At 41.7% G+C, this 72,089-nt stretch overlaps 4 protein-coding genes across 6 annotated transcripts; 3 read left to right on the top strand and 1 right to left on the bottom strand.

Annotated features, from left to right (window-relative positions):
- The first annotated feature begins 6,870 nt into the window (after positions 1–6,870).
- LOC127781307 (uncharacterized) lies at positions 6,871–8,057 on the top strand. The gene is made up of 2 exons (XM_052308246.1): positions 6,871–7,071; positions 7,452–8,057. Exons 1-2 carry the CDS (start codon positions 6,871–6,873, stop codon positions 8,055–8,057), a joined length of 807 nt encoding a protein of 268 aa, XP_052164206.1.
- A 1,230-nt stretch (positions 8,058–9,287) lies between these two features.
- LOC127781165 (cysteine-rich receptor-like protein kinase 43) lies at positions 9,288–15,957 on the bottom strand. 3 transcript variants are annotated; one of them, XM_052308078.1, is made up of 9 exons: positions 15,347–15,947; positions 14,486–14,538; positions 14,033–14,124; positions 13,584–13,667; positions 13,306–13,400; positions 10,830–11,046; positions 10,475–10,709; positions 10,219–10,372; positions 9,291–9,974 (listed from the first exon to the last, which is right to left on the bottom strand). In XM_052308078.1, exons 1-9 carry the CDS (start codon positions 15,848–15,850, stop codon positions 9,633–9,635), a joined length of 1,776 nt encoding a protein of 591 aa, XP_052164038.1. In that variant the 5' UTR covers positions 15,851–15,947; the 3' UTR covers positions 9,291–9,632. The 3 variants fall into 3 exon arrangements, with proteins under 3 accessions (XP_052164039.1, XP_052164038.1, XP_052164040.1); XM_052308080.1 differs by having other exon boundaries at positions 9,792–9,974; positions 10,241–10,372; positions 15,347–15,957; XM_052308079.1 differs by lacking the exons at positions 10,830–11,046; positions 13,306–13,400 and having other exon boundaries at positions 9,288–9,974; positions 15,347–15,949.
- A 24,916-nt stretch (positions 15,958–40,873) lies between these two features.
- Positions 40,874–52,035, top strand: LOC127782053 (bifunctional aspartokinase/homoserine dehydrogenase 1, chloroplastic). Its single transcript, XM_052309122.1, has 19 exons — positions 40,874–40,997; positions 41,251–41,316; positions 41,774–41,838; positions 42,262–42,636; positions 42,854–42,942; positions 43,448–43,751; positions 44,866–44,918; positions 45,229–45,434; positions 45,713–45,800; positions 45,874–45,987; positions 46,991–47,089; positions 47,176–47,370; positions 48,270–48,352; positions 48,996–49,221; positions 49,492–49,637; positions 49,792–49,927; positions 50,972–51,055; positions 51,126–51,218; positions 51,556–52,035. Exons 1-19 carry the CDS (start codon positions 40,900–40,902, stop codon positions 51,799–51,801), a joined length of 2,766 nt encoding a protein of 921 aa, XP_052165082.1. The 5' UTR covers positions 40,874–40,899; the 3' UTR covers positions 51,802–52,035.
- A 3,224-nt stretch (positions 52,036–55,259) lies between these two features.
- Positions 55,260–60,094, top strand: LOC127782957 (brassinosteroid LRR receptor kinase BRL3-like). The gene is given in 3 exon segments (XM_052310251.1): positions 55,260–55,638; positions 56,065–57,890; positions 57,893–60,094. Coding segments are annotated over 2 exon segments (3,657 nt in total). The 5' UTR covers positions 55,260–55,638; positions 56,065–56,138; the 3' UTR covers positions 59,798–60,094.
- Positions 60,095–72,089: the final 11,995 nt, after the last annotated feature.

Raw genomic sequence — 72,089 nt, 5'->3', positions numbered from 1 at the left:
ATCAACCGAACACCCCGGCCGACCCAACTCCATCACGCCCACTCTTGCCTGGGAACGTCAGCCAGAGGAAAGCTATACTTCAAGTCAGACAGTTACCCATTCCCGCTTGTGGCAAGCGCTGTATGTCTTCCAGTGCATCCCGCGAACCGGTCCTTAATTGCCATAGGTGCGACCAGCAAAACCATGCACCCACAGCCCACCATTCAGTCGCATTTTAGTTGGATAATTACAACCAATGCAACATGGTCGGGTGTCTCGAGCACGCAGGTCGTTCTGATAATAAAAAGGTCTAATACTGCAATTATCACAACAACTGAGCTAGTGGTAATTAAGCATGGCTAAGCATATAGTTCTAGCTAGGTCACATAAGTAACCTAAGCTAGTCGATTTATTACCCAAGGTTGACAAAGGACAGATATCAAGTAAACATGGCACAAGCAAGCAGATAGGTAAACCCTGATCCCATGTAATTCGCAAAACATGCATATTTATTTGCAAATGGTAAAACATTTGTAAATTGGGATCAACATGCTCAAGGGGAATGTGTGACTTGCCTTGCTTCTTCAAACGATCTTCTGAACACTTTTCCTTGCAACCGCGATCTTCCGAAACAACGGATTCTACACGCTGGCACGCAAAATGAGGAAAAACTCTAATAAACACCAATGAAATAGTACATAAAAAGTAAACAAACATGTAGATCTCAATTTTAGATGAATTTTGCAAGTTGAATGGCTCAATTCGGAGTTCGCATGAAATAGATATGAATTTAGAAGTTTTGAGCCATTTAAATCAATTTCTACAATTAATATCGAATTATGACGCAATTATTAATCATTTATGACACCACCGAGGGGAGGAGGTGGCATCGACAAGCGGGCCCTGGGCATCAGCGGCTCAAGGGGGAGGCCCACGGTGGACGCGGACCACCGCGGCCTCGGGCGCACCATGGACTAGGACCACGCCGGTCCACGGGCGGCCATAGGGCAGGGCGGGCGCGGCCTAGACCGGCCGGCCGAGCAGCGACGAACACTGGCGGCGGTAGCCTAGCCGGATGGCCACCGGCGGTGGCGGCGCAACGCGGTGGCCGGCGAAGCTCGAGGCGGAGGGAGGTGGCGGAACTCCGGTGACAAGCGACGGCGGTGCACGGGAAGCGAACGTTCAGCGAGTTTCCATCGACGGGGAGGTGGTGGCCGAGCTTGCCCTTGCGGTGGTTAGGGTGGCGGTGGTGGCCGGTTTTACGCGACGGGAGGCGGCGGTGGCTTGGATGCATGGTGGAATGGTGTTTTGGTGGTGGTTTTGTGGGTTCGGAGTGGAGGCCGGGGTGGAGCTTGATGCGGAGAAGCCGTCAATGGAAACGGCGCAGCACAACGGCGGTGGGAGCGTTGGTGGCGCGCGACTGGAGTCGATGGCAGCGGCGGAGAGAGGTGGTGCGCGACGCGGCGGTGTTCCGGAGGCGGAGAGGGGAAATGGAGTAGGGGCCAGGCTGCGGCACGGCGCCGCGAAGCCGACGGTGGTGGCGGATTGGCGCGGCGGTGGGTGGAGCAGCGGTGGCGGGTGGCCGGAGCTCATCGGAAAGCGGCGGTGCGCGGGAGCAGCGTGGGGAGGGCGGTAGGGAGGCGCGGGAAGCTCGGGAGGAGGAGGAAACGGAGGAGGGGAGCACGAGGATCACTTTTATAGGCTCGGGAAGGCGGGATCGAGCCCAGGAGAGGCGGCAACCGGCGATGGAGTGCGCGGCGATATGGAGGAGATTGGTGGCCGGTTTTTGCGAGGATAGAGGGGGAGTGGGGTGGTTGCGGGCGCGAGAAGGTCGCACGGGCGTGCGCGCGCGTGCGGGGTGGATGCGGTGGGTGAGGTGGCACGTATTCGGCGAGAGGAGTGGACAAAATCGGCGGCCATGGCGGCGGTTGCCGACTCGGCTGGAGCTCGGGGATGATAGGCGGGGCTCACAGGTCCCACCTGTCAGCCAGAGGGAGAGAGGGGGGGGAGGTGATGCGGACTTGGCAAAGGGAAAGGAGGGGAACGGCCGAGCGGCCCAAAAAGGAGGGAGGCATGGGCTGAAGGCGGCCCAAGGAAGGAAGGGGAGCTTTTATTTGGTTTTCAATTTATTTAAATTGATGTAATGAGCTTTGTGACTTTAAAATTAGCTATTAAGCTCCGAAAATTCGCGGGAAATTTCAGAGAGTATTTTAGGGCACAAAGAATATCACAAAACATTCCCGGCCAATGATTTTTAAAGGAAAATTTTAATTCCCTCAATATTTCACTTGATTAAATTGATTTAACTTTTATTTAATTTCTATAAAATGCATTATTAAATTATTTTTAATCCCGAACGAAAATCGGGGCTTTACACAACATTAGCATAGAGGCCTAGAATAGGTCCACATATACCCTTAAAACCATCTTCCTAAATCAATAAAAAACCAACCACCAGGCGAAGTGAGCATAGCTCAATTGGTTAGGTTCCTTGTGATGGAACCAGCCCACCCAGGTTCAAATCCTAGATTTGACACGGGTGCTCGCATTTACGGCTAATTATTCTTTCAGTGGTAGGCGTCGTACCCGTCGACAGCGAGACGCCTGTGGTGACTTTGTCAGTCTCAAGATATGTCGGCCCAGTCTTCCGAAGGTGCTCATAGAGGTAGGGTGTGCGTGTGTGCGTTCATAGGGGTGAGTGTGCGCACGTTGTGAGCGCCTGCGTTTGTACTGTGTTTCTCAAAAAAAAAAACCAACCACCAGCAAATATATACGACCTGAACCTATATAATATTCTGGTTGATACCCCGCTCTTTACTGCGGGATATGTATATATGTTATACATTTCTAAAAATGGTAAATGTATATGTTTAAATAATATAAAAATGATGTGGAGATAATGATTTGACATTGCTTGAATATTGAGTTCTAAAAATACAACAAAATTGTAAATGATATGTCATATTTGCATGATATTTAAAATACTCTAGATAATAATTGCTTGTGGGTGATGATGTGGTACACTTGCATGTAATTTAAAGTACTCTAGATAATAATTTCTAGTGTGTGATGATGTGGCACACTTTCATGTTGACCTTTAGAAGTTAGTGGCCATCAACTTTATAGTAAGATAGGATTTGCGGATATCCGCAAAAATTCCGAATACTTTCCGACGGATAGTGCACTTACCGTTTTTGTTTCTATTTTCAAGGAAAAATAATCCGAATTCATTTCCGAATCCGAAAATATCCGGAACTATCCAACCGAACCTATCTGATTCCAAAAAAACATCCGGATGGACGAAAAGTATCAGTACCAATTTCATTAGTGGGCTTGATGTTTTGCTTTTTTTTTCCTTAGAATATTTTTTATTTTTCTAATTTATTATAGCACAATGTGATGGTTTAGAAGCATTTGTTGAAAGTTTTAATATATAATAGATAGATAATTATACATGACTGCTACAGTACGGGATACCGTTAGAATGGTACATTTAATGAACCCTTCTCTTTTCTTTACATGTCTGCGCAACCATGTGTAGAACACAATGAAGCAGCAACGCTCTCCCTTGCTCCCTCCCTTGCTCGGCATCGAGGAGAGGAAGGGAGAAGAAGAGCTAGTGGCATGTCGATCGTCTCTCTCCTCGACTTGATACCAAGTACCTAGGATACCAAACACGCTCTCCCTCTCCTCGACTTGATACCAAGTACCTAGGATACCAAACACGCTCTCCCTTGCTCCCTCCCTTGCTCGGCATCGAGGAGAGGAAGGGAGAAGAAGAACACAATGAAGCAGCAACGCTCTCCCTTGCTCCCTCCCTTGCTCGGCATCGAGGAGAGGAAGGGAGAAGAAGAGCTAGTGGCATGTCGATCGTCTCTCTCCTCGACTTGATACCAAGTACCTAGGATACCAAACCTAATACCTATAGGCACAGTTATTAGAACTGGATCGGCGGTCCGGTAGGAAAAAAACTAGAACCAGGACCCCCGCCAGTCCGGTCCCCTGAAAAGGTCGGGCATGCAGTCGGACCGGATGAAACCGGTTAACCCGGGTGGTTTTTGTATGAACCGGAGGTTAAACCGAGCTGGTTGAACCAGCCAAGTTCGGTTAATGGGCCGAGAGAAGGGCCCAACTAGTTGGCACCAACGCAGGCGCACGTAAAATCCAAAGAAAACTGGTGGGGATGGAGATTCGACCTCAGGTCATGGGTTGAGTGCACCACGCGCTAGCCAAGTGACCATTGTACAGCTCGTGACAGTAGAAAAACATTTATTCTATATTACTAATCAAACCAGGTTGGACCGGTGAAACCACTGGTCCGACCACTAAACCAGTGAACCAAGAGCTCAAGCGGTTCATTCACCGGTCCGGTCTTAATAACTATGCCTATAAGTACTAGATCCGATACCTGATACCTAGGTACCAGGTATCGGGTCCATAGGTACCAGATCTTGGTATCGAAAGTCTGGTACCTGGGTACTAGACCGTGGTACCCAGGTACTAAGCATGATACTTGTAGGTATCACCTATGATATCGTTAGATATCATGTCTGATACATGAGTATCATGATATCACCGACATGATACACTATAGTATCATGATACTATTAGAGAATCACTGAGATATCCAAAAGGACATCCATGTATCAAGAGAAAACTCAAGAAAAATCAACAGAAATAATTTCAACTCTAGAAAAAATCTAATAAAAACAAGAACAAACTACCCCCATAGCCAGAACATTCCTACACGTTTCCATTGCCCCTAAAAACAAGTAATCGAGTATAGGAAAAGGCACACAAAATCCTTCAATATGGCTAGCTAACTCAAATCAATGAGCTAAACTAACCTAAGAAATCACCTCTCAAATGCTTAAAAACCACACAAAAAACCAACAAAAAGCTCGCCGATCTGATTTGTCACCACCTCGAAGAAGCCTCAAGAATCGCGCCCACGATCCCTCCACCTCGAGTGGATCGGCCTTTCACGGTAGCACACTGGTCGCCTTTGACCACATGGACCGATGGCTGCATAATGCCCACCACCGATGAGCCATGAGGGTGAAGGGGGGAGAGAGAGAGAGGAGGGGGGAAGGAGGAGAGAGAGGGATAGAGGGAGATGGAGAAAGAGAGGGGGGAGGGGAAGGAGAATACGTGATTTACTGATATGGATAAGATGTGCAGGTGGATGGTTATTTAGTCATCCCATGTGGATGGGAGGTTGTTCTATAGTATTTATGTAATTATATTGAAATGATTGATTGCTTTCACACCCTAATCTAAATATATATTAGTAGTTAATCAGCACACCAGGATCTTGACCCTCGATGACTACGGCGAGAAGACTGTCATGGCAACGGAAAACACAATAATGGGTATTATCGGCAGTGTGGATGGGGCTATCAAACCGTTAGTACATAAAAGTGACAAAATTAAAAACCCTTGCTATGACATAACGTGGAGCTGCTTGTGCATCTTGTTGCTTATTGGCTACTTGTATCCCCCTGGTATATATTGTCATTCCGTCTAGTGGGTTTCAGTTACTTTGTGATTATGTTTGGGCCGATGGTGTCCATCGTGATATCAGTGATGCGCCTCATACAGCTGGATTACTACAGCTCCGATGATGCCGGCAAAGGAAAACTCAAGGCAGCATTGTTTGCCTTCTACTCTCTTGCTCTGATTCACGGTGTGGGCTTCTATAGCTGGTTCCTGTTGCGCAGACTTGTGATGGTCAAAGTCATGGAGAGCGTACACGGAATGCGGGTTCGAACGGTAGTGGGGTTTTCAGCCCACGGGATACCTTCAAGAAACCACATCGAAATGTGCAAATATCCTGCTCGAGTCTGGATATCATGATGACCATCTCACCGGAGTACGGATGCTCGACACGTTCGTCGTCAAGAAGACGAGATCTGTACGGCGCCACATGCTATCCTCCAGGCATTCCATCCAAAATCTGCTCACGATGCTCTCGCGCCCGACAAGTTGGACCCTGGATGAAAGAGAGATAAGGGAGCGTGCTGCAAGGATTATGGCGGGCATCGCCGGCGACCTACACATAGCTCGGTTCCCAGGAGCACTGCAATCCGTGTCTTCCCTTCTTGATTGTGCTGGACACCACCAAAAGCATGACACATGTGGTTCGCCGATGCAAGCTTTTCAACAGTACGTCATCAGAGAGGAGTCATACTGACACTACTGCTGACCAACGAGTCAGTTTGTCATCGCCAAGTAGGCAACATGGACGCAAATAAGAAGAGGACAAGAACCGGATGAGTCAGCAGTTCCAAACAATTGATGGAAGCTAGAAGAGAGAGGCTCCGTGAGGACGTCAAAAGGAGGAAGAGTGCAAGTTCCTTCAAGCCCAGAGGAGCTAAAGAACTAATCCTGCTAATCATCGAGAGGCTCGCTGGCGACGATCACAACTGCAGAGAGATATGCGACACCCAAGGCCTGCTGTCCAAGATCACAGCTCCGATCACTTCACGTGCTTTCCTTGACGCCGTTTGCGAAGACGATGATGTATGGTTTGACATATTAAGCACATCGCTCAGAGTCCTGGCCAGGCTTATCAGTTCTCCTGGAGAAGCCAGCACAAGGCTGCTCCAGGAAACCTCAACTAGCCAGGACATGGTAAGCAACTTGCTACGTATTATCAAGCGAAGCAACGATCGCTGGCTTCGACTGCAGGAACCGGCACTACAGATCCTTGCACAGGTTGCATTGGGGCCTTATACTGGGCTCATGACCAAGGAAGAGTTTGTTAGTCTGCTTCGGTACATCTTCTTCGGCAACAAGGATAACATGGGAAGATTGAGGAGAAAAGCAGGTGAACTGCTTGTAAAATCTCTCTCAACTCCAAGTAACGGCGACGGGATAGCAGGGACCATCATGGAAATCTTGTGTGAAGGCGACTCCAAGGATGGTTTGGATATAAGGAGATACGGCACCGTGGTTGATCAACTCACTGAAATGCTTGTCAAGGACAAGCAGTGCCAGATTAGCGCAGCAGCAATATTGGAGTACCTATGTTCTCGCTTCCTGAAGAGCTGCCAACTATCGAAGCAGGATGCCATCAATCTTTTGACAACGGTAAATCTCTGCTATTTCCTCCTCTTGGTCTAAACTCTAAACCGTAAATAGTGTTATGTTTCCTGCTAGTGCTAATTTGATGCCTAAATTAAGTGATGTGTGATCACTGAATCATAGTAGTTTGCGGTAGGTATTTCATTTCACTGAATCAGCATATACATACATGGCACGATTGTAAAATCGTTTCTCTCAATTATAAATCGTTTTGATTTTTTTCCTAGTCAAATTTCTTTTAAGTTTGACCAAGTTTACAAAAAAATATAAACTTAACAAAGTTTGACTTGGAAAAAAATCAAACGATGTATGATATGAAATGGAGGGAGTATTGTGTATATTCTTATTCCTTTGAGATAACTTTTATTTTGTGCTGCTATATACAGGTTCTGGGCCTAATATTGTCCAGTAATACGGAAAGAAATACAGTGGCAGGTTCAGATTCAAGCAACTATGCAGGTGCTGCGACAGAGGCGAGAGGAAGCGACTATTCTGCAATAGCCAGAGATGAAGAAAGCCAACCGCCAAAAGATGCCGTTCAGGACAAGTCCCCTACGGAGCAAGATGATAAACTATCTCAGGAAAAGAAATTGCTTGCGGCCTTGCTATCCCTTACAATGGTGATATGCGAGAAACTGATTGATGCAGATGACTTCTCTAATGTTGCTCATGTGGACAGAGAACTGTTGAAGAAGCTGATAGAGATAATAGATGTAAATAACGATGCCACAGCTGACTGTCTGAGAATAGTGAAGCTTTCCTGTCAGGTGGCTATACTAGCAATTCAGCACAAACTGAGCTGCGCCAAGGACTTCAATGAACATGATCGAAATCATGTACTGACCAAGGCTTCAGAGAACTTGTTAGAACTTGATAAATGCATGTTCTTTGCTGGTAATGATCATGAGGCAATCAAGCCTGCTAGATCTCTCTCTTCTCTTGTGAAAGAAGCACAAGAACGCTTCAAGGAAGCACAAGCTAGAGCCAGGTAATCATTCGACCTGACAAGGGGAAAATCATTTCATCAGTATATATACTGATCATCTGCAGCTAGCTGTACCACTATTATGAAGAGTTGGGTAAGCAAGCCTCGACCAACAAATGGTAAACCTATAATAAAGTATTGTGTGCTTGAAACGCCAAGTAAAACATGTCTTGTTGTGTATTTGGGACAACTCCATGTATATTATGAATATTTTCGGAACTATGATATTGACTCATGGCGTACGAACTTGCAAGCTGGGTGTAAATTATGGCAACAATTTAGAAGATGTACGTTTCAAAACAACAATTTGAATGTGTGTGTAACAACGCCAAAACAGCCCTTGTACAGATGAGCAAAAACACTCATAAAAGCAATGGAGATTGGGTTTAGATGAAACATATATTCGATGTCATACAATCCATGGAACATGGTCAATAATTCGGATGGAGGGGGAACGAAACCGCCGTAAATAAACAAAGTAAAAACAAACTACTCCACCAAGATCGGGTCGGGGTTCCATACCTCCTATAGGTGGCAAAATCCCTAATGCATGTGGTGCGCGTGGAGAGAAGGGCCTGGCAGAACTGCGTGGCACGTTTTTTTTCTGGTTTTTTCTTTCCATTTCTTCTCCGGTTATTTCAGTTTCTTATGGTTTTTTTTGTTTTTTCTCTGCATATAAACTTTGTATACACCTATACAAAGTAAAACTGTATATACAATTTTGTATATGTGTAGACAAACTTTGTATATGTGCATATTTTTTCGGGGGTTTTATACATATGTATACAACTTTGTATACGTCGTATACAAACTTTGTATACATACGCAAATAGAGTTTGTATACTACGTGGAAGAAAAATATCATATGAGATCCAAACACGATAATGATACCGAGCCAGGCCACGATATTTATTAACGAGGTTCAACCGAAGCCTACATCCTAGGGGCACTAATTACGGACACTACTTCCCAATTTAGCATAATACAGTATATTAAAGTTACAATGACCCTTGGCCGGACACCGTCAGCAGCCATTACATATCGCTATGCTAAGTCATCATGTGGTTCCAACAAGTCTACCTCTTTATTTAAGATCAATTCTAGAATAGAATCTGACTCTTACTATATTTCTATATCTAATACAACTCCAAGTCCTAAATTATAACCTACCATGTACACGTATTCGACACAAACTCTATCATCTGATTCTTCCGTCTCTGCCTATCTTCCACGTACAGGGCTACTATTTTAATTGTCAGTGTTCTATAGCAAAATGCAACAAAATTGCTAGTGTTTCAGTAAATGTTTGGTTTTTTACTTTCGCCCATAAGCAAATGCCACAGAATTATATTGCTTGTAGCCAATTTTGTCTAAAATATTTATGATATACTATACATTCCACCTTCTGTATGTTTAATTTATTTCCATCACATATGGTAAATCCGTAATTACTCAGAATCTGAAATACACATTCACCATGCTTATTTTGCTTGCAACGCTGTGAATAATCAAAGGTAATAGCTTTATACATAACGTACTTGCACCTTAAGTAGCCACCAGCTTCAAATATGACAAAATCTCCTCACCGGGGCACCGTGAACTCAGTAGAACTGCAAGTAGCGCCGCTGCTTGCGAACCAATGTGCAGCCTCTCCACTCGTTTCCTCTCCAAGGAGAAGATCACCTGACTCTACGCTCGTTTCGTCTCCAAGGAGAAGATCACCTGGTTTCTTAGGGGCAGCTACAATCTTCTCATCTCTTAGCATCGCAAGCACATCCAACATGGAAGGCCGGTCAGCCGGATCCTTCTGAACACACAACAACGCTATCTGAATGCAGCTTGTTATCTCAGCAATTCGAGCCTCATTGCGCAATGCTGCATCTAGAAGCTCAGCTGATCTTCCGGTTCTCCATAGATCCCAGGCCTGCGAAAAGAATCGTCTTTCAGAAAATGTCCTATAAATATGTACTCCCTCCGTTCTAATTAGTTGTCGTTCTACGTGGAGGTACTTCAGGGTTAAAAATTAAAATGTTTGACTTGGACAAATCTACAACAAGAAGTAATTTGAAATGGAGGGTGTACAAAATATTATGCAGTTTTCTTTAATTTGTTTGGATGTTGGCCCAAAATTTAGAGATTGAATAGCGTTTAGATTATAATTTACTTACATACTCAGTTAAATGCACATACTCATCATCTTTTAGACAGGGAATACAGGACCTCCTGCCAGTAATAATCTCTAGAAGAATGACACCATAGGCATATACATCAACCTTTGTTGATAAAATACCTCCACGAAGATATTCAGGAGCAATATACCCACTGCAATTCAAGAGATAGAATCAGTACACATTACCAGTCAGAAGAATTTAATGGATGTAAAATTATAAAATCTAATCATCCACGCGTTTCATAATTTCTCACAATGTGCCTGATACATATGTGTCTTGCAGCCGTGCCGGGCTTATAGTTTTAGCTATACCAAAATCACCTATCTTAGCATTCATATCTGAATCAAGCAGAATGTTGCTCGGTTTCAAATCCCTATGCACAATGCATATCTCAGCTTCATACGTGTGTAGATAGAGCAGACCCTCTGCTATCCCTTGAATTATTTTGAAGCACGAAAACCAGTCAAACGATACTTCTCTATTTGGGCCTGCAACATGGCAATTATTTATAAATTTGTTCAATAATAAACAATGTATACAAGATCAATACAATACGTGGAAATTGGTTCAATAATAAACAATGTATACAAGATCCAAGAAAGATATACCATGTATAAATTTGTCCAAGCTCCCATTGGGCATATATTCATATATCAAAATCAGCTCCCATTCTCCAGTGCAGTGTCCAAGAAGTTTAATTATATTCGTATGCTGAAGCTTCGTAAGTAAATTAAGCTCCCTTTCGTACTGGGAAAATACACGTTTTTCTCCCGTGCCCATAGGATATACTTTGATTGCAATCTCAAGACTATTACGCATTTGAGCCTGGAAAGTGAAGTGAAAAACTGAAAAAGATATTTTCTCTAAATGAGATTGATTATCAATCTGTGCAGCAAAGCTTTTGCATATTGTAAGTGTTTGAATATCCTAACCATATGAGGGATTATGCATATACATATTAGCCCAAGTTTATGCAAAATCAATCTCGTCAACATCCAAACTTAACGTTAAAAAAATCCAAGCATGTGGAGCAAAGGGGTCTTGATCACTGACTAGGCTACCTTCACTTTTACACCTTAATCTTGTTAGTGTATAAAATGTTAGTTTTCTCTATATTGCAACATCAAAAAGGAAAGCCAAAGGAAGTGACCATTGTGCCCTTCGAAACCACAGCTAGGTATTAAGGGCCTGTTTGGTAAAGCTCTAACTCCTAAATTTAGCTCCAGGAGTTGGGTCTGGAGTGCACTTGTGAAGCTGCCTAAACCCAGCCCCACTTCTCTAGTTCATTTTGTGAGAGAGCTCCACCCAGCTTCGCTCCTATTTTTGGTGGAGCTGAAACTGTTTGGCTGAACTCCGGCTCCAGGAGAGGTGGAGCTAGAGCTGGTGCTGTGCCTAATAGACCCTAAATTTTGTTCTCCTTGAACCACTCATACAAAAAAACTAATAAAATCAAATGCTCCTTTAACATGAATATAAGAGTAAATGCAGAAAACCAAGGTTTTATGGTTGAAGTTGTAGAAAACCCTGGGTCTGATGGTTGTGGTACATATATAACCGGAGGTTTCTTGTCTTAGGGTCTCATAACACCCTGTGACATGTTGATCACATATTTTTACTTAAATTTTTATCACATTTTCACAAAATCTTTATGCGTGTTGAACTGTACATTACTTAATTATGATGAAGTCTTTAATTCTTTTGTTGTTTTGGGCTATTGTTTCCAAGATAGTAAAATATGTAGGATTGGAATTGGATTTGCAATGGGGCTTTCAGAAACATTTATAAAACCCGGTGTTATATATGACAAGTTATAATACTTGGTATTTTCTGCACTTCGACAAGAAATTTGGGGTTTTCTAAAACTTATTCTTGATGCCAGAGTTATTTGTCCAGATAGAAAATGAGTTGTCTCCTAGTATATCATATATATCTTGCTTGGCTATATTTCAAACCAGAGACATCAAGGACCAACAGACATATAAGTGTGCAGTTGGTTACAACATATAAAGGGAACGTACAAACAAAATTAGAATAATTAAATAACTACAATATTCCTTGCCCGTTCTACAAATACAAAAAAAAAATAGTTTTGCATATTGTACCTTCAGTTAAATTATGCTGGACAAATTCATTTCCAACACCTTATATACCTAAAAGGGTATACCTCAATGCTGTTTACAAGATGCATAGGTTTGGGCCATGGCATCTTATGTGTTTTCTATAAGCTTATCTATACTATCTATAAAGTTACAACTCATTACATCCTAAAACTCGATATGCAAAGATACCACATTATCATTCATTAGCAATTATTAAATCTTAAACCTCATGCAAACATGTTATATCATCTATATTTAATTATATTTTGAAGCTTTCAAATTCAAGCATGTTAAATCATCATCCCACATAATTTACATAATATTTCAACATATATATCCCCATCAATTTCTACAGTATCTATATTCTCCCATTAAACCATATTATTGTTTCTAGCCTTTAAATGATTAATCTATTGTCTAAATCATTTCCCCCATTTTCTTCTTTCATGAAGTCACACCACCTTACTTTTTTTTGGATTATCAATCTATATACCATTTAAATTATCATAAACCACATCAACTTAATGGTTTATAGCCTTTTTCCAATGATCGATAAAAAAATAAAAATTCTATAAGCTTAAAACGTCTAGCTATGTTACACGTTATTTCTACTATTATCATACTAAACTCCCGCACCAACGCGCGGGGTTTCATCTAGTTGAATATATCGCAGTGCTTTATATACATAAGCATGCCAACAAATTGGCTTTGTTCGAGTCATTCAATCGATGATCTGGCACTAAGGTAAAAAGAGTCATAATTTAGCATAAACTCAGTTCCTTATCTCATTATCATTTACTAATAAACACAAGAACTATGTAACACAATTAAAGAATATTCATATTCTGATTATTATAAAAAAATGTTCTGATGATTGATAAGATATTTTAAACAATCAGAAAAAATATGACTATTGCTTTCAGCTTCATCCTAAAATGCTTATACGATAACACATATAATAAGGGCATGGAAAATTGTGAACTACCTTGTAAACAGTAGCCCAACCCCCACTTGCAATTTTACTTTTAGATGAGAAATTATTTGTAGCAGCCTTTAATAAGTCATAAGTTGATGGACGCTCTGTCAAAAGGAATGGAGTTCGGTTAATTTCATGCATTAAAATTTCTTTTAGCAGAATTTAACAGTTTATTTATGTTTAACAGGATAAAGTTATAATAATTGAATCCTTTTTAAATGTCGGATGTGGTACTCAACACAAGGATGCGCATCATGGTGGATGCTGAGATGACTTTTGTGACCAACCTAGAGAATCATGCTGAGACCACCAGCAAAGCCATTTCAACCTCTGCACTTTGGACAGCAGCTCTTCCAAACCTTCCTGATGACCTAGATACAATGTCCCAAAACATTATTTATAAGAACATACAAATTTTTGCATTACTTTCCTTTACGGATCAAGAGGGCATCCCCCAATTTCCATTAATGGAAACAGAACAAAAGGTTCGATACATTGTCAAAACCTACACTAAATCTCCTTTTGGACCCCCAGAATTCAGTTGCCATTTTTTTTCTTTTTGCATTACTTCATGTATAAGAATTTTTTTTGTAGAACTTCATTTTTTAGCCAACATAATTCCTACCAAGTCTGCTGGTAGAATTTTTTTTTACTTTACACTGTTTAATGTTTGGATTACTTCATATATCTAAATAAAATAAATAAATAAATATGTGCACTAGAAGTCAGCACACACCTGCTACTTGGTGTTCACCGAACTCAAAAGGCTCTGTTATAGTTTGATTGCTTTCAAACGGAATTACCTCAGCTGCAGTGATCTCCACATTCCTGAAAGTTACACACATGAAAAGATAGAGTTCCTTTTTTGGCCACATGAGTATGAAAAAACCTTTTCACTATTTTAGAAAGAAAAAAAAACTCTTTACCCTTAATCAGAGTAAGAAAGGAATGTTACTTCGTAGTCTAGCAGAGCTAAATACATGAACGATGTTTATCCTGGAGCTCAAGAGAATGTGTTTGTTTTACTGTGTGGACTTTGGAAAAGCATGATTCTAATGGATTGTACTGTACATAATGCATGATTAATACAATTCGAACAACAATGCATGGTTAAAAATATCACAAATGTGCATCTGAACACTGTCGTGTGTCACATATTTACAAAATACATTGGTAACATCTGACCAACCTAACATCAGCTTCAAAATGGTCGCCAGGTGAACCTGGCGCATCCTCTGGCATCTGGAATACAGTTCAATACGATGTTAATCACTGAAAATCAAGCAGAGGACAATAGTTTATCATGCACAATTTTAGAAAAAAAAATCATGATTTGGTTCTGAATATTAACTGGTTTGTGGTTTCCTTATTTGCCAACGCAATTTTGCCATTCTGTTTCATGCCACTAGTTCACTTAAATATATTTTTTTGGTACCACAGCTGCCATTGTTGCTTGGCTAATATGCCATGGACATCAAAATTGTTTTCTTAATTTTGGCGAACTCCCAGTGTGGTGGAGACAAACAGGCAATCTCTTTGGTTAACCTCCTCCAAAATGTGGTCTTCTTTGTGATGGCCCTCGACTTAGTAGCCTCCTCTTCCTCCTATAGGATTTCGCAAGCCACTAGATATGAACTTTTCTGTCAGATCCCACGCTGATGCCTTTTCAGTCAATTCCAAAAAAAAAAAGACGCAAATAATAGGGAATGACCTAATATCAAATAATTAGAAGGGGTGAGGCTTTGAACCCAGCACATTTAACCCACTGCCCCACCACCTTGTGGAGTTAATCGGAAGGCCCCTGGCATTTCTCTGTCAGTCAATTCCCCCAAACGGTTGTGCTGGCAAAGCTAGGAGCCTACGATTCCTTCATCACAACTAACATTCCTCTATTTCAGAAATTACCAAGGATTGTAAAATGGTACAGTAACTCCTAGGGATTAACAATTTTACATCATAGAGGAATCAGGGGTGGAATTGAATCAACGATATCTAAAAATTTAACCCCGGTTTTTCGATAAATGTCATTTAGGAAGAGCAATCACCTCACCTGGTGGGGTTGAGAGTCTGCAGGAAGCAGCAGGCCGTAAATCAGGTCGAGGCGGCGGGTGATGTCGATGTGGCTGACGACGGGGAAGAGCAGCATGTAGTCGTTGATCTCGCCCTGCACCTCCCTGAACTGCTCCGCCTGCCTCCCCGCCGTCATCAAGCCGCGCACGGCGCCGCTCTCCTGGCACGATTCCACGAGCTCCAGCGCCTGCCGGAGCGCGCCGCCCAGCCCGTCCAGCGCCCGCCTCACCTCCGGCCGCCGCATCGTCTCCGACTCCGGCGGCAGCAGCCGCAGCAGGTCGCCCACCATCATCGCGCGCCGCGCCAGGAGGCGGCACTCCCTCCGGTTCCGCCGGGCCGCCCGCACCGCCTGCAGGATCGCCGACACCAGCCCCGCCGCGTCCGCGCCGGCGAGCTGCGCGACGGTGGCCGCCGGCGCGAGGGCGTTCAGCACCGCCGCCGCCATCTCTCTCGCGGCAACTGCCCCCTCATGAACGGAGCACATATAAATATCAACCTATCAAATTTTCTCTTCAATGTCACCTCCATATTTCACGAAATCGCGAGGTAACTTCATTTCCAAATTCAAACGGAAAGAGGACAGCTATAGATCACGACTTTGAAATTTGCTAGTCATCCATCAAACAAGTGCCAGTGGCTAGAGGGCAAGGTAACTATCTCCAAAAAAAAAAAAATAGTGTAGCGAACAAGCTGTCTCTAAACTTAATTTTGTGGAAAAAATTTACCATCCTTAGAAAACTAGCAAAATATCAGTGCGTTGCAATTATTTATTTAGTAAGAAAAAAAGTATTTTGCCTCTATTTATGTGAAAAGACGATTTTCTGGCAATTAAATTGCTTATGTGAGATCCACCAATCTCACAGGCTTACATGTTAGTTGGTGGTTACGAGGGCAGACTCAACACGAGTACACCACCAGTCCACCACTATAGTATTATGTAAGAGTACAGAGTAGATTCTTGGAGGTATCAAGATTCTACACTAGAAATTTTGATATCTTAATATACCTTGTATCTAAAGATACTAAATGTTATACTAGAAAACATGATATATTCCAATATCTTCTTAGAGGTGATAAAATTACCATAAATTTTGATGTCTTAATATGTAAATATGCACGTGCGTTGCAATGGGAGATGGCTATTTTGGTTGACCATATCATAATGCAGAACGTAGCATCATTAGTTTTTACTCTTGGTTAAAAAGACAATAGGCAATTATGTTCTTAACTCTGTTTTTATGTTCAGTTATGATTTTATCTTGGTTTTTGAACTAATGCTCAGGTTTACTCCCATTTTCTTAAGATGACTTAGTGGTAAAAAGACATGCAAGGCTTTGTAAATTTAGCCCTATTTGTCTGATGAAGAACTTATGGTTTTGGTAGTGTTTTGACAAAAGTGCGTTGACACGAATTTTTCCCAACTTGAATTTTCACATATTTTAGATATGAATGACGAACATCAACAGGTCTAACTCCGATTAGATGTAGCCATGAACATTGCATTATCTCTCGAGGCTTAAATATGAACATAATTTGAAATTGTACAGCTAGATTGATCTAAAAATTTAGCTAAACGTAACTGAACAACATTTGTCAATAACTTCACCAAAATCAGATAATTTTACATCAAAATTCAGACACACCGAGAACAATATTTGCCCAGAACTTCATCAAAATTGAGATAAACACTATATTTGAGACTTTAGATCGAAAAGACAAATTGGAACAAGAATATTGATATGGGGGGAATCATCAAAATGTGCTGCACCTATCTCTTCAAACTCACATCCTCAACAGATCAGATCGATATTTTGCTACAGGCTACAGAAAAGATGGATCGAGACTGAGCAATGGCAGTGACCTAGGTGATGCAAGCGAAGTCAACAACAGGGATCAAGACCTTTGGCTACGAGATGCTGGTGATGCAAATAGCGGCCAAGACAACGAATCCCGAATCCGGGAGGAGTTCGTTGGAGTTGCACAGAAAATTCTTGACAGCCTACGCAACGGCCAGTCGACGGCCACATGCCACATCCGCGTCGTGTTGCTTGACGCTTCTGTCCGATCACCGTGCGCCGGCTACAAGATCTTGGTATGTGAACAGGCGCCAGATATTATCGAGGTTGGCCAAACTCTATATGCAAGCTGATGACTGGCGCGAGAGCGGGAGAAGGAGACACACGAGCACGATCCGGCGCACACTAGAACGGGTGGCTGATGCGCACAGGGCACGATCTCTTGCACGCGATGGACGAAAAGCAAGGAAATGGACAGCCTGATCCAAAACAGATTATGCACGCAAAAGAAAAAAAATCGTGAGCAGATCAGGACTCCCGCATGGATTGTTAGATGACAGATGAAGGGAGGGGTGAGTACAAAATCATCTTTATAATTCTTATAATATTATAATAGGTAAAGAAAAGATTAATACTAACAGTATAACATTATAAACAGAATTAATACTGTGTTAAGGCCACAAGGACAATCGAGATGCCGTACACCAGATCAGGGAATGAGGGAACCGATCGAGTTACCCCGCCCCAGCCGGCAGGTGCTAGAGTCAAGACGATGATGACGGATCGCAATTCGCAACCACACACAATTGGCTGCGTCTGCGTCTGCGTCGGCGTCGGCGGCAAGCCAGAACTTGCGGTGAGGCAGAGGCTAGGGCATGGCAGACTGCAGGAAGGCATCATCGAGGGGGAGAGCGCCCGGACTGGCCAGCTAGCTAGGAGGATCCGAAGGAACCACTGTTGGGAGGTAGAAACGTACAGAGCTAGCGCACAGATCTGAGTTAGCGAGGTAGGACGGCGGGGGAGCCGCCGGGACGACCGTGGCAGCCGGCAGGTGGTGGGGCTGTGGCGGCGATCGGTCGATAGTCTGTTTGGTATGGTAGAACTTTAACTTCTAAATATAACTTTAGGAGTTAAGTCTGAAGTGGAGTTATGGAGCTGCCACTCCACAACTCTAGTATATTTTGTGAGAGAGCTCCACCCAACTTCACTCCCAGTTTGGGTGGAGCTGAAACTGTTTGGCTGAGCTCCAGCTCCAGGAGCTAGAGCTGTGCCAATCAGGCCCTAAGGCTCTGTTTACTTCTCAAAACAAAAATTTTTACGCTTTCATATTGAATGTTTGGACACATGCATAGAGTATTAAATATAGAAAAAAAACTAATTACACAGATTATGTGTAAATTGCGAGATGAATTTTTTAAGCTTAATTGTGCCATAATTTGACAATGTTATGCTACAGTAAAAATTTGCTAATACCGGATTAATTATGCTTAATAAATTCATCTCGCTGTTTCCTGGCGGAATATGTAATTTGTTTTGTTATTAGACTCCGTTTAATACTTCAAATATGTGTCCACATATCCGATGTGACAACTCAACCCAAAAATTTTCCCCAAATAAACAAGCCTTAGGGTGTGTTTAATTCGTGAAAAAAGTTGAAAGTTTAAAAAAAAGTTGAGAGTTTGAAAAAAAAAGTTAAAAGTTTACGTGTGTAGAAAAGTTTTTGATGTGATATGATGTGATGGAAAGTTGAGAATATGGAAGAAACTAAACACGGCCTACGATGACGAAACATCGAACAGACAGGGAAAATGCTTCGCGTCGGCCGTCCGACGCTCCAGCGAAATATCGGACGTAACATTATCTCATCACATGCATGCTTCTATCCGTTGCCTTGTCTCCATGCAAAGCACTTTACTACTCCCTTGCTCTATGTAGAGCACTTTACCAAATCATGCAACGATGCACGTATACATTTTTATATTTAAATGATCTTTTTTCTTAAATTACTTCTCCAATTTACAATCCGATTACACTATTAAACTTGTTGCAATTAAATCTTTACAGCAAACTTGTTGCAATTAAATCTTTACAGCAAGATCACACATAGCTATATTCCGATGAAAAAATATTTTTTATTCTTTTAAATATGTCAACTAGTACTAGTATGCTATGTTTCACTAATACATATGTAAATGTTGCACATATTGTTTTTTCAATGTTCCAATTTGTATTTTATAATGTTTCAGATGTAATAACTTAATGTTTTATAATTACATGAAAATATTTTAATAATATTTCATATTTGCAAATATATTATATCTTTCATATGGGTTTTTATGTCATTTGTTTTTTTTATTTTTATGTCTCACTCGACTCAATGTTTCATACAGTGACTATTGGTGTTACAATTAGTATTTCTTAAATGTTGCATTTCTCTGAAACACTTTATAGACTGAGTTACAACATTTGACCAAGTTTTTTTTATGTCTCACTCATTGAGACTCAATGTATCATACAGTGACTATTGGTGTTGCAGTTAGTATTTTCTAAATATTGCATTTCTCGGAAACATTTTTATAGACTAAATTAGAACATTTGACCAAGATTTTTATGTCTCACTCATGGAGACTCAATGTTTCATACATTCATTATCGGTGTTGCATTTAGTATTTCTTGAATATTGCATTTGTCTGAAATATTTTATAGACTGAGTTGGAACATTTGACCAAGTGGTGAAACATTTTTTTACAAGTAGTGAAACAATGTTTATTTTTTCTCATCAAAATATAACCGTCTGAGATCTTGTTGTAAAGATTTAATTGCAAGGAGTTTAATGGTGAAATCAAATCATAAATCGGATAATTAATTTAAAAGAGAATTTAATTTAAAAAAAATAAAAAGTAGGTTGAGACAAGTACTGCAACTATGCAGTCATGCATGCACAAGCATATAGGCTTCTTACACGTGCTAATCAACTAGAGTATAAACAACAGTCATGCATGCACAAGCATATAGGCTTTTTACACGTGCTAATCAACTAGAGTAGAAATAATAGAACATAGGTATATATACATATGTAGGCGCGCGGCAGTGCAGGGTCGGGCGTCCGATATTTACAAAATATCGAACGTCCGACGCGCAGCATCCTCCGACAGACAGACATCCATGGGGTCCAACTTCAAAGGGGTAGCCTAACTGTCACGCCCGGAAATTCACTAGTAATTTCCGAACTAATTTGTGCGTAAAAATCCTCATCCAGGAATCAGCCGAGGTACACAAATTGACAATTTAATATACAAATCCATCATAAAAATAACGTTGCATACTTAAAAAAAAAAAGAAAACAGCAGCGGAATAACGGTCTAGCGATGGCTTCAGCTCCACTCCCACAGGCAACTCAACTGGGGTATAAGCCAAACGTTTTCTTCTTCTAGATCCTTTTTCTTCAACTGAGGTTGATTGATTATTATAAGAATGAGCATATGACATACTCAACAAGCTACACAGCAAATATGCAAGTGCACAAGGATACCAAAGGATGGCATAATATAGGCTCATTTGCAAAAGCAGCATTTAGCAAACATTTAAGAGAAGTAAAACAGTAGAGTAATTAATCATCAATTTTAATCAACACTGAACAGCACCCCAATGCTGCACAGGCCCAACCATCCTGAACAACCATACCCGGCTGTACAGATCTAACTCCAAACCAGGAGCTAAACAAATTATTACCAGTTATTGCATCAATAATTATTTGTGAGAGATGTGAGACTAATCACGAAAAACATTGCTCAACCCGCCCATAACCGCGGGCACGGCTATTCGAATAGTTTTACTCTGGCCAGAGGTGAACCACTGTACCCACAAGACACGATTCCACACATGTTGCCATGCCCCGAAGTACCACCACGGCACTGCAAAGGGGGAAATCGTGACAATACCCTTTGCATAACACAACTCACCACAGTGCACCATTCCTGGATCATAATCACCCCCTCAAAAACTAGAGGCATGGACTCCCCAGCGACCCCCACGGACTTCTTGCCGCTTCTCAGTCTGGCACCCCATAATGAACCATGCTATACAAAAAATAAAGCCGTTGCCCACGCTGGCTTGTGGTTGGTACGGTTAATGTCTCACAACAGTAGCTCGCGAACCGGTCCTTAATTGCCATGAGCACGACCTTCAAAACTATGTCCTCACAACCCACCATTGACAACTTTTAATTATCAATTAATTATCATATCACGATTAACCATCGTGAGCTACATTTAAATCTAACCATAAATAATAATGTAATATGATTCACCCCATCAATGAGCTAATGTTTCTAAGCATGGCTAAGCAATTATATATATATAGCATTTAGCTAAACCAAACCAATATATAAGGTTCTAGCTAATCAAATTATAACCCATAGGAAAATACAGTCATCTTTGGCCATAATTAAATGGGAAAAGGCTCACCACCCGATAACATTCGAAAATAATGCATAAGTTGAAATAAAATATTAGCTTTAAACGGGTTCAACATGCTCAAAGGTTTGTTTGGGATCTGTGTGACTTGCCTTGCAATAATTGGTCTTCAATTAGTCTTCTTGAACACTTCCGACGCACTCACGAACCTTCCTCAACGAAAACGCTCTCCTCCGGAACGTCGAAAACTAAAGCGAAAGAACAAAATCAACAAAACAGTACAAAAACAAGCATAAACAGTACATGTGGATATTTTTAACATGTAGATCTTGATTTTAGATGAATTTAGAGACTTGAACGGCCTCATTCCGAGTTCATATGAATTAGTTATGGATTTTAGAAGATTAAACTGATTTTAAGATTTATTTTTAGAAGGGAAAAGGGCTTTATGACATCACGATGACGTCATCACCGGCGGGAGACTCGGGACACCACGGTCACCGGCGATCTAGGTCACGGCGGCAAGAACAGAGGGCACCAACGCGAAGAGGACGACGACGCGAACTCACCGGTGCAAAGAACAACAACGGACGACGACGAACGACGGCCGACGACGAGCTTCAAAAGGCGGCGGCCTCGGGTTGACGGCGTAGGCGGTGCTCCGGTGGGATTCGGCGGCAACGGAGGGGTGGACGGCGTGCGGCTCCTTCTCATGAGCCTGGTGGTGGCGACGGCGACCGAATGCGACGGCGGACGACGACGAACGGTGCGGCTGGAGCGACTACCGGCGGTGGAGAGAGAAGGCGAACGTGGCAACGGCGCTACAAGCGACGGCGGAGAGAGGGAGAGGTGGCGGCCGAAAGAGGAGAGGGAGGGGACTCTATTTATAGCCAAGGGAGAGAGAGATCGGGCTTGGAACGCAAGGAATCGCGCCGGGAAAGCCTAGGTTTTGGTGGAGAGATAAACTCGAAAATGAATCCAAATTCGCATCGAATTCAAAGGGATAAAACCGGATTTTTGGGGGAAGAGATAGAGGAGGATAAGAGGAATATTTCCCCTCAACTAAGTTTGAAATAACACGAGAGAGGAGACCGGATTTGAAGGGGAAAACGGCGGCTGCACAGGCACAGAACAACAGCTCGGGCTCTGTCTGGAGCTGGAAGATGAACAGTAGCGAGGGGAGGTAAAGTAGACTTCGGTTGGGCTTCTTTTACTCAGCCCGATTAAAGGAGGGACAAAAAGCAGACTTTGGGAAAGAGAGGGAAAGGACTGCAGGCTGAGAGGAGACTGGGCCGAGAGTGAGAGGACTTTTCCTAATTCGGCCCGAAAAGGAAAAGGTGAATTTTAATTACTTTTCCAATTAAATTAATCACTGAAATGATCTTTGAATTGTTAAAAATACTTTTATTGCTCAAATAATTTCAAGAAAAATCTTGAAAATACTTGGACCCTCAAAGTATTTAACAAAATTATAATCAGACCATTTAATGATTAATTTAATATGTGGATAATTACTGAAATGTTCTTTGTATGATTAAAATTAAGAATTGAGTTCCGAAAAATCCGAGAAAATTCCAGAGAGTACAATTAACCATGGAGAATTTAATAAAAATTAAATCCATCCATGCTTTATATTTAGAAAATTTTATTTCCCACATTTAACTTCACTTGTAAATTAATAAACATTTAATGTAAATTCTAATAATGATTTATTAAATAATTTATAAATCCTAAGACGAAAATCAGGATGTGACACTAACTCCGCATGGTCCAACTTCAAAGGGGTAGCCTAACGCCGCATGGCTACGTCCGACCGATCACGTCCGATTAGTCATGTCACGCACAGACTCTAATCTGTCATGTCTCGCGGATGATGGTTAGGCAAAAAAAAAATAGGATGGCGCCGAAACGGATGAGGCAGGACGACGGACCAAATCGACACGGACTCGCTAGCGATGGTTGATGCACGCGCTGTAGGACGAAAGGTCTGATGCGGATGATGGACGAAAGTTGGAGGTGACGATCGAAAAATTTAGCTGATCCCTTCTATACCTCAGAAATTTCATCCCTTCTATACTTTTGCCGTTACATTTTTCTTTATTTCTGTTATGTTTGGTTGAAATGTCTTTTATGCCCTCGATGATTTACGTTTGAATATAAGCTTGAAAAACGATTGAAAATTTTATTTAAAACACAGTATGTGTATTTTATGAAACTAATGATACTTAAATAACTAGTATAGAAAAATTTGACATAAATTTTGAAAATAAAAAATGAAATAAATTAAAATTTTTATTTGAAATTATAATAGGACAATGGATTTTTTTTCAAAGCATTCATAAAAAAAATATTATGAGCATTGGTAGTTCTATCTTTGTATGAATTCTCCTCATTTTTATGATTTTTTAAAAAATAAAATAAAAACATATTTTTTTATTTCATTATCTAAAACTAAATTTTGTCATCACATAGCAAACTCATAACTATAATAGTTTCATAACTATAATAGTTTCATGTGACAAAGTATTGCATTTTCAATAATGTAATTCATAAATTTTTAATTTTTATGTTCATCCAAAGGGTAAAATAGTCATTTTATAGCAATGGGATGGTCAATTAATGATCAACTAACGGAAGGAATATAGAAGGAATCAAAATCAAATTTTGGGGGTATGTAATGAAGGAAGTAAAATTCAAAGGTATATAAGAGATTAGCTATATTTCAGACGTATATAATAGATTTTCTCTTTATCCAAAGGAATTATAACGTGTGACTACCTGAATGTAATAGAGGATTAACACACACTTTTGCCATATTCTCTGCCTATACAAAGGACCCCTGCTCGCGAGGGGCTGAGACATGCGCGTAGAAGCACTGAGGCACATGCACGATGCCGCCGGCAGGCGCTACGCATGAAGCGCCCTGTGCGGTGTTAAACCTATGACATACCCATACATATTCTACAGATATTACTAAAACGAGCCCTACTCCGGTGCTTTCTATTTATGGTAGAAAGTAATCCGAGCCGTTAACGTATTTAATCGTAGGGTTAAGATCTAGTTCTATTACCACCTGAGTTAGTGATAGTAGAAACGTGGAGAGGTATACTTGTCCAGAGATAATAATTCGCGTAGGGGTATTATCGTAATTTATCATTATCCTAAACGAGCCATTGACTCCCGTCCACCGCAATCAGTCAGCCTAAAAAAACAGTTTTAAGATAGATCTCCAGTTCAATTTAACATCCGCAAATATAGATTCTCTAATATAGTTACGAGCTAGTATCCCCGAACTATCACGGTCGTCCGAATTACCCCTCCGAACCATAAACCGGATATTCTTTACTCCCAACCATGCATACCGGACAAATTACCCCCCTCGACCCAATCCACGATGATTTTGGTCTACGTGGCGTACACGTGGTAGTCCAGTCAGCATTCTATTTATAAAAAAAAGTTGTGGGACCCACCTATCATACACTACTCTCTCTTCTCTCTCTACTTCTCCCCAAATCAAACTAACATCCCAAAACATTCACATCACAAATCTTAAGTTACTTGTACACACAAATCAAATACATCACAAATCTTTAAAAAATTACACACAAACCAAATACATCACATATTATACATCTCAGATCCATACAACAAATCATAAAATTATACATCTCAGTGAATCACAAATTGTAAAAAAAAAGAAAAAAGAATGGATGCCGGTAGCGCCGCCTGCCGCCGCTCGCTACTCGGCCCGTGCTCGGCCGCCTACTGCGTGCGGCCCTACCAGCCGCCTGACGCGTGTGGGAAGGGAGTAGGGGGAGGAGGCGGCCCTCGCTGGGCATGGGAGGAGGAAGGGGCGTGCGGGAAGGGAGGAGGGGGAGGAGGCGGCCCTGGGCATGGGAGGAGGAAGGGGCGTGCGGGAAGGGAGGAGGGGGAGGAGGCGGCCCTCGCTGGGCAAGAAGGAAGGGGAGGAGGGGGAGGAGGAGAGGGAGATGGATTTGAGGAGAGGAGAGGCAGGTTGTTGAGGAGATTGAGGCCGGTGTGGGGGAGAGGATAGAGAATAGGGATTATATACTACACGTGATTTTAGTTGGGAGTAAAATCTAAGAGATCTTCAGCGGGCTAAAATGGTGATCTTTAGTTCCGGTCTGCCCATTTGACAAGGGACTGACAGGGATGAACCGGGACTAAAGATCGTATAATGCTGTGGGGTTTTAAACCGGGCTTTTTGTAACCGGGACTATTGTGGCTTTGGGCGACCGAGCAAAGATCAGTTTTGCAGTAGTGGCGGTCAGCGGCTAGCCGGCGACGGCGGACCACGACAGGATCCACTTGCTCTGCCCGCCGTTGTTGTAGTACAGCCGCGACAGGAGGCTCGACGCCGGGAACGCCGTGAGCATCGCGCCGGCGCTGAGGACGAGCAGCAGCCAGAAGGACAAGGGCTTGCTGCGGTACGTCTCCGTGTAGGAGGCAACCATCGCTGCTGCCTTCTGATACAGAGAGCGATCTGCTGCCTCTGATGAGGTCTCCTCCATTGCTGCAACTTCTCGTGCTGTACATGAAAGGGACAAATATTCAGAAGATTTCAATATCTAAATAAAATTCAGAAGATTTCAGATCCTGTCTACAGCTCCAGCTCGGTGAAGAGGAGTATTTGCTGAACAATAACGTTGTGCTAACATCTGAAAACATGGTTAGATTGATAGTAACTCCAGAAATAAAAACAGAGTGAATGGTTGATTGCCTAGAGATTTCTGCAGTACTAGTATGATCCCACGGGGCGCGCCTCCTCCCCCGCGGCCCCATCGTCGTCGGTGGGGGCGGGGGCGGCGGCAGCACGCCCTCCCCGTGCGCGAACTCGAAGAGCGCGGCGCCCGTGTCCCGCAGCGACATGGCGTACACCGAGTGCACCGCTGCGAACGCGTTTCGTGCCTGCACGGCGGACTTCATCCACTGCCTCCGCTCCTTGCATTGTGCCACCGCCTCCTCGTTCTCGATCCGCGACTGTGCGCACCCTATAATCCCTCTCGACCTGACCTCTCCCTCCCCCCTTACCCACCTCCCTCACTGCATTGCGCACCTACGCAGCCAAGCCAACCAGCGACCAACCAAACCAAACCCACCCCTCCACCCACCAAGCAACTCACCTCAGAGCTCAGCATGGCAACAATGAGAGCGAGACGGGGGAGTGGTGGTCGTGGGCGAGTGGATCTAGGAATGGATGTTTGCCTCGTTGGGTGCTCGTCCCCGCGCGCACGCCACCGAGAGAGAGGGGGGAAGCCGCGCCGAGCTCCTCATCCCCCGCCGCCGCTGCCTCCGCGTCACGCGCCGCCGCCACCGCCGACCCGTGGGACGGTGAGAGAGAGAGAGGAAGAGTGAGAGAGAGAGAAGTGAGAGAGAGAGAGAGTGAGAGAGAGAAGATAGAGTAGTGTATGACAGGTGGGTCCCACAATTTTTTTATAAATAGAATGTTGACTGGACTACCACGTGTACGCCACGTAGACTAAAACCACCGCAGATTGGGTCGAGTGAGGTAATTCGTCCGGTATGCATAGTTGGGAGTGAAGAATATCCGGTTTTGTGGTTCGGAGGGGGGTAATTCGTACTTTTTCCTATACACAGCCATTTAAAGCTAGTATATGCATTTATACAGGCAAATTTAAGACATGTTCACCACTGAGGCAGCGAGCAAATAGGCAGACTAGCATCGGCCACTCACAGCGGACAGAGGGGGCGCCGGAGAGGGCGTGCTCCTCCACGGAAGGCCACGACGGCGAACCGGGATGCCAGCATGGACTAGAGGAGAGGAAGGGGAACGGATACACGGGTGAGGAGTGGGAGGAGTGGCCACCTGAGGATTTCGCCACACCGAGCCGCTGGCAGCGGCGTCGTGCCGCTGCCTGCCGGGAGGAGTAGCGAAAACCTGCATCGGGGAGAGATGCGGTGCCTGCGTCGGGGCGAGATGCGATGCGTTGGACCTGATGCGAACAACCGAAGAAAACATCCCATGCCAAAATTACCCCTAAACTATATTAGGAGATTACTAATCTACCCTATAAAATTAACGGTCGAGATTAATTCTACTTGTAGTAGAATACGTTAAGTAGAGAGCACCGGAGCGTATCTCAACCCAAAGCCTAAATGAAAACCAAATCCTTTAGGTCACTGGCAGCAACGATATCTTCACCGGCCGTTCAACATCTTCATCAACTTTTTTTTTCTTTGAAAATAGATTAAAATCTGGCCTCTACATCTACAATGGATATACACAGCCCATCTTCATCAACTGTTCATCATTGATAGCACAAGCAACGCCATAGTGTTGCACATATATTTGTGTAACCCGGCATCGGCACGTAGAGGGAGCCAACACACATGCCATAGCGTTGAGCAAGTGTGCAGCCCGGCCAACAGAAAAGTCAAGCTGTGGGAACAAGATCCCGACGATGAAATTCTCATCGGTAGGTCTTCATTAATAGATCCAGGAACAAGATCTGGTGATGAAATTCTCATTGGCAACTCTTCACTTAGAGATAAAGGAAACCGATGATGAAATTCTTATCGGCTAGTCTTCACCAAGAGTGATATTGAGGAATAAGATTCTGGCGATAAAATTCTGATCAGCCGGTCTTAATAGGCTGTGTTTAGATGGTGGAAAAGTTGAGAAGTTGAGAGAAAGTTGGTAGTTTGAAGAAAAAGTAGGTAGTTTATGTGTGTAGGAAAGTTTTCGATGTGATGTGATGGATAAAAAGTTGGGAATTTAGAGGAACTAAACACGGCCATAGTAGAGATCAAGAAACAATACTTAGGAGATGAAATTCTCATCAGCCGGACTTCACTAGGCTGTGTTTGATGCTGGGTGTTCCCAACACCTCTCCCTCGTATTTCGCGCGCATGCTTTTCAAACTGCTAAACGGTGCGTTTTTTGCAAAAAGTTTATATACGAAAGTTGCTTAAAAAAATTATATTGATCTATTTTTAAAAAAAAATTAGTAAATATTTAATTAATCACGTGCTAATAGACCGCTCCGTTTTCCGTACGTACTGTGTGCACGTTGGGAGCCGGCCGTAGCGAACACACCCTAAGATAAGTGATCAAGGAACAAGATCCCGGCAATGAAATTCTCATCTGCTGGTCTTCACCAAGAGATTGAGGAATAGAATCTCGACGATGAAACCCTCATCAAGTAGTCTTCACTAAGAAGATGATCATTGTTCATCGTTGAGCTAATTACCATCAACGGTGTGTACGTGTGGGCAAATACAAGGCTCATCTGGCCTCATTGGCATTAAATCGTATAATCTATCTTGTGGGTTTTGAGTAATCACTTGTATAAACTTGGGTGGAGTTTAAGTATCATTGGCAATGGACCAACCATAATTTATACATAGGTGCATTCCCTTCGACTTTAGAAGGATTACAAATATGATCAGTCTGTGTCACACACGGGAGGTGTACCATCCCGAAATACAACCATCCACACCGATGGTGATGGTTTCGACGAGATCCGTTTCCAGTGCCGGTGGTTGGTGTTATTGAGCAAGTTGCTTGATCAAAGGTACGAAGGCACTCTTTGTTTAGGCTTAGACTTATTGGCCTAGACTTTTAAGTCAGTTTATTGGCTTATATGATTTATAAGCCGGTGGATTTAATGTCCTAAGTTTAGTGGTTGAGTCATACATCTACCTCACATAAGCCAAAAAAGCTTCTTCAACCTAGCTTTTGGCTTAATAGTGTTAGGCCCTCTTTGTTTAGGCTTATAAGCCAACTTATAAGTTGAAAAGTCTAAGCTTAAACAAACAAGCAGCTTTTCCGTTTGGCTTTTTTTAAAGCCATAAGTCACTCTAACACTATTAAGCCAAAAGCTAGGTTGGAGAAGCTTTTTTGGCTTATGTGAGGTAGATGTATGACTCAACTACTAAAGTTAGGACATTAAATCCACCGGCTTATAAATCATATAAGCCAATAAGCTGACTTAAAAGTCTAGGCCAATAAGCCTAAGCCTAAACAAAGAGGGCCTTAGAGTGGCTTATGGCTTCAAAAAAGCCAAACGGAAAAGCTGTTTGTTTACTTAGGCTTAGACTTTTTGACTTATAAGTTGGCTTATAAGCCTAAATAAAGAGGGCCTAAGCATGTCTGACCCTATCAATCAGACTGCAGATGTACTATTTGATCTTTTGACGACTAAAACAAAGTCGATCACTATTGTTAGATTGATCATGTCTATTAAGCTATACTGTGATATTTGCCTCATGTTCACACACGGGAGCAATTCTTCCTTGAAAATAACAAGATTGTTTCTTTAAAAAGCAACGCTAGCCACAAGGGTAAGGCGTTCAGATTCAAAACACACATCGACATCATGGTCGAGTGTCAATGACATTAAATGGCCTCAATCATCATCTACACTACGTGCGAGACTGACAAGACCTGACGATATCTTAGCTAAAAGCTGACAAAACTGCAACCACCAAAATGTACCTTGTGTCGATCACTAACGATGCTATATGAAACCATGGCCGAGTGCCGACGAGGCTAGGTTACTATACTATTAACACGTCCAAAATGGATGGGAAATGGATACACCATTGCAAGGCACAACTAGGCAAAAGCAACTACAAAGACCATATTTGATGAAGGCTGGAGTACGTGACAAGGCATTGACGAGGCAAAAGTCACTCCCTTCACAAAATTTCCTCTACACATCAGTGTGATGATAGTGTACTATTTTCAGGTTTTGGCGAACCACCCGTTCCACATTCACTATATTCACCATTAAATCTGCACTAACCTCAACCTTCGACGAGCAATTAATTTTGAAGGCGATGACCATGAGCACAGCTTAATCGAAGGTGTTCGATAGGCTTTTTCCTACAAATGTAATTAACTGATTGCCTCATTGCTAGATGCCAGGAATCAGCAGATTGCACGTCATACAGATGTATATAAACTATCCTCGCGAAATCAAAATGCAGACTCCTATGGGAGCCCCGTCTATTTGTAAACACTCATCTATGACTAATAAAATATTGGGTTTCCTGTTAATTCGTGTTTCGTTGTTTTGTTTTCATCAAATAATACCCGTACTCTTTAAAACCAGGTATTGAACCCTCTTCAACTATCAAAACCATTTAGTTCACCCCTTGCACAAATTGAGGTGATTTTTGTTTATATGATGAAGTGGCCATTAGATCAGCAAAAATAATAATAAAGAATGGTAGGCCTACTTGCCTATGACCATCTTCCTACACCTATCTATCCCTTCCTTTCTTCTCCTCTCCTGATCTCTGCTCTTCACTTTGTACCAAAGCATTCGAGGGACGACGTTGTCCCTAGGGGTACAGCTGGCAAACTCCTCCCCGAGGCCCACTACAGTCTTAAGATGGAGATATGGAGAGGTAGAGAAGGATTCATTGTTGCGGTCCAGAAGCCATTTCAATGGCTCCTCACAAAGGGATGCTGTTGATGGGCTCCTCCCAAGGCCCACACTGCCTTGATATGGAGAGAGAGATGGGGGGAGCTTGGGGAGAGGGAGGGATCTGGATGTTTCAGGACGGTGGCCACATCGATATAACGGTTTCCTGATCTCTCCTTTCATTTCTTTTTTGACCAAAGCACTTAAGGGGCATCAATGTTGATTGGTTGTGCTTAGGGCTACGTCCTTCCGCTGTTGCCTGGTTGTGCCGCTTGCAAGATCAACGTTCGCATGCTTCCTATTTGCCTTCATCCTCACCACAGGAGGAGGCCATCTTTATCTAGCACAAGACGGTCAGAGAAGAAGGCAGAGGAGCTAGAGAGGCGGTTGACTATAAAGGTTGATAAGACAGTTAGTAATGGATGCCACTTGGCACCGGCTTGGGGGAGGAAATTTTGAGATAAAGAGGGAAGGGCAAAAAAAAGGAGTCGGGACTCTCAAAATATGTAGGTGGATCCACCAGTTTTTAATTTTTTAAGACAAATGCAAATTATTGAGGAGATTAAATAGACCTATATGTATTGATCATTTTTTATCATTTTGCCGAGTTGTTTATCAACTCCAGCCATCTCCGATTCTCAAAATTTTATCGGTGCTATAATTTGTGAACTCTGTTGTCTTGCACATTCCTCCGCATCTATTTGCAATCTGACACTGAATCACTAACACAGCTCCCCATGAGGCCACGACCCCACCTATCGAATTCCAGGTCCCAAACACATTTTGACATGTGTACATGCAAGCCTTTTGAATATTCACAAAAGAAAATACTTCCTAATTTTTCCCACCTCAAGTTCATGTCCGAGTCCTTATGTCCATGCATTGGGCTACCTTTAGCTTTATTAGAACTCGTAGCAATAAGACCCTAAATAATATAACAGTACTTATTTAGACTACATACCCAGAATAATTAGATGGTCATTTTACCTTTTTAGGTTATTGTGGAAATTTCTTGTCACACCCCAATCAGGTACCACCGTACAACGGCACCTGACAGGAGCGTGTCGTAGGAAAACGGCGCGAACCGCTTCGTACGAAATCACGATCTCAGTACCAGTCCCAGGACTTAGCGCTGGTACCCACGGTGACAAATATGAATCATTGCAATCCTTAAAATAAATAGAGGACTTATTTACCTTAACTTAGGTTGCAGCTCAGAACTGCCCGAGAATGCAACCGACGACACGGACGAGGAAACACCAACAGCAGCAGCAGCAACGGAACCAACGAACTAACACCCAACACCACAGGCGATGGCTGGGAACCAGGACGAAACCCTAATCTTCACTTCGCTTCATCTTCTCTTCAAGGCGAAGGAACTATATATATTTATATAGAGCAAGGGTGAGTACTTTCGTACTCAGCAAGTCACGGGAATTTAGGTGTTTAATGCAAGCTTGGAAGAGAGGCAAGGTTGTTTTGCAAATCCTTTATTTGAAATCATTTTGAAATCACTAAGTGATTTATTTCTTTTTAAGTTTGGGTCGAAAGAAGACTTGCGTCTTGATTCGACTTAAGAGATGCTTTTCAACAACTCAAATGGTAATGTATCGACCTCCCGGGTCAGATCATTACTTATCGGCTCCCAGAGCCATTTCACTTGATTAGGCGGCTCCCAGAGCCTTTTTCATTTTTGCGGACTCCCAGAGTCCAGCTGCCCAGCAGCAAAGCAATCCGCTTCCACTTGGGAAGTCTAGTCTATGATGCCCGCTGACATCCCGAATCACACAGATTCGTTTCTGACCACTCAGGTCATCCATCTACCACATAGGCTGATTCTGGTTACGATTCCCATTCCACAACAACTTTTCGCAAAGCACAGGCAATCAAATCTACGCAACGGGAACCACCTCACATCCGCCCATGACCGTGGGCACGGCTGTTCGAACAGTTAGTTAACCTCTGCAGAGGGGTACACTTTACCCACAATACACGAACTTACTCCAGACACTGGCCGGTGTCAGAGGTTCGCGACAAAGCCTTTCCCAAGCCGACCCAGGGATACCTCATGCCACATAGAAGGATCAAATCCTCACATAAATTTAGGCCATTTTAGTTTTCACAAATCAAACTCCAACCATCTTGATCGGTAAGTTAGCAAGCTTCTCATTCTTGCCTTACCAGGAACCCGGTTTGGCTCCAACCGACCCCGCCCCGGCGTTCCCAACTATTGGCATGCGAGGTTTCCCTGAACCGACTAGTTAACTTAGCCAGGGTGTCCCATTCCACCTTGTGGTTGCACTTTGATTATGCTCGATGAGTTTCCCACAGGAATCGGTCCTTATATGCGAATACGGGACAGCGCCACGTAGGCACAGCTCCCGCATCGCGAGTTTTCACAATTCATTTTATTTTTCAAACACACCGACATCACATGTCGGGTTTTCAAGGCTTCACAAACCCATTTCCCAAGTTTTCGACAATCGACGGTGTATGTGGGATATTTGGTATGCGCGCTCAGAGAGCACGGATACTGAAGTACCACAAGGGTGGAGCGACAAGGAATCAGGGTAGTACAACCTACAGGAGTTAGTGCGACTACTGGGTAGGTCCGTCGGTTTGGCACGCAAACCGAGGCCAAGCAAATTAAGTGTGTGATTCTAATAATGCAAGTTGCAAACAAAGTAATAATGATTTTCCAATTATAGGAGCAATTGATCAAAGGGTGACTTGCCTTGCTCAAGGTCTTCATTGAGCTTCACGAATCTTCGAGAAATCCACGATCGATGAAAATCCGGTAACCGCAACTATACGCAAACAATTAAAAACCTACACAAGACCCAAAAGATCCTAGTTAGACTAATTAATAGTGCCATTAGATAGATCTCAATTTTACAGAATTACTGGAAGTTGAACGGAGTCAATCGGAGTTACGGATAGAGAGATATGGATTTTCTAATCAAACGAAAAAGGATTTAATAATTTATTAAACCCTTTTTGGAAAGAAATTGAAGGAGGGATGTGATTTAGACTTCCTCGGGGGCTTGGGCGTGGCCCGAGAGGAGAGGCGCGGCTCGGCCGAACTAATGGGCCGGCCGGCCCGGAGAAGCGGCCCAAGGGGCACGGGGAGAGTGAGGAAGATGGAGGGCCGGTGGGCCGAGTCCACCTTGCAGGGTCCCGAGTAGGGCCCGCTTGTCGGTGGCGCGGCTCACCGTGGGAGCGGTGCATGCGGCGCACGCTAGGGTTCGGGTAGGAGTGGCGCACGGTCTGGTGCACCGGGTGGACCGAAGGGTGGCAGGCCCACGCGCAGCCGTTAGGCTCTCCGTGGACCGCGCGCACGGGAAGGAAGACGGAGGGAGGGGGTGGCTGACCGGCTTGGCCCGGTCAAAGCCGAGGTGGCGCCGACGTGGCGCTTACGTGGCAGCCACGTGGGCCGGCGGGAGGAGGAAGAAGGGGAGGCCGAGATGGACGGCGGACGGCGGCCGAGTTCACCGGAGCTCGTCGCGACGATTCGAGAGAGAGGGAGTACACCGGAACGATGGGACGGATGAGAGGGAGTGAGCCACCGGATCGGATTCGCTGGAGGGAGGCCGGCGACGACGAATTGCGGCGGCGCACGCCGGCAGCGAGAAAAGGAGGAAACTTCACCGGAGCAACAGGGGTTCGATTCAAAGGGGTGGGAGCATCTCCGGGGTTCAAGGAATCCGTTTCCGGCGCCGGATGGGACGAAGGAGTACCAAGGAGGGCCGGCGACGAGCGGCGGCCTCCGGGAGCAGACGGCAATGGCGGCGAGGCCATGCCGGGCGGCGGAGGGGCTCGGGGCAGCGTACACGCTCGTTCGGTAGTGCTATGGGTGCTAGCTCAAAAGCTAAGGGCACGAGAGAGAGAGAGAGAGAGAGAGAGCAGGGAGGGAGAACGGAGGAGGCACTGCCGAGCCGGGCGCAGTGATGGGCGGCCGATGGCGCGGGGCGAGCTCTTCGGCCTCGGGCCGGGGAAGGGGAAGGAGAAGGGTGCCTGGAGTCCCCATCCGCTCCTATCCTCCTTTGCTAATCTATTTGCTAAGCTCACAGAAGAGCATATGTATGCAATTGGGTAGTGTCGCGGTGACACTATAATACATGCAAGAAATGCATCAGCCATGCTCTAGGGGATGTGCAGATAGTATGTGCACCTAGAATGCAAGCCATCATCTATTATAACTAGCAACTTTTAGATTCCCAGCGAGACGATTCAGTTTGATAAGACTAACATGATACACTTGATTGCTATGCATAGCGATATTTCCTCTATCAAAATTTGGTAAAAAGAATTTAACAAGGCTGTTAATTCACTCATCACTATGGTGGAAGCAAAGCAGAAGATCTGTCCGCAAGATTTCCTACTGGACAAGATATATTCATAGTAGATACCTACAAGACTTCGGGTTTAGATATTAGTATTTGATCTTAATTTCTAAGTTCATGAGCTCTGATTAGTAGAGTTTAACATTGATGATTGTAGATTTGTAGCTGTCATGGGTGGATGTAAGAAGTAAAATGGGTGGAACGAAGAGTTTATTACTTAGGTAGAATAAGAAAATAAAAATTGATAATTATCAGACCACGATCTTGAAAGTATTTGATCTTTGTTACAAAAAGTCCTAAGGATTCGGTGATTGGAGGACTCGAAATCTAGAACTTTTTTTAGATTGCTTTGAAGTCAGGGAGGGAAAGGCAAGGGGAGGCAGTCACTGTGTGGAGATAAAACCATCTATTCCTCCATTCTTTCCTAGAGGTGGGGCAATTAAAGGGGATGTACTTGTCCCTGTTGACGTAAAACACGACGACTTGGGAGATTCGCTTCACTCCAGTGCAGGTCTAAGGCTTGCCTCTAATGCTAAGAGCGTGCCAGCTAGTTTGATCTACAACTAACAGGAGAAAACAGAAAAACGTAATTAGATGAACGATTGCCAATCGGCCAATCGAGCCGAGGACATATCGTCAGGACCCAGCAAATACGGGTAAACCTAATCGGCTGTGGCTTTATGATAGTCAATGAAAGCAAAACCCTAAATATGCCCTATCGGCTGTAATATTGCCTCTTTAGCTTTTATGAATTATTTTAAGACAATATTACGGAAATAGCTGATAGATCAATATTTAGAGCAAAAATAGATAATATACTGGCTAATACTCCAATATAAACTTATGTGAGTAAATTAATCTATATAAACATATCAAATAGGAATTGATCACCAGATATGAAGTTTGGGCAATATCAATCTAACTTGATGCGTCTATATAGAACAATCTAATCATATAAGTAGCAAATATATGTAGATAGACCATGAAACATATGCTATCATGCATATTAGGTAAGATCAGCTGAAACCCCGATATTATCCTTAATTATGATTAACTCCAGGTTAGTTTTTACGATTCTAAATACGGCTAGGGATGATGCATCACAAAGTATACAAAGAAGCACAAAGTCTAAACAATCAAGGAGTTAAACACTTTTCAGGATGGTAGATACCTTAGTTAATCTAATCTAGTAAGACGATTTAGCCGATACCAGTATAAACCCTAAAACAAGTGTCAGTCGATAGAACTAAATCGAGATACTAAGAATAGATTAACTAAGATATATGATATCAATAACCACGATAAAAGGACTAATACATCTAAAACGACATAATAGCCCCGATAGCGCAAGCCATCGAGACAAGTTACCTTTTGTCGAGAAATTGCAGCCGATGCCTCGACTTGAAGCAAGAACTTGTCGAAAAGTAAAACAAAAAGGGTGACGCTGCACCGAAAGTTGTATTGATTGATTTCGATCCCTTATTACAATGCCCTGGGGTTCATATTTATACCTCGAGTACAAAACTTGTCCATTACGGACACGACTCACACTTTCCTAAAGATAAAATACAAGCAACTCTTACCATAACTCTAATTTAAATCGACAAAAATATCCTAATTAATAGATACAATTGCCTTAAATGAGCTCAATCTCTATACGGCAATATCATTTATTCCAATCTAGGCCCAACCCAAGTCCAAGTTAAACCATATCGGTTGCTTGCCATATCGGTAGTCTGTCTCCAACTTTGTTTCCAGCCGATGCAATGCCTAGTCGACGCACAGTTCGATTCTTAATCCAACTCGATTCTGCACCAAATCCGCCTCGAGTATGATGCAAAATTCCGTTGTTAACAGTCCTGCATCCCATCTCTAAGGCGAAGACCATAGCAGCCTGTGATCCTTGATTGCTCCATGAATATAACCTCGTAAAATTATCTAAATAGATCTAGAAAGGATCACGCTCCGAAGTACACCTCACATAGGTGGGTGATGATGCTAAGGAAGGCGATCGAATTTGGATTCAAGTGAAGGAGGTGTAGGTCACAGTAATCAAGGAAGAGAATCCACATTTGACAAAAGAAGAAATGATTATGATTTTTCCAATAGCAGGATAAGGATCGGTACCACCTTTTGTGCGCTCAATCGCCCGAGCATTTGGAAGCGCCCCATCGCACTGGAGCTTGTCCATGGCCGCCTTGTTGACATTGGACTGTAGGAGATCGATGGCGAACTTGGTGGTGGAAGGGAAAGTTTTGGTTAGGGTTTTTCTGTGCGTTGTGGTGGATTGGGAGCGGAAAGGAGGAAGAACAACAATACTTGCAAATGGAACCCAAATGAATCTCAGAAGCGAGTTTTATAAACCACAGGTGATGATTCATATTTTGAGAAAGGTTGTCGGTGATATGGGCCCGGGGGTACCGGGAGTACCGAACTTAAAAGGCAGGAGCCGCCCTCGGCATCCACGTGGCGCTCACCCCGGGGGGTCGCACCCATGGACAAGTGGAAGCCGCCCGTACCTAACCCGAGGGGTCAGGCTGCCCCGACCCCTCGGGGTGGTCCCCACGTGACCACCATGCAAAGATGATTCGTGGACGCCCCTCCGCACCCACCTAACCACATTTAATGCGGGCGGAGCGGGCGTTCCTCGCCACATTAAATGTGGCGTGCCGCTCGCCTGACCGAATCTTGACCGAACGTGACCGGTTGAAACAACGGACGAGACAGCAACAAGCCACGCGCGGTCTGCCCTAGTGTCATGCGGAGTGCGGTAGGTGCGCCCTGTCCCATCAAGATGACGAGAGACACAGCGCCCGGGACAGCGTTCCCGACACATCCAAGCCTCAAGTCTACAACCATTAAATGAAGAATGACAGGGATCCTCCTCCATATCGGCTTGTGTCAGCCGGCATGATTTGATGGGGCCCGTTCAACAGCCGATGATCGAAATTTCCAAGCTGTAGTGCAAGACACGCGTTTAATCTAGAGAATATTTGCCCTTTTTACTGGACGGCACATCCGATGCGTGTAACAACCCCTTGGAGTATAAAAGGATGTGGACATCCAGTGAGAGGGGGAGGAGAGAGGAGAATAGGAACACTTGACTCTAGTCTGTACACCAGAGATTCAGAGACTTTCAAAGCTCAGAAAAATCATCATACACAGGAGTAGGGTATTACGCTTCTTAGCGGCCCGATCCTGTATAATCTTTCCTGTCTCGCCCGCTAGGTCGCGGCCCCGACCCCCCTTGTTTCTTTCTAATACGCCCAGTTCCTCAATCTACACCCACTGCCCCCGGCTGAACTGAAGAAGGAGGGATCTCACAATCCCCTGCTCGAGGAGTTCATCCTCCAACAAAGGCCAAGAAATATTTGGCAGAAGTTTAGTGGTTGTCCTTCTGTGGTGGTGGTGTTCTGACTTCACTCCAAATTCAAAATTCAGTAATTTTCTAGCCTAGTGCTAGGAAAGATGACTTGTTCAAGGACTATTTACCTACTTGTTTTCTCAAGTTCGTTTTCAAGGGCTACTACCAGTGATACGAATTAGATATACCTCCTATACTTAGATTCGTGACCACCAAAAGTATTGCATACCTAACATTATGCAGAAAGGTATATAAGAACAAGAACTCCTTCCACGGAAATAGAAGATATTGGATTCTAACATGAGGAAGGCAAAGTCTTATATGCTCGTATCCTACAAGGGCTCTTTGAATTCTACTTGGATAAGAAGTTGTCTACTTATATAAATACAACGCCTCTCTAGGAGGGGAGGGCATCGAAAAATCAAAAGCCATAGCCACAAGCCACATTGCAAAATCAACCAGTAGGAAGACAATAGCTAGCCGTCGACTTCAAGTAGTCGGATTAGTTCACGGCGAATACTACTCCCTCTATCCCATATATAAAGTGTGATCAAAGTTAGCACGGTCTCCAAAACTAATATTTAGTTTATAATTTCTTATATACTATAAAATTTTTATCAACAAAATTATAACCATATGAAAGTAAATTTAAATCTCAATCTAATGATATAGTTTTTAACAAACAAAATTCATTTCATATTACACTAAGTGTTGGTCAAATGTTTTAAAGGTTGAATCTTGAAATACGTGCACACCTTATATTATGGGATGGAGGGAGTAGTTGGTAGCTAGTTTGCTTCCCTATTATAATAAAGTGATACAACTTAGAGCTATATATAAAGTGAACTAGTTATTATCTATCCTGAGGTCCAAACCAGTATAAAAATCCATTCTCCCACCTACTTTACCTCAATCTCATATAACCTTAGTATCAACGTTTTCTATACTATGCAGATATCGTGGTCGGGAATAGCCCCTCGATATATATTATTCTGGTTCTGAAAGTTTTTTATGCCAAAATTTTGTATTACCAACTAATTTGTCTTGTAGCTGGTCTGAATCAAACTATGACGCTGGAGAAGTATGGTTTGCTTTCGCCTTCTCTGGTTAATCTAGTTGGCTGAAAGCACTGTAGCACATGGTTCAGAATTCCAACCGCAGAAAATGTCCTGCAGGTCTTCAGGGGCAGTCACAGAAGTCACAAACCATCTGCCGCCTATAGCCAAATGATTCGACAACATGCACGTAGACGTACGCGTGAACTACATTCGAAACCAAGATGAGCACTCGCAGAAACGTGCCCGGATATTTGAAAATAATAATCGAAAAGATGATTCATGCCTTTGCTAGGACAGTAGGAATTTTATCAGATTTTCGACACAAGGTAAATATGTATAGCTCACGCACTTTTAAATTTAGTTGTTGCAAAGAAAAGAAGACCGAGAAATCTTCTGTAGAGAAAAATTAAGTAAAATGTAAGTTAGACCATTGCCACGGCCCATGGCCCATTGGTATCATTGGATGGACCACAGTACAAATTTTAAATTTAGTTGTTGCAAAGAAAAGAAGACCGAGAAATCAATCAGATTTCTGTAGAGAAAAATTAAGTAAAATGTAAGTTAGACCATCGCCACGGCCCATGGCCCATTGGTATCATTGGATGGACCACAGTACAAGTTGCTGATATTTGAGAAAAAAAACCCTATATAACTATATTGCCTTGAAAAATAACACAACTTAGTTTTCCATTGGAAGAACACAACAAAATTTGAACTTCTGAATTAATCTAGAGGCTGTTTCTTCGCTTTCTATTTTTCATCCTTGATTTCTACGCCCCTCAGAGTAGACATACAAATTTATACTATTATCTCATTATTGTATACTCCCTCCGTTACACAGTGTAAGTTATTCTAACATTTTCCACATTCATATTGATGTTAATGAATCTAGACATCATTAACATCAATATGTCTAGATTCATTAACATCAATATAAATGTAGAAAATGTTAGAATAACTTACATTGTGAAACAGATGAAGTAGTTATTTGTTTGTTACGTTTAAATAAACACAGATATTAAAAAACAAAAAGTAGGAGGGGGTAAAACGGAAAAAATGCAAATAGGGTTAAAGCAGGGTTTTGGAGCTCGCTGTCACGCTCATCAGTCTAATCCCACCCATTGCGGCTGCGCTGGCTGCCACCATGTGGAGCCTCGCCGTCGCGAGCCCGCACCCCGCCGCCGCCTTCGCCGCGGCCCGTCCCCGCCGCCGCCCTCGCCCCGCCGCCGCCCCCTCCCACAGGTCGTCCCCTCTCCTCCCATCTCGCGCGCCTCTCGCGTCCCCTGCAGACGTCTCGTCGGTTTCTCCTCGTTGGTTTACCCTGGGCGAATCCCCAGAGTTTTTTTTATTTGTTTTTTTTGGGTGGATTTGTTCGTGTCGAGGATGCGCGATTTCATTTCCTTGACCGTGGTTTTTTTTTTCCAGTTTGTCGATTTTCTCCCCTCTGGTGATGCGGTTTGTTGGTTTCCTGACTGGTGATTATTTATATATGCAGAGGTGTGAATCCGCAGCGGTGGCGATGTGAGAAGACTCAGGCATGGTCGTTTTGGAGCTCTCTGAGGTTGGTGTTCTTCATCGTGAACGGTTTTCTGTGCATGGATTGAATCCCTTCTTGACTGAAATTGTCATGTTGTGAGTTGGCGTTGGGTCACAGACATGAGGGTTTTTTTCTTTTCGTTGTTGTGCATTTCGCTTAGCTGTGATTGATAGCGTGGTGCAGTATTATTTCTAAAGGGAATTTGGGGAAATGCATATTTGGTGCATCATGTATGTTCTATCGAAAGCTGTTGAGCAGTTATACTCCTTACGGAATGTTAACGTATTCCTATCAGATAACTGTCTTCTTATCAAAATATAGCAACCTAACGGTCTTCTTCTCTAGTCAATTTCTACTCTATCAGTTCTGCATTCAATAAAATTATTATTTCTATATCATCTTTGGTAACCATCAGGCAATGTGAAATTTCAGTGAATGAATCAATCCTTCCTCTTTTTTTTTCTACTTTTGCTTTATTCAGGGCCAGCGACCTTCCAGGAGGACTTTATGGGGATGTTTCGAAGAATATGCTCAAGCCAGCTGCTGGTAATATTATCTATCATCTTTCATGGCCATTGTTTCACTATGTTGAATTTGTTCCTTTCTCCCAGTTCACTTTTAGTCTAGTCTAGATTGTGGTATAATTTTCACCCCTTTTTTGACGGAGAAATTCCATAGGCTAGATTCCATTACTCAATTGGAACTGTTCTTTGATTAAAGCTATTGCAGGGTACTTATTCTCATTTTTGGTATTGCATCTCAGGTTTTGATTTTGATACAATTTAACCACTATCAATGTTATTGTTACTATCACATTTTTCTTTTAGCTTTACTTCCCCTAAAGTGGTAAAGAAGGCTTGTCTTTGTCTCATTAAGATAACAAAAAATAGGAATAAATAGTTCGTTCATTGTATTGATAGAAGTGGATCATTAATATATTGCCATCTAAGTTTATGAATTTCTTCTCAGCTGTTTCAGTTGAGCAAGCTGAAGCTAGTGCTCACCTTCCAAAAGGTGACATGTGGTCTGTGCATAAATTTGGTGGGACCTGCATGGGAACCTCCCAGAGGATTCAGAATGTGGCTGACATAATCCTTCGCGACCCTTCTGAGAGGAAACTGGTAGTTGTGTCTGCAATGTCTAAAGTCACTGACATGATGTACAACCTTGTAAATAAGGCTCAATCAAGGGATGATTCTTATATCACTGCACTTGATGAAGTTTTCGAGAAGCATATGGCAGCAGCAAAGGATCTGCTTGGAGGAGAGGACCTTGCAAGATTCTTATCTCAGTTGCACGCAGATGTCAGTAACCTAAAAGCAATGCTTCGTGCAATTTGCATAGGTTAATCACACCCTATTTTTCTTATCTTTCTGTCATATGTTTTTCTTTTTCAGCAAAATAGGTTGTCCTTTATTTTGTCCTACTTATGGAGAGGATTTACATGGGCCCTTAGTACTTCTGTGCTAACTGCTGACTATTTACAATTATGTATCAATGGTGTGGTTTGATTGCAGATATATAGTCTTAGCTGAGTTATGATACATTTCCCTTTTTGCAGCTGGGCATGCCACGGAGTCTTTCTCAGATTTTGTTGTTGGACATGGAGAGATATGGTCAGCTCAATTGTTGTCATTTGCCATAAAGAAGGTAACAATGAACACACTAAAAGAAATTGAGTAACATCTCTATGGCACAAAGCAATTACTCTCGCTGTAGAATTCATGCATAGAACCTCCTTACACTACAGTAGCTTCAGTAATAATTGCTCATTGGATCATCCTTTCTTCTGTGGAAATCCGGTCAAGCCACAGCTGAATGTAGTCTATATGCACCTTTCTTTTTTGAGATAGAACTAGCAGTGCTCGATCTCCTTTTCTGAACATTATTATTCATGAGAAATAAATATTCTATTTTATAAGTGCATAGGAGCTTATTTTAAATATTTGGGTGTAGTTTTACACTTGTACCAAACCATTTGGTTCTTTAATGTTGTTATTATCAACAAAACCAATTTGTGCATTTGCATTTAGTTTAGAGTAATCTCTATGGAAATACACCTACTATATTCAGAAGGCACTGCTCATATAAAAATATTACCTAGCTTATACCTTTAAAAACATGGACTTACACCAAAATATCTTACACTATGCAGTCTGGAACCCCTTGCAGTTGGATGGACACACGAGAAGTTTTAGTTGTAAATCCTACAGGTTCCAACCAAGTAGATCCTGACTATTTGGAATCTGAGAAACGACTTGAGAAATGGTTCGCTCGACAGCCAGCTGAGACAATAATTGCTACTGGGTTTATTGCGAGTACACCTGAAAACATTCCTACAACCTTGAAAAGAGATGGAAGTGATTTCTCTGCAGCCATAATTGGTTCACTTGTTAAGGCTGGTCAGGTCACTATCTGGACTGATGTTGATGGGGTCTTTAGTGCAGATCCCAGAAAAGGTAATCTTGTATCAACTTACTGCCTTGACACTTATTCTGGAAATTTACTACCAGTTTTTTTTATGTGTTATGCAATATGAAATGGAGATAAAATGCGTGCATGCCATTTCAATCTCATCATCTTTTTTTGTCAAGGCTTATGCCTCCATGAAGAATTAACAGTATGTTTGTGTGACTGCCTGCTGAAAGAACATAATATATTTCTGTGGCTAAGTCTGCATATTCAGGAGGGGTCATTAGGCTATGTCAATATAACTTATTAACTTTACCAAATTGACATTTTTATCAGTAATTATCATCATTAGAGTGGAGGCACATAATTCTTGTACTGATCAAAAGTATCAAACAGTTTCTAAGGTCACCCAGTAATCTATTAATATCCTAATATAAACAAGAGTACTTCACAGCTAATTCACAATTAAGACTAAACTAGCAAACCACGTATGTATATGTGAATCTCTATGCATCCACATACTTAATGGGGCTATTGGGTTGCAAATGTATGGGCGGATCCAGGAAGAACTAATAGGAGGGGCTGAACAAACTATACAAAACTATAGCCCCCTCCTCTAATGGATGTATGACAAAAAAAAATTAGTGGGAGCTTAATGGGGGCTCCCATGGTTGCAACGTCGGTAGTGGGGGCTAGAGACCCTGACACCCCCATGGCAGATCCGCCAAATCTGTTCTGTACACCATTAATGGGATTGCTAAAATTATCACACCACATTTTTCTCTCCTATACGTATGTATGGTTCTATCTCTCAGATCTCTTTTAATCAGATAATAAATCACTTCTAATCCTGATTCTCTTTAGTGTATTACAAAAATTACAATATAAATTTGAATCTTACAATGTAATTACAGTGTAAGTTTTGAAATTTACGGTGTAATTACAATGTAAGTGTAGATAATTTGCAATGCAAAAACGATGCTATTTTTTGGTGAAAAATATGGTGCCACCAATATAGCTACTCCCCATCATTAATTAAACATAAGTGAGTTAAATATGTCGACTTTATTTCTCTATGCATACACTGCATTTTGAGTAACCTTACTCTTTGTATAATGTGTCCATTTTGAGACATATATAATAAGAGCATCTGATTTGCAGTTAGCGAGGCTGTCATATTAAGCACTTTATCATATCAGGAGGCGTGGGAAATGGTAATTTCTATACTATATCTGGACACATTTTGATTGGTGTTATGATCATACTACTACATGTTTAGGCATTCAAATAACCCTCTGAGCTTGACAGAAGTTGCCTGGTGCAAGATAGGCTATTCCTCAAATAATAACAACACTTAAGTAGTATGAGTCTGTGAGATTCTGATGAAACTACACTAGGCTTGCTTGTTAGTTACTCAGGTCATATATAAGGAGAACCATTTCCATAGTCTATTATACACTAGAAACTATTGGATTGTGTTTCTTCAGTATCTTGTAGATAACTTGATTTGTTTTCTGTATGCAGTCGTATTTTGGGGCAAATGTATTACATCCGCGTACCATCATACCTGTGATGAAATACAATATTCCAATTGTTATAAGAAATATGTTCAATATTTCTGCCCCTGGTACCATGATCTGCCAGCAGCCTGCGAATGAAAGTGGTGATTTGGAGGCTTGCGTCAAAGCATTTGCAACTATAGATAAATTGTCTCTTGTTAACGTTGAAGGGTAAGTTTTTCTAAGTTAGCACATTTCTTATTTTGATCCTTCAATATGTGAACCATATATAATCTGAATTCAGTCACCAGGCTACTTTGATGATCTTTAGCAAGTTCCAAAGAATTGTGTCTTCTACTCTCAAATAATTTTCTAGTGCCTGGAATCTTGATTTTACACACTTTGCTGACCTTTCAAGGTTAACATTAATATAATAGAAGCATAAATAAGCGCATTTAGGATTTACTAGTGATTGTATTGCCATAACAGCTCATTAATCTTTGGTGCAGAACTGGAATGGCTGGTGTTCCTGGTACTGCAAGTGCCATATTTGGTGCTGTGAAGGATGTTGGAGCTAATGTTATCATGATATCGCAGGTAGATAGTGTTTTGCATCTCTAGCATGGCATATGATTGATGAAGCTTCATCCTAACTTCAAAGCATGTGCAGGCTAGTAGTGAACACTCCGTATGCTTTGCTGTACCAGAAAAGGAAGTTGCTGCAGTTTCTGCAGCTTTGCATGTCAGGTTCCGTGAAGCATTATCTGCAGGCAGGCTATCTAAGGTGTGTTTATGATATTTTTTTTCACTCTTCATGTTTATTAAAATGTTCTATTTCCATTGTGAACTATCCATTTCCAAGATATGGATTGCATGATAATCAAATGATGGTTATAATAGTTCTCGATGGGTATCTGATTTTCTTTTGAATATGAGAAAAATACTTTGAGAGAACTCAGCGGTTTTGATTGACATAGATGTGTTATTGCCTAAACAAATTCTACATATGTTACAAACTTAGCACTCTAGTGGGCTGTCAGTTGTGTAGAATACTCTCTGTTCTACACTATAAATATGTAATGATGATATTATGCCCTCGAATTTGGTGGTGAAGAAAAAAATTACACTTATGCGAAGCCAGGGGATGAGTTCCTGGGCAGCATCAGCCTGGGGCCACCATGTCAGGGTTGAGGCTGCGTATGAGTCATGCTAGAGAAGGGCGTGTATCATTACTTCTTTGTTTCTTTGGAAAGAATGAGCCAATATCCTTTAGTTATATCTTTGGCTAACAACTGAATCTAATAACATACTAGGATAACAAGCCTTCTAATATGTTGAACAAGATGAGAAGCCTGATCTAACCCCTGTAGTGTGTAACTGTATGCTGCTCCAGCTGCTGTCCCACCTGTGGTAGTCTGGTAGACACTCTTGTGCGCCATACGAGTGGCTGGCTTGCTGCAGTGCTGGTACTTAAGCCCAACCAGAAAGGTGGTCTTCGTGTAAACTTCCATGATATAAAGCATTAAATCCTTAAAAGCAACATCCTGAGGAAAAATTAGAGCTACAGGCTGGAAATCGACCTAAGAGGCTTCTAATATGACCATATCAAACCTTATTGTACTAAAATGTACCGAAGCTGGTTGGAACTAACTCGATTGAGGGATGTATATGTTCTGTCTGCTTCCTTCATGGTTAGACGTTTAGTGAATGCTGCACAATCTCTCCATGATGTGGATATGATATTGATCTGCCTACTTTATTATTTAGATACGAATTTATATTTTCAGGTCGAAGTCATTCATAATTGTAGCATCCTTGCTGCTGTCGGCCTGAAGATGGCAAGTACTCCTGGGGTCAGCGCAACCCTTTTTGATGCACTTGCAAAGGTAATCCCACATTTTAAGTTTTGTATGCCAACCATACAAGAGGTCTTTTCAAGGGACCAGACTAATTTACTTAATGATGGACCCAGGCAAATATTAATGTAAGGGCAATAGCTCAAGGTTGTAGTGAGTACAACATCACTGTTGTATTGAAGCAAGAGGACTGCGTAAGGGCTCTGAGAGCTGCTCACTCAAGGTTCTTCCTCTCCAAAACCACACTTGCTGTCGGAATTATTGGACCTGGGTTGATTGGTCGTACTCTCCTTAACCAGCTGAAGGATCAGGTATATCATGCTCCATATCCCTTTTTGTTATCATAATGCACAAAGAATAGTAAACTATATTTCTATTGTGGAACACTGGAACCTCACTAGGACTAAGAACATAAGAAGATGCACTTACACTTCCATTATCATGATATCTATCTAGGTCACTCTTACCATAAGGCTAATTGCCTAATTTAGACCACCTCTATCAGTATTCTAGATTTCTAGTGTTACGTTAGTCTGCTCTATATTTTTCACCATGTTTGAAGACTCTGGGAGCAGCCACTCACCAACTCTCAAGTAGTGGCTATCTGATTTCTGATAAATCAGTAGATGAGACACATCCATCACATCTTCTGGCTGGTTGGCCACTATCCTTCCCATCTCCATTCTCCACTATCCAGCTCCTGCACTGTCAGTTGCCACATTCAGTTATTGGTGCCACTCCCACCAGATGGATCAATCTAGATATGCAGGATTGTATGCAGATCTGTTCTTGGCTCAATTTACTCCTATACCTGTTATTCCTAGGTGACCTTAGTTCCACTGTAGCAAGTTTCTTTGATCAGGGAATGAATGGCATGTACCCTCCACAGAAACTCACAGGCAATGTAACTTCTAGTTCTAGCTCTAGAGTACTTCTGTCACATCTGATCTTCTGGTTGTAAGTTGTTTTCTGCGGGTTCAATTTCAGTTGGATAGAAATACATGAGCAAAATATAACAAAGGAAACATTTCCATATTCTATTGTTCTTAGTTGCCTGTTAATATATTAGATTTGCGTATGATCTCTAAAAAGGGTGTGCGGTTGATTGGGTTAATTTATCTTTTCACAGAAAAGCAATATGTAAGGTGCTATTTTCTCTTTGACTGGGTTTTCCTATTGCACTTTACACTTATACTTAATTACTCTGCAGGCTGCAGTTCTTAAGGAAAATATGAACATTGATCTGCGTGTCATGGGAATCACTGGTTCGAGGACAATGGTTTTGAGTGATACGTATGTTAAATGAATCTCCACTTCCCTCTTTTCTTTCCAAATTAAATCTCTGGTGCAGAACACCACAATAGATTTATTAGCTCGGTAGCTATTCTTGTTTCGTTCAAAACTTCCATGCTTCAAAAAGTGGGCAAACTCTATTTTTGGCCCGCGAACTTTCATCAAAGTTCATTTTTCACCCTGAACAATATTAAATCTTAGGGTAGAATTTGTCCAGTTTTGAAAGTTTAGGGGTGAAAATTAACTCGTTTTATAGTTTACGGTGAAAATTGAACTTCAACAGAAGTTCAAGGGTTAAAAACGAACTTTACCCCCCAAAAAAAAAAATTCTGTACATGAACTCTTTTGGTCAAATTGTCATGGCTGATGATAGCATATGCAAATTTGTGTCAGACAATTGCTTTACTTTCTATTGGTTGCCCTAAAAACCTGACCAGACAGAATATTGCAGAAGGGTTGTAGTCAAGATTGTTTGCGGATGTTGCTGTATGATAAGCATTAGTATTAAGTATTTACAAAAGCTGAATGTTTCTTTGTCCTACCAAAAAGTTGATTGGTTTTTCATGATTTCTGACTGATGTTTTCTATTTATATGCTAATCTACAATGTTCTTATCTGTATATTTCTTATGTTCTTTCTGTAGAGGAATAGATTTGGCCCATTGGAAAGAGCAGCTACAAACTGAAGCAGAACCAGCCAACCTTGACAAGTTTGTTGATCATTTGTCCGAGAATCAATTATTCCCTAACAGGGTTTTGGTGGACTGCACAGCAGACACAAGTGTTGCATCCCACTATTATGACTGGTTAAAGAAGGGAATCCATGTCATCACGCCAAATAAGAAAGCAAATTCAGGGCCACTGGACAAGGTAATTTTTTTGCCTATCAGCAGGCTTTGCTATCAAATAAATGCATATGCCTTTTTATTTTTAAATAGTTGATCTTCAAATGAGCATATATTTATTATGACTGATTTATTCAGTAGAACATGGTTAAACATATTTATGGAACTAGACACATGTCAGCTTTGTATGGATGTGAGAAGAGTCATCCACAGTTTTTAGTACAGTTGAATTTACAGTGCTAGATATAATTGGTTGCCTTTATTGACTAATGAACTTATTTCCCCTGCTGCACAGTATTTGAAACTTAGGACTCTACAACGTGCATCATATACCCATTACTTCTATGAAGCAACTGTTGGTGCTGGCCTTCCTATCATTAGCACTCTGCGTGGTCTCCTGGAAACAGGTGACAAGATATTGCGTATTGAGGGGATCTTCAGGTCAGTTTGAGCACATGATTACATTGTGTGGCATATCAATTTTCATATGCTATTATAACGCATGGGTGGAGTAAGATACTTAACAGATACTTTTATTTAGTGAATTTAGTGTGATGCTGCCTGATAATATGCTCTGCTGATTGTTCAACTGCAGTGGAACATTGAGTTACATTTTCAACAATTTTGAAGGAACAAGAACTTTCAGTGATGTTGTTTCTGAAGCAAAAGAGGCTGGATACACTGAACCTGATCCAAGAGATGATCTGTCTGGAACTGATGTAGCCAGAAAGGTACTTCTTCCATCATAGGCTTGTCAACCTACATAACTATACTTCCTATTGACTACTCTGCATAACCTGCTTCTATTGGTGGTTTTGAGTAACACATGTCATAAGAGATGGAAAATAATTTTATGTGCCTTCATGCTTCAGGCTACTCTACCAGGCTCCTCAGTCTTTACACTCTTCAGTTGTATATCTGTCTTTTCTTTTTTTTCTTTTTTTTTTTTTGCGGGGCAGTACATATCTGTTTGAATGGCACTTAGGTTACACTGTTGAAAATAAATAAAAGGGAACCACAGTGTAGGTACTGAACTGGAACAAATTATATTTTTGTTTCCTCTTGAGCCTAATTTATCACAACTTCCTTATCTAGGAACAAATTGACTGTCTATGTTTTCAAGATATAAAGGGTTCACTCATGGACCTTGGTAACTTGAGCTTAGTTTTCACCCTAAATGGTGCCTTTTCACATAGGCTGCTTCTATTGGTGGTTTTGAGTAACACATGACATAAGAGATGGAAAATAATTTCATGTGCCTTCATGCTTCAGAAGACAGCTATAGAAACCTTGTCAGGCTCCTTTTTTCCTTTCTCCTCTTTGTGCCTTATCTCTCTCTCTCTCTCTCTCTCTCTCTCTCTCTCTCTCTCTCTCCTTCCTCTTATCTGCCTTAGCTGCTCCTTGCCTTGGCTATACAAGCAGCCTCTCAGTTGGCCAGAAACCAAGGCTAGATTTGCTCAGGGGTTAATGATTGGGGTACTGATGATTGGAGTAGAAATTATAAGAGGAAGGAGAGCTGAGAGAGAGAATATACACCGAATATTTGATGGATGAATTCATGAATATTTGCTCAGGAGTTAAAGACTTGCATGATTGATAGGTGCACAATATTGAATTCGTTTTTCACTATGCTATCTTCTCTATCCTTTTCAGTTTTTTTTATAATTTAAACAATATATGGAAGAACATCAATATTTCACACTTGTTTTGTGAGAACATTTATTCTTTGTTCAATTGGTTTTTTTTTTTTTGCCAATCAATTACTTTTGGAACAGGTAATAATTCTTGCTAGGGAATCTGGATTGAAGCTTGAGCTTTCTGATATTCCTGTAAGGAGTCTTGTGCCGGAGGCATTGAGAGTAAGATTGCATCCTTCTTGACGACTATACCTTGATATTAACACTCTCTAATTAGATTTCTGTTATGCAGTCCTGTTCAACAGCTGATGAATACATGCAAAAGTTACCATCCTTCGACCAGGACTGGGCAAGAGAGAGTAAAGATGCTGAAGCTGCCGGAGAAGTAAGTACATCTGTTTCCATGTCTCAAAGTAACCGTTATTGTTTGCTGATATTTTCATATCACCTCATGATTACAAACCATGCTGTATTTCAATAGGCTTCATATTAGTTGTTGGTTCAGTACTTATTGTTCGAAATTTATGATAGAAAGCCTGCTGAAATTATTATATGTATTATATGTTGTCAAAATGAAGGGTTAATATTATCATCTATATAACTACTGATTTTCAGTAAACATTATTTTGATCGTGTTGTCATTTGCTCTGAATACATCACCATATACTTCTCCATGCGAGATTCCAATCTAAGGGACTAGTCTAAACCATCTATTCGTTTAGGTTTTGCGGTATGTTGGAGTGGTGGATTTGGTGAACAAGGAGGGTCAGGTCGAGCTGCGGAGGTACAAGAAGGACCACCCGTTCGCGCAGCTATCTGGCTCCGACAACATCATCGCCTTCACGACGTCAAGATACAAGGAGCAACCGCTGATCGTGCGAGGCCCGGGCGCCGGTGCAGAGGTGACCGCAGGAGGTGTCTTCAGTGACATACTACGGCTGGCCTCCTACCTAGGCGCTCCCTCATAAGCTTTGTAGCAGGAAGCATTTTCTGATGGTGGTCAAGATGGCTTTGAATCTTGTAAGGTTGCCTGGTTTCTTCTTCTCTTTTCCTTTGCACAAGCATTCTAAATCACAGTGAGGAAATAAGCCTTTGTTCTGTAGTGATGTTCGTCAAGGGCAATAGGTAGGAGTTGTGCAGGTCTTGTTGGAAAACAATTCTTGTTCGTTGCAATAATGGTGTGGTCGTCAGGTTTGTTTTTGATGGTGACGCTAGTGAGGTGAGACGGCATTACAAGTGAAGAATCAATAATGCAAAGCTTCGAATCGTGATGATGGAAGAAAAAAAAAATCCAATTGTGCAATGCTGCGTAAGACCTGAAAGGTGGCAATGTCTCTGGGACCGATTCGATCGACCTTGGAGGTTCACTTTACATGTCTTACGACCTTTAATCCTGCAGAGTTTGGTTACAAAAGGGCTTGGGATTGAATTAGAATCCATTGGTTCCTACATGTCTTACTACACCAACAATCATTAATCACATCTCAACCTAATACTAGCGGAACAGGAGCATGATGATTCCTAAACCATAGGTTACTCCATGTTCTAAACTTGAAATGAGCTCACTTGGTTAGATAAAACGGAGGTAGGTTACTCCATATTCTAAACTTGAAATCAGCTCACTTGGTTAGATAAAACGGAGGTTGTGCATTAAGAGACTCGAAGCGGCATCATGCTGGTCAGACTTCAGAGAGACCGGCGTTTGTACAGGAACTGAAGTAGGATAGTGTCATGTGTCTTGAATTGAAGTATAAATAAATTGACTGTCTGTCACTTACTAATTTGAGTGGAAGGCATATACCATGTATGGTTTTTTATGACGTGGAGAAGAGGGAATGAGGAGAGGGAGAATAGTGTGTCTGTGTGTGTGTCATTATATACCCTTATACTATGTATTATCTATATGATCAAATCATTAATTATACGAATCTCCTATAGACAACTAATTTAATTAGGCGCATGCAGCTGCAGTTTCTGTGTTTTTCTTTAGTGTAGAGGGCTAACATTTGGCAAGGGGAAATGATGTACTAATTTTTGTTATACTTTTACATAGTTTCAGTACTTATTTGGCAAGGTGGCAATATCAAACTTTTAACTCACTACTACACAAAAAAATGTTGTTATAGTTAATACACGAAAAATAATAAAATATTAATATTTGATACATTGACAAACTAAAGGATTATCTTTTTTTGAGAAAAAGATGTTTTTTAGAAAAATATATATACTTTTACATATCATTAGTAATGTCATAACTAGAAAAACTAATTATCAACCATATGTGTTAAGCTTTCCTAAGGAAAACCATAGATATGCCCTAAATAAAAGGAAAACAATAGGGTTCCCATATAACTAAGGCTGCATCCTGGAGAGAAGTATTCTCCCCGCATACGAAAAATGAAACGCCTCATTTGTGCATAATTGATTAAGTATTAGCTAAAATAAACTTAAAAATGTTTATTATAATGTATTTTTTTGCAACAACTTGCCTATATTTTTTTAAAGAAGCTGTTTAACGCTTCGTAAAACGTGCACGTAAGAAAATGGAAGGGTGAAAATTGGGAAGACGGAGCACTGAAATTTATAGCTACACAAGTTTTCCGCATATATTATACAGATGTATGATGTAAAAATAATTATATTCTCCATTCATATCAAAATAAATTAATCTAGGATTGGGTGGAAGGTCATTCAACGAATCTACACAAGTCATGGGCTTTGTTTGGAAAGAGCTCAAGATATTCTAAGAAGCAGCTGGGTGGTAGCTAACTTCTGATAATCTGGAAAATTTGGGTTTCTTAGCTTTTGGCTTCTAGTTCTTTTCTGGATTCTACAATTATAACTTATTAGAATCTAAATGAAAAGCTGAACTGTTTAGGGGAGAAACTGTAACTGTCAGAAGCTTCCCAAACAAATCCTAATTGGTTTATTTCGGAACAGAAGGAGTTGATAGCAACTGTTTGAACCTTTTATGCCCTTAAATGCCCCTTAAGGGATCTGTGAACCCCTACACTTTTTAGAGATTAGACTCATATGTAGTTTGGTTCATATTCAGGTTTGGATAGAATATGATTATCCATATTTGCAAGGATATGGTGATCCTGTTTTTTTAGTTGGTTGAATATGACCATCATTTTTTTTTGTTAGATGGATGAGAATTGATAGAATAAAAACAATAACATATTAATCAATAATAAAATATGTTAATTAACAATAATATAACTATAATATATACTAATTAACAATGAAATAGACTAAGAGGAAAAGAGAAAATTAAGAAGATATGCAAAACGAGGTGAGCTATTAGCACTTGATTAATTGAGTATAAACTATTTTAAATTTCAAAAATAGATTAATACTTTCCTATAGATTTTCTTTTTGCAAAAAACATACTCTCTCTGTTTCAGGTTATAAGACGTCTTGACTTCGGTCAAAGTCAAACTATTTCAAGTTTGACCAAGTTTATAGACAAAAATAGTAATATTCATAATACTAAATTAATTTCATCAAATCAATAGTTGAATATATTTTCATAATAAATTTTTTTGGTTGAAAATGTTACTACTTTTTTTCTACAAACTTGGTCAAACTTAAAACAGTTTGACTTTGACTAAAGTGAAAACATCTTATAACATGAAATGAAATGGAGGGAGTACCGAGGGAGTACCGTTTAGTAGTTCGAGAAACGTGCGCACGGAGATAAGACAAATCTCCTCTCAATGTCCTGCTGCCAAAACGCAGGGTCTAATCAACACTAATTTTACAAGTCAATTACTAAATAGCAACAAAATACATTTTGCTAATTAATTGCTAACTATCAAGATTAATAAAGGTTGATATCCTCATCCAGTCAATTTGACTAGATATACTCATCCAGTTTCTTTGCGAAATATTTTCTTTCCGTTTAATCCCATCATTTCCCTATTTCCCACCATGTAAGGCCGTGTTTAGTTTGTGTACCAAAATTTTTTTTAAGTATACGGACACACATTTGAAGTATTAAATGTAGACTAATAACAAAATAAATTACAGATTCCACTTGTAAACTACGAGATGAATTTATTAAGCCTAATTAATCTATCCTTAGCAAATATTTACTGTAGCATTACATTGTCAAATCATGGCGCGATTAGGCTCAAAAGATTCGTCTTAATTGATTTTTTTTTCATTCATATTTAATGCTCCATGTGTTAAAATATTTAATGTGATGGAATTTTTGAATGTTTGAAGGAACTAAACACTGCCTACTAAACACACTGAAAACCTGGATCACCATCTTTCATCCAACCAAAAACACCCTATAGCAGCGGTCGGGGCAGGGCGAAAAGGTGGTCGCGTTCGTCGGCCAAAAGCCAAAGTTTGACCGCACAAAACAGCGAGTCTACAAGCAGAAGAAAGAATCATCGTTGCTAGCTACCTGTACCCCTTTAAATTTGCCCCAGCAATTTCAGCTCAATTTTGGATGGATGCGCCCGCCTTACTTCGCGTCTACTTCAATTCGCACCGCCATTCTTCCTCTCAGCATAGCTAAAGCTAGCTCAGCATCGTCATGCTCCAAATTTAGTCCAAGATGAAGTCTTTCCAAAATCCATTTGTTTTGTCCAAAGAAATCTTTGCCAAAATTTTTCTACTAGTATAATACTATCTCCTGCTTCGGTTGCTCTTGCTCGCTTAGTTAAATAATACTAAGGACAGTATTCTACTTGGCCGCCTTCTTCTTCCTCTTCGCCTCTACCTGCTGCATGCCGCTTTACCCCTTCTCGATGCGGGGTTGGATTCCGACGAGATACTTGAGCCGACGAGAGGTAATCTGCTTCTCTCGCCTTCTCTCTCCGTTGTAATATGTTCTTTGTCCTCGATGTGTTTCCGATTTTGCTTTTCGCGGCAAAAGACTTTCGGTGTTGCTTTTTGCGAGGGTTTGTGTTAGTGTTCTTGATGGGAAGATTGCCGGGTTTTTTTTTTTTTTTGCTGCTTTGCTTAGCACTTTTTTTTATGATTTCTTGGACAATTTTGGAGCCATTTCGTTTAGTTTGAGTTCTTTCGGTGTTTTTGACGCCTGTGAGGTTTCTTTTATTCTCTAAAATTTTCGCCGAGTTTGGCGTTCTCTCCCAATTGTTTCTTCGATATTTTCTTGAAGAATTGAACTGGGTAATTTCATTAAGATTGAATTCGGTGCGAAGTTTATGTCAGGTTGTTGCACACGAATGATTTTTTTTTAATTTTTTTTGCAGTTTGATTCGAATCGAAGCTCCTAGTCTTCTTTACCATGTGAAGAAATCAACTGGTTCAGCATCAAGAAGCAGCCATGGCCGCCGTTCGCGTGGTGGCGCCGGCGCCGGCGGTGCTGCTGCTTGTGGCGGCGGCGGTGGTGCTGCTTCACCTGGCTCGCGCCATTGCCGGCGCGGCGGACGAGGCCGCGGCGCTGCTCGCGTTCAAGGACGCGTCCGTGGCAGCCGACCCGGGCGGCGCGCTCGCGGGCTGGGCCAACTCCACCACCCCCGGCTCGCCGTGCGCGTGGGCCGGCGTCTCGTGCGCCGCCGGCCGCGTCCGGGCGCTCGACCTCAGCGGCATGTCGCTCTCCGGCCGCCTCCGCCTCGACGCCCTCCTCGCGCTCTCGGCGCTCCGGCGCCTCGACCTCCGCGGCAACGCCTTCGACGGCGACCTCTCGCGCCACGGCTCGCCGCGGCGGGCGGCGCCGTGCGCGCTCGTGGAGGTGGACATTTCGTCGAACACCTTCAATGGGACGCTTCCCCGGGCGTTCCTGGCGTCCTGCGGCGGCCTCCAGACCCTCAACCTGTCCAGGAACTCCCTCACCGGTGGCGGCTACCCGTTCCCACCGTCCCTGCGCAGGCTCGACATGTCGCGGAACCAGTTGTCGGATGCCGGCTTGCTGAACTACTCCCTGACCGGCTGCCATGGCATTCAGTACCTCAACCTCTCGGCCAACCAGTTCACCGGAAGCCTCCCGGGGCTTGCACCTTGCACTGAAGTTTCTGTTCTTGATTTGTCATGGAACCTCATGTCCGGTGTACTACCTCCAAGGTTTGTGGCCATGGCTCCAGCCAATTTGACATACTTGAGCATTGCCGGTAACAACTTCTCCATGGACATCTCAGACTATGAATTTGGTGGGTGTGCAAATCTCACATTGCTTGATTGGTCATACAACAGACTACGTAGCACAGGGTTGCCGCGGAGTCTTGTCGATTGCCGTCGATTGGAGGCACTTGACATGTCTGGGAACAAGCTTCTGTCTGGTCCAATACCGACGTTCTTGGTTGAATTGCAAGCACTGAGGCGACTCTCACTAGCGGGCAACCGATTCACTGGAGAAATATCGGATAAGCTGAGCATCTTGTGCAAAACGCTGGTTGAGCTAGACTTGTCAAGCAACCAGCTGATTGGCAGCTTGCCTGCAAGTTTTGGACAATGTAGGTTTCTTCAGGTGCTTGATCTTGGCAACAACCAGCTCTCTGGGGACTTCGTCGAAACTGTCATCACCAACATTTCTTCTCTTCGTGTGTTGCGGCTGCCGTTCAACAATATTACAGGGGCAAATCCACTGCCTGCACTTGCTTCCAGGTGCCCTCTGCTTGAAGTCATTGATCTTGGATCCAATGAGTTTGACGGCGAAATCATGCCGGATCTGTGCTCATCATTGCCGTCACTTCGGAAACTTCTCCTGCCAAACAATTACATTAATGGAACAGTGCCATCATCACTGAGCAATTGTGTCAACCTTGAGTCTATTGACCTTAGCTTCAACCTGCTGGTTGGTCAGATTCCACCAGAAATATTGTTTCTTCCGAAGCTTGTTGATTTGGTCTTATGGGCAAACAATCTCTCCGGTGAGATACCAGACAAGTTCTGCTTCAATAGCACGGCATTGGAGACATTGGTGATAAGCTACAACAGCTTCACTGGAAACATCCCTGAGTCCATTACCAGGTGTGTGAATCTCATTTGGTTATCACTTGCCGGCAACAACCTGACTGGGAGTATTCCCTCAGGATTCGGCAACCTCCAGAATCTTGCCATTTTGCAGCTTAACAAGAATTTAACAAGAATTCACTCTCTGGCAAGGTTCCAGCAGAGCTTGGCAGCTGCAGCAACCTCATCTGGCTTGACCTCAACAGCAATGAGTTAACCGGCACAATACCACCACAGCTAGCAGCACAGGCAGGGCTCATCACCGGAGCAATTGTCTCTGGCAAGCAGTTTGCTTTCCTCCGTAATGAGGCTGGCAACATCTGCCCTGGTGCTGGTGTTCTGTTTGAATTCCTAGACATTCGGTCAGACCGCCTTGCCAATTTCCCGGCTGTGCACTTGTGCTCCTCCACAAGGATATACACTGGCATAACTGTATACACTTTCAGAAACAATGGGAGCATGATCTTCCTTGATCTTTCATATAACAGCTTGACCGGTACAATTCCAGCGAGCTTCGGGAACATGACATATCTTGAGGTCCTTAACTTGGGTCACAATGAACTTACCGGTGCAATTCCAGATGCATTCACTGGGCTCAAGGGGATTGGTGCACTTGATCTCTCACACAACCACCTCACTGGTGTCATCCCTCCAGGGTTTGGGTGTCTGCATTTCCTTGCAGATTTTGATGTCTCCAACAACAACCTCACTGGTGAAATCCCAACATCAGGGCAGCTCATCACATTTCCAGCATCCCGGTATGAGAACAACTCTTGACTCTGTGGTATTCCCTTGAATCCTTGTGTGCATAATTCAGGCGCAGGTGGTCTGCCCCAAACTTCTTATGGGCATAGGAATTTTGCTCGACAAAGCGTGTTCCTTGCAGTGACACTCTCAGTGCTCATACTGTTCTCCTTGCTGATTATTCACTACAAGCTATGGAAGTTCCACAAAAACAAAACAAAAGAGATACAAGCTGGTTGCTCTGAGAGCCTCCCAGGATCCAGCAAATCAAGCTGGAAGCTTTCAGGTATCGGTGAGCCATTGAGCATCAATATGGCCATATTTGAGAATCCATTGAGGAAGCTCACCTTCTCTGACCTACATCAGGCCACCAATGGCTTTTGTGCGGAGACACTCATTGGGTCAGGAGGGTTTGGTGAGGTTTACAAGGCCAAACTCAAGGATGGTTACATTGTGGCTGTCAAGAAGCTGATGCATTTCACAGGCCAGGGTGACCGGGAGTTCACCGCAGAGATGGAGACCATTGGCAAGATCAAGCATCGCAACCTTGTTCCATTGCTAGGTTACTGCAAGATTGGTGATGAGCGGCTCCTTGTTTACGAGTATATGAAGAATGGCAGCTTAGATTTCGTCCTACATGACAAGGGTGAGGCTAATATGGATCTCAATTGGGCAACAAGGAAAAAGATCGCAATAGGCTCGGCCAGGGGGCTAGCATTCCTCCACCACAGCTGTGTTCCACATATCATACACCGGGACATGAAGTCCAGCAATGTGTTGCTTGATGGAAACTTTGATGCCTATGTGTCAGACTTTGGGATGGCGAGACTCATGAACGCGCTCGATTCACATCTCACTGTGAGCATGCTTTCAGGAACACCTGGATATGTGCCACCTGAGTACTGCCAGGATTTCCGGTGCACAACCAAGGGCGATGTGTACAGCTATGGAGTTGTGCTCTTGGAGCTCCTCACAGGGAAGAAACCGATTGACCCAACTGAATTTGGTGACAGTAATCTTGTTGGCTGGGTGAAGCAGATGGTGGAGGAGGACAGATGCAGTGAAATATATGATCCTACATTGATGGCCACGACATCTGGTGAATTGGAGCTCTATCAGTATCTGAAGATTGCTTGCCGCTGCTTGGATGACCAGCCTAACCGCAGGCCTACCATGATCCAGGTCATGACAATGTTCAAAGAATTTCAGGTTGACTCGGGCAGCAATTTCCTCGATGACTTCTCACTCAATTCAACAAACATGGAGGAATCATCTGAAAAATCAGTGTAAATGCTTCTGGTTCTTGCAGATTTTGATTGTTAATGGAATGTAAGTAAACTAGTTTAATCATTTTAACTTACAGGAAAGAAAAGTAGCCCCTTTTGGTAGGTGAATTTGCAGTTTTGGTTTCAGTCAATGTACATAATACACAATAACAGGAAGAGACACAGACACAATTGTAGGCTTCTTTTGTGTAGAAGATTGCCTCTTTAGTTGTAGAGCCAAGTATATATATCTTGGAACTAAGTTCCCATGCTTGTACATATGTTTTCCTACTAAGAAAGAACACAACACAAGCTTTTGTAAGTTGGAAATTGCTTATGTTATGACATCGTTCTGTGATTTGCATGGTGATGTTGCAATTTTTGCCTACTGTTTGAACAATTTGCTTAAAAACTGACCATATTTGTCCTTTTTCGTAATAAATAAAAATATGTTACCACGTCTATCTTCAGCTCTGATTGATTCTTTCTGCTGACAAGCATAAAAGAAGTGTCTTAAATCTCACCATACACTCTGCAGTAAGTATTTTACTATTTCCCCTTACCTTTCGTTTACTGTAGCAAATAAAAAATTTAGATAATAGCAAATCAAAATTATTACTGTGGCTGACATCTTATTTCTTTTAGAAATCATAAACTTCATATCTGCTATTGTCATCAACTGTTAGTCTTGTTGACAATACATTACAGTGTTAGATTTTGGTTGTCATATCTTGACAATAATGAATGGCATAGTGAAGGCATCATTTCCATGTACTAAATTTTCCAATCTATTTTATTTACAATATTAGTTAAAACAGATTTTGTTAGATTTGGTTATTTGTTCCTAATGGTAGTTGTTGACAAAATGATAATCGTAATTTGATATTCGTAACTCATTCACCATTTGCATTTCAGATTCCTTGAGTTACAAACTGCTGGTGTGGCGCCATGCAAAGTCATAGAGGTACATACCTGCCTACCTTCTTTTTGACATTTCCTGATGTTACTTGCCGTCTTGGCCTACCATGGCCCATTGCTGTGGAAGGCATATATCATGATATCGGTTCATACTCAGCAATCCCTTATTGTCTAAAGTTGGACAGTTTTTGCAAACATATTTGCATTTCTTTTAGAAACACAGTACAAACGCAGACACTCACAACACGCGCACTGCGCACACTCACCCCTATGATCACACACACGCACACTCTATCCCTATGAATACCTTTGAAAGACTAGACCAATATATCTCGAGATTGATGAAGTCATCACGGAGGCACGGACGCCTTGCTGTCAACGGGTACGTTGCCTACTATTGAAAGAATAATTTGTCCTAAATACGAGAACCGGGTGGGTTGGTTCCACCACAAGGATTTTTTTTTTTTTTGCTGTCAATAAGATGGCTGCGTGCTTTATTAATATGTGTCCAATGATGCCTATCACGTGTGGTCAAAATTAAGCTGAAAGCCATACTCTTTTGAACTCTGAGTACTAAATTACCTCATTACTTGACTCTTCCCTGATGATGATAAATCAGGGTCAATCAGCAATCTGGTAGCATTATGATATTATCAACTTGGTGTAATTTTCTTCCCTTTCTTGATTATTCCGCGAGAAAAATGATGAATCTGCTAGCTTTATGCGACAGATTTTCAATCAACAAACTCATCAGTCTAAATTCTTTTGGTTTTTTTATATCAAGCACGGTGATCACTAATCAGATATCACTTTCAGGGGGTTGCTTGCTTCCATGCTGTGGTTCAAAGGATTCGGTGTTAGGTCACAGGTAAGATGCGTTGGTTGGCCTGAATTCTTCGCGCGTGCGCTCCTGACAGCGTCATCTGGGCATGGGATTGGATCAGATTTCCACAGTCACCATTTCACTCATGCCGATTATTATAATCCGTAACGGTTTATTAATAACCAAAAAAGTAATTTGTGAATAAAAATTTTATATATGTATTCTACTATTCTTAGCGATTTAAAAGCAAATACTGGAAAATAAACTAAGATGAAAAAAAAAATCCCAAAATCAACTCTAAAATAAAGTTTTATAATTCATTTTTCGCTGCGGCTTATAAGCTGAAGGGTAAACGATAGAGTTGTTCACGCTTTCAACCTGAAGAAATCATTCATGGCATTGATGCTTTTCCTTCCGTCCATGCGTAAACGATAGAGTTGTTCACGCTTTCAACCTGAAGAAAATATTTTCTTAGCTTCCTGATCATTCATGGCATTGATGCTTTCCCTTCAGTCCATGCGTAAGATAGAAGGGGATCTGTGCACGGGTGTTGTGTCAAGTTAGGTGCAAGACTGAAGACTTGCAGGACAGTGACCCCTTGTCTCACATTCTGAATTTCTGATGAGTGAAGTGCATCTGGTACAAGAGTGGTTTGTTAAAGTACTAATCAAGTTGTGCCATTTTGTAATTCTTTTCGTAATATGATCACAAACCTTTACACTTGGCAACCCCAGTTTGACCAATTTGCCAATTGGGTTAAAGGACGGAGATTAATTGTAAACGTTAACAACGTAAAGTTCAAGCTTGAAATTACTTTGAGTTTGTCAGTATATTTCAAATTAGTTACATACAGCTATTGCTTTTGGAGCTTTGGTAGTTATTAACAGTATATATCACTAATAAAAAGGTCAAAAGGTCGATTTAATACAATTCATCGAATCAAATTATGTTTGTGTATAAAAACCATGTTATCAAATCATATCACTAGGCACCATTTAAGTACATACTCTGTTTTGCATGTTATCACAAGATAACCTAGCTTGTAGAGTTTGTACTTCTAGAAGTGTGATCTTTGTGTTTCCAAAAGCGAGATCCCATGCACACTATTGTCATATATTTGTACCTAAAAATTGACCTTAAATTGGGTGGATTGCCAACGCCAAGTGGGTTAAGAAAAAAAAGGAAATGTGAACATGTATACTCTTTTGGTTGCTTTCCGTTTAACTTGAGCAGTTCAGATAACATTAGGGCGAAAATGCACTGAGGATCACATTGATATGGATGAAACATCTGGAAAAGTAATCTCTATGCTATCGCGGCAATTGTTCAAAGTCCCGAAGAAAAACCAGATTTACTAACGGATTATCTCATCTAATTGTTGGCTTTTCTATAACTTTGACGTGTGGTCTTTTTTCTTTAGTTAACTGATGTTGCATTGTGGTAGTTAGAAATGCTTCATATGAAAGCCTTTTCTCGTTAAAAAAAAAAACTAGTGGCAGTGGTGGTCGTGATTATTTTTTTTGCCGATTACACGGAAGATGCACATTACTAGCCGAGTGTGTCTCTCAAGATGTTGAAGAGGCCAATGGCAAACTTCTAACGTCACAACGAATTATTGAAAGCCACCCATCTTCTCGATATGATGTTTTAATAAAATACTCCTAAAGGTGTTTCACAAAAAAAAAACTCCTAAATTTTTGTTAATATTGCACAAGAGTCTTTCCACACCACTTTTATCTAATGTAGAAAGGCTTAAGATGATCAAATGGGCGTGAATATGAGGTATGAGCTTATGTTAAGATTGTTCTTGCAAAAATAAATGTTAAGATTGTGTTTTTCAAACACTATCATTCTATCAAGTGCTTCCCTGTAAGAAAGGTGGTGTTTGATGCGAACAGAAAGAAAACCCACTCATTTGTTCCATGCAGCAAGTATGATTACTTTTTATACTATAGCGAGCGCCCAGGTTTATATCTATTTTACAAAACGATTTTGCTAAAACATATGGCGAAGAATTTTTGGGAGAATATCAGTCCATTTCTTGTCTGTTTGATCTGATGTGGGCCTCATTTTTCGGCCTAACCTAGCAAATGGGCCTTTAGCAAGTTAGGCCCAGTATAACTTCTGTCAGAAAAAAAAAGGGCATTTGCAAATTTACCACCAGTTTTTTTAATATTGCAAAGATGCCACTCGAATGACAGTTCTAGTGACATTTTTGCAATTTTCTAGTGGTAAATTTGAATTGCCCCAAAAAAAAAGGGTCAACTTAGCAGGCCTACAGATAGTTGGACCTTTTGAAGCACCCTAACGAGGGGCCGCCTAATGGGCGCCCCCCATCCCCCTATACACTACTCTCTTCCTTCCTCCACCCCTTCTTCTCTTCCTAATACACCATAAATTTAAAAAAAATAAAAAACACAAAGTTGAAAAAACTTATGTATAGAAATACTATATAAAAAAATTTGAATTCAAATTCAAATTAAAAACGGGTATGTAAACTTTGGGTCTATAAACTAATATTTGAATTCAAATTCAAATTTGAATTAGGTATATAAACTTTTGATTTATAAACTAATATTTGAATTCAAATTCAAATTAAAAACGGGTGTATAAACTTTAGATGTATAGAAATACTATATATAAAAAATATTTGAATTCAAATTCAAATTTGAATTGGATATAATTCAAATTCAAATTTGAATCGGGTATGTAAACTTTTGACTTATAAACTTTGGGTCTATAAACTTTAGGTGTATAAACTTTAGATGTATAGAAATACTATATATAAAAAATATTTGAATTCAAATTTAAATTTGAATCGGATATATAAATTTTTGATTTATAAACTTTGGGTCTTTAAACTTTAGATGTATAAACTTAAGGTGTACAAACTTTAGTTGCATAAATTTACTAAAATAGGAAAGTAATGCGGTGCCAAAAAAGGAAACCACGTGGTGGAGAGGGGGGCGCCCTAGGGGCGATCGCCCCTTAGCAATCTCGCCCTAATGACTACTTCCTCTGTTTCCTATTATAAAACTTTCTATCATTGCCAACATTCATATATATGTTAATGAATCTAGACATATATGTTTGCCTAGATTCATTAACATCTATATGGATATGGACAATGCTAGAATATCTTATAACCTAAAAATGAAAAGGAGGTAGTATAAAAAGAATCTAAACTATTTAAGAGAGATTTTACTTATGAGAAAAGGTGCAACAGCCAAAAGCTTCTCAAGTAGGTGTTCCGACAATGCAATGGCTTGTGTGGTTTGGTTCCAAAACTTAGCCCTGCTAAAACATTTATAACTTCAATAGTAACTTATATGTATTCGAATTGAAGTCAATGTGTGCCAGATTAATATAACTTGAGAAACCTTGCCTTACTATGCCAAAACTTAAGCTTTTCACATTACCAATATTTTGTAGGCTACCAATCCAACATGCCCTAAATACACTTCCTACAATGCAACTCTCAGTGTATTTTTCAATTGATATGATTGTGTTTTCTATTCAAAGTCATACAAGAAATACAGTACTTGATTGGTATATATGCTAAAGACGGATGAGCGACATACACAATCTACCCCTCCGTTTAAAAATATATTAACTTTTTACTACACTTATCTAGATTTATAGCTAAAAATTATTATATCTAGATTCATAGCTAAAAATTGCTATATTTTAGGATAGAGGGAGTAGCAAACAATATATGGCACGTGCTAAAATGTGTACTCCCTCCGTCCAAAAAAAGATAAACTCTGGGTTTTCGTGTCTAATATTTGATTGTCCGTCTTATATGAAAATTTTTTATAATTAGTATTTTCATTGTTGTTAGATGATAAAATATGATTAATACTTTATGCGTGACTTTTCATTTTAATTTTTTTTAATAATTTTTTTAAATAAGACAAACGGTCAAACGTTGGACACGGAAACTCAGGGTTTGTCTCTTTTTTTTTTTGGACGGAGGGAGTACTTGATACCATTTATATTAAAGGTTAATTAGATACGTACCATTAAAAATTTACCAGTTTTAAAGTATGCCATTACTATTTATGTATTTGTAACGATGACATTGTTGTTTATTTGTAATCTCAATAATACCATTAAGATACGTATTTTATATGTATTGAACGAAAACACTCTCATCTTCTACCTCCCTCTCTTCCCTCATCCTGTCATCTTTCTCTGCTCATGCTGCTGCTGCTCTAGATCGATTGAAGATGGATGGCAAGGACGCTTGCTGCTTCTGCTAGCTCGACAGGAGGCCAAAAATGGCTGTGTGCTGCACCGGCGGAAAGGGGACCCACGGCGACGAGCGGCGGTGCTTACGATGCAAAGACCTAGATCTAGAGCCGCTGCGGACGGAGCGGCTTGCCATTGTGGACGACGACGGCGGCGCCTGGGCGCCGAAGACCTGATGGAGGCTCGATCTGCGGCTGCTGGTTGCCACGGGCTGCTTGCTGCTTGCTTGAAGATGAAGGGGCGAATGAGCTTGCTGGGTCTAGTTTGCTGCTTGGAGACCACGACGAAGAAAAAGACTCAAATCCCATCGCTGGTGATGCCTCCCTGTTGCTCCCCGACTGGGTCGAGCCGTGCGCATCTGCCGTGGGAATTCGGAGCGCCAGACAGCACTGCGCAGGCCGTTGTGCCAAATGACCTTGTCAGATGCAGTGATGGGGAAGATGAACAGTGGAGAGAGGAGAGGAAGAAGGAAGATGGGGGTAATTCTGCCCAAAAAGTTTAGAAAATATAATAAAGGGGCAAGTAGTGGCATATACTCCCTCCGTCCCATAATATAAGGGATTTTGAGTTTTTGCTTATACTGTTTGGCCACTCGTCTTATTAAAAAAATTAGAATTATTATTTATTTTTTTACTTACTTTATTATCCAAAGTACTTTAAACACAATTTTTCGTTTTTTATATTTGCACAATTTTTTTAATAAGACGAGTGGTCAAACAATGCAAATAAAAACTCAAAATCCCTTATATTATGGAACGAAGGGAGTACCAAATAACCATGAAATTATAATGCTATGGTTATAAATAGTTGAATACTAATGGTATATTTCAAAACCAAATTTATAATGGCATGAACCCTTATATTAAACCCTAGTTGTCCATAGCTAATCTTGTGATGATTCTAAAGAGTTCATGAATGCGTCTTTACTTAACATAACATGGGCCAACTTTTATTTGGAGTATCTCTACGTGGGCCTAAAACAATAGTGGTTTCAGGCCGAAACCACATTGTCATTAATTAAGCGTATCGATTGTTGTTTTGCCTCTAAAAAATCGTACTCCTAGTATATCTTTTTCTGACGATAAACAGAATGCGGTTACCCTCTACAAATCTATACTTTCTATATAGTTGGTACCCACTAAAACTAAAACTCAACATACAAGCATGCCACATCATCACCCACTAGTAATTACTATTCTAGCCCATTTAAAATCCCATGCAAGCATGCCACATCTTCACTCACTAGCAATTACTAGTCTTGCCTATTTTAAATCCCATACAAGCATGACATATCATCTACAATATTATATTATAGAGATCAACAAGTATATGTCAAAGCATCTTCCTCACATTATTTTCTCAGCATTTCATCTTTCATCATTTCGACAATATTTAACATATACTCATCCGTGAATCCCGCAGCAAAGCACGGGGTATCACCTAGTATAATAGATGATTCTCCGTGTTTTGCTTGGAGAATTATTAAGTAATCTTTAATATATTTCTTTAAAGAGTAAACATGATATTATTTATTAACAACAAATAAAACTGTTTAAGATAAATAAATTTAATATAGATTGCAAATAAAATATTAGGCTATTGGCCAATATAAGCATCGCAATAAGCGAAATATAGGAAAAAATGATGAAAAGTATATTAGTAGTACTAATCATAAAACAAACTAAATAATACTCCACGCTTTGATACAGAATATATGGATGCATATATGTTAAATATTATAAAAGTGATAATAGATTCGTTAAAATATTATGTACATGATATGAGAGGTGATGATTAGATATGTTTGCATGTTAATTTGTAGAATTCAATAAATTAAGATGATATTGCATTCTTGCATGAGCTTTTTGATAAATAATTATTATTAGTGGATGATGAATTGATGATGTGGTATATTTACATATTGAGCTTTAAATTTAGTGGGTTGTAATTTTTATAAAAGGTATAGATAAATATGGAAGTTTATGCACTAGTGAAGACAGATTGTGCCAGCGAATGCAGGTTTTCGATCATAAAGGTCCTCCAAGAAAAAGGTTTTTATAAACTCCATTACCTAAAGATTATAATTAAGCTTACTCAGCAGATCAAAAGGAAGTACAATACGTGCTTCCAAGAACACTACTACATAAACGATTTTTCTGTATAAGAATCCCTATAGTTTGCAGAGGGACCGTAATTGGTCCCATCTAAGAAAATTGACTTGCATTTTTGCAGATTTTTTTTAAGAATTAATATTATTTTAATGAAAAATCGCAAAAGTAGAGGCCATCCAGGGAAATCGCGAATTTAGGGGCCTGTCGAACTGGTGTAGTTCGATAGGCCCCTATCGAACGGTGGGCGTTCGACTGGACCCTGTCGAACGGCTGCTGTTCGACAGGTGTGCCTATCGAACAGAGGGAGTTCGACAGGGCCCACCACCCAGCGCCGCGCGGCCTGTCGAACAGGGAGTGTTCGATAGGTCCCTCCACCGCCCCTATCGAACAATGGGCTTTCGACAGGCCCTTTTAAACCGCGTGCGCCTAGGCCGCGTTGCTTCTTTGTTTTTCTCTGGACCACATCGCCAGCCGCCGCCGAGAGTCGCCACTGTGTCGCCGTCGGCGCCGGAGGGAGTAAGGGGAGGGGCTAGCAGGCCGGAGAGGAGGCGCCAGCCGGGAGGAAAGGGTTGGCGACGGCCTCCACCAGTGAAGTTAAGGTATACATTACTAATCCCTAAGTATGAGGCATATGAAAGTTTAATAAAAAATGGCTTGTGATTTGTTAATTGTTTCGCATTGTTCAATGTTAGTACATATGATTTGTTAGCATTTGTCATTGCTAAATATTAGTAGAGATATTTAAGTAATCGTATGGTTAAATTAGTTGTTAGTTAATACATGTTATTAATTTGTTGTGTGCTAAAATAGGTAGAAGGTACTATATTTTATTTGGATTATTAAACTAGTTGTTTGTCAATAATAGTTGTAAGTTAGTACATGGCAATGTAGTATAAGTTGTAATAGGGTAATTATCGAAGGCTTAAATGATTAAACGTTAGACAATTTGTCATGTTTTATCAGGATGTCATGTGATATGCCCATTCGTCTGTATTACGGCGATGCTCCTATACAAATATGTGATAGCGGGGTGGATTTGACTGTATATGCCTTCCATGATACTAGTCTGAATGCACTGGAGCATATGGGTTTGAACGGCGTGTTAGGGTGGTTGTATAATATGTTTGGGGGTAGATCCAGTGCTCGATAAATTTGTCTTAAAAGCCGTGTGATCAGTAAGGGGTCAACATGGATGGCAGTGGAGAGTAGTGGAGGTTGCATCAACTGGGAGTTGGAGGAAGTTTGTTAGTAAAGTAAGGGAGAAACGGTATAGCCTGGCAATACTAATGCAAAAGACAACATGTGTTGATCGATCGGGGGAGTCAAGTCATGCCATGGTGGAAGAAACTCCATTGGAAGGTGCACAAGTGAAAAATGTTTGGCGGACTGAGCAAGGTCGAGGGGAAGAAGTAGTAGAGGGTAATACACAAGCAGAGGTCATTGTTCGTGACAATAATCGTGAGGCCGACGACTCGGACGATGAAGAACCGGATTCGCCTATGCATGTTGACGTAGCGGAGGAGAATGAGGCAGTAGTGGATCAGATGGCAGTGGAAAACGAGGAATACATTGCACTTGTAGTGGAAGGAGAAGATACAACACTGTGGGACAACGAAACCAACATACCCGATGATTGGATGACCATATCGATGAGTCGTATGAATGTTAACGATGGTTTAGATGCCCACTGGTGTTATAATAGTAAGCAGGTGCAAGTTGGACATATATTTCATGACAAAGGTCACTTACAAGATGCAGTGAAGAGGTGGACATTTGACCAGAAGCGTGAGTTTGGGGTGAAGGTTTCAACTAGGACGACGTACGACGTGAAGTGCACACAGGCTGGATATCCTTGGAGAGTGCATGGTTACAAGCCACAACATGACAATTTATGGGTAGCTTCGAGGGTTGAGCAACATATGTGTTTGTTGGAGAATACCCATCCGGTACACAGGAACATGACTACGGCATTTGTGGCACAAATGGTATATTCAAAGGTGGTTAGAAAAAAATCTTTGTCCCCTTTCACAATAATGCATAACGTAGAGAAAGAGTATGGATATGAGATATCGTACGACAAGGCTTGGAGGGCAAAACAGAAAGCACTGGAGATGAGGTTTGGAACTTATGAGGATTCTTATCACAATCTTCCCCCACTATTGGAGGTGATGCAGGCAAGAAACCCGGGCACACACATGGCTATTCTCGACGAGGTGAATGAAAATGGGGAGAATGTTCTTCGTCGGGCTTTCTGGTCATTTGGGTGCATGATAGAGGCCTTTAGAAATTGCATTCCTTTGCTCTGTGTTGATGGTACTAGGCAAGTACAGAGGAACAATTCTAATCGCGATCGGAGTCGACGCGGATAGCCATGTCGTTGCTGTTGCTTTTGCATTTGTTGAAAGCGAGAACACATCATGCTGGCTTTGGTTTTTGCGGCACATTAAATTGTGTGTTGTTCGAAATAGACCAAATGTTTGTGTTCTGCATGACCGACACGCCGGTTCAATATTTCTAATCAATGTGCAACTTGTTCAATACTCTTAATAAATGTGCAACTACTTCAATAATTTTAATTGCCTTGCTTATTTGTGGAATAGGCGGAATTTGTTGAGCACGTTCAGGTAGAGTCCGACACCCTGCTGCAAAGACTAGAGACGAGACCTCCAGTCGTCAGGCCTGACGATGTGGCGAGCGTCCTTCGCAACTTCCGTGCCTGTGCTGCCGCACTACTTTGTCGTGTCTCCTGCCGGAGCGCAGCAGATGTGGTGCAGCTGTCGGCCCGTAGGGCATCACCACCACTACCCCGTTGTTCTAGCATGGATCACAGTGGTCCATCCACGTTACGTTGCGGGTAGGAAGCAGCCCACACATCTCACAGTCGTCCTTCCTTTCAGCACACCCTAGCATCGGAGTACACCAGGGGGTCAGCTGGATCAAGGGTACCCACATCGAGCACGGCACAACCACGTCCGCAGGTATTCCAAACTCCGCCTTATGTTCACCCCACCCAGGGAGCATCTGGGTTGGCACACCTCCCTTACATGCCAACAGGGGACAACGTGTTGAACACACCAGCATGGGGACTTCATGTCACTCCGTGTGCGCTAGATCAAGGCCACACACAGCACACATGTAAGTCATTTTAAACAATAACACGCTTTAGTTTCTAATTATATGTATCACTACTAAGTATGCCATTTTTGGTTTCTTCCTCTTATGCAAACAGATGATGAGTACTCCCCTCGCACAGCATTCATTGAGGACTTCTTTTCCACTGAGCCTCCTCAAGGGGAAGCAGGGATGGATTATTGGCACGCAGCACCTCAGGTCACACAGCCGACACAGGAGACAGAGGCCGTTCAGGCACCCGAGGTGACACCACAGCAGGCAGCAAGAGAGAGGCACCCCCCGATAATTTGACATATCCCACTGAGCAGATTAGACGTAGGAAGAAGGGGGACCTAGCAAGCGTGCGAAGGGCATTGATCGCCCTTGACTTATCTATTTGTATTAAAATTTGAGATATTTATGTTTTATCCCTACTATTTTTCAACACTTTATTATTAACTTAGTTATCATCATTACTGTTTCATAATCTTTTTCGGATGAATTCATTTTTTGCATACCCTTCCAATGAATCAGGACAAATGATTCGCTTCGAACTTTGCAGCGCACTATAGGACAGGTGCACAAATGCATGCACGTGGTGTGCTATCTACTTTCGGTGCACATGTCCCTTTGTGGTCCACCCCATTTTTCAACTTTATCAACTGTGGAGTTATGAAAGCGACCATGCGAGAGCTCGACTAGTCGTGATCACCTTTCAGTATAGACTGCTCGCTCGTGCCCGTCAAGTCTATCCACACATCAACCCTATCTTCACCAGTACGCTTCCTGCAGTTGTTACGGCACTATAAATACATACCTTGACCAAACAAGAGCTCGTCAAGTCCTTTCCTCTTTACATTTCCCATTGTCTTCAGCATCGAGTTCAACACAATGGAAGCTCCATTCTGCGAGCATTTAGACTGGCGGAGAGATCCACTCGCAGGTAGGGGTGGAAACAAGCCGAGCCGAGCCTGGCTTGGCTCGGCTCGTGAAAGCTTGGTGCAAGGGAAGCTCGGCTTGGCTTGGCTCGCTACAAACAACGAGCTAAAACTGCAGCTCGGCTCGGCTCGTTTATGGGCTCGAGCTGGCTCGCGAGCCTGGCA

Source organism: Oryza glaberrima, chromosome 8, assembly GCF_000147395.1.
Source record: "Oryza glaberrima chromosome 8, OglaRS2, whole genome shotgun sequence".
NCBI classification, from domain to species: Eukaryota; Viridiplantae; Streptophyta; class Magnoliopsida; order Poales; family Poaceae; genus Oryza; species Oryza glaberrima.
This window is presented reverse-complemented; position numbering and strand designations above follow the sequence as displayed.

Excerpts from the sequence above, each read along its gene's own strand:
- LOC127781307 (XM_052308246.1), top strand. The coding sequence starts at position 6,871 with ATGGAAATCTTGTGTGAAGGCGACTCCAAGGATGGTTTGGATATAAGG. Across the intron at positions 7,072-7,451 it reads CCATCAATCTTTTGACAACG|GTTCTGGGCCTAATATTGTC; the intron begins GTAAATCTCTGC and ends TGCTATATACAG.
- LOC127781165 (XM_052308078.1), bottom strand. The coding sequence starts at position 15,850 with ATGTGCTCCGTTCATGAGGGGGCAGTTGCCGCGAGAGAGATGGCGGCG. Across the intron at positions 13,401-13,583 it reads GTCTCAGCATGATTCTCTAG|AGCGTCCATCAACTTATGAC; the intron begins GTTGGTCACAAA and ends TCCTTTTGACAG. Across the intron at positions 9,975-10,218 it reads ATGTGCATTTAACTGAGTAT|GCCTGGGATCTATGGAGAAC; the intron begins GTAAGTAAATTA and ends TTCTTTTCGCAG.
- LOC127782053 (XM_052309122.1), top strand. The coding sequence starts at position 40,900 with ATGTGGAGCCTCGCCGTCGCGAGCCCGCACCCCGCCGCCGCCTTCGCC. Across the intron at positions 40,998-41,250 it reads GCCGCCGCCCCCTCCCACAG|AGGTGTGAATCCGCAGCGGT; the intron begins GTCGTCCCCTCT and ends TTATATATGCAG. Across the intron at positions 47,371-48,269 it reads TTAACCAGCTGAAGGATCAG|GCTGCAGTTCTTAAGGAAAA; the intron begins GTATATCATGCT and ends ATTACTCTGCAG.